Source organism: Nuphar pumila, chromosome 5 (genome assembly GCF_984573655.1).
Source record: "Nuphar pumila chromosome 5, dmNupPumi1.hap1.1, whole genome shotgun sequence".
Lineage (NCBI taxonomy): Eukaryota > Viridiplantae > Streptophyta > Magnoliopsida > Nymphaeales > Nymphaeaceae > Nuphar > Nuphar pumila.
Window position 1 is genome coordinate 120,567,195 of NC_143253.1, and position 72,089 is coordinate 120,639,283.

The window sequence follows — 72,089 nt, forward strand, 5'->3', positions numbered from 1 at the left end:
AACGTTAATATAAAGGCTGTAAAGCTAGAAAAAACACACACATATACAACGTTGTTAAGTACCTACGCTTTGAGGCGTGAAGCGCACGCCTCAGGTGTGAGGTGAGCCTTCATGCTTCGAGGTGTTGCTATTTATGAGGCGTGTGCCTTAATGTTTGAGGCTTACGCCTCGCTCGAGGTAGGAGCACATGCATAATGTACTAAAAAGGTATTCACCTAAAAAGGTAATGTTTCGTGTATTCATGTAACATGAATTATGTTGGCAAGTGTGTACATTAAGGGCAACATGCCTTTTTATTTTTCTAAAAGTCGTTTAGTCTTTTTTTTCTTGTCTTTTGGTACAAGTTTCTCTCTCTCTCTCTCTCTCAAATATCTTTTTTGGTGTGTGCTTTGTCGACAGGCTGAAGAAACCACACATCTTTTTTGGTCGTGTGAAGTATTTCGAGAACTGTTTTCTAAAACTTGGAGGGCTCCATCAGTTGTTGTGCGGGAGGGCTGCTTTGCATTAGATCTTATCCTCGGCCCTGCTATAATTAGACATGAAAAGAAGTAGAGGACTATTTGGAGAGTTTGGTTATTTATAGTGTGGTGGTTCATATGGATGGCCAGAAATGATGCTACTTTTCAGGATGTCCCGTTCAACCTTAACCATTTGACTCATAGGGTCTTGGCTGATGTGTATGCTATCTTATGCATATATCTCAAAGACCTGCCTCTGCCTCCAACCGATCCTCATCTAGATGTTTGTGATCCTTGATGAGTTTTCTGTTTTGTGTTCGGGTTTTTCTGTTTTTGTGTAAATGGTGTTTTCATGTTTTGCTATTGTGTTTGTGCTTATGGGACTCAACGCTTTGTTGAGTTTCACTTTTAAGTAATGTTGATCGCTTTTCGGCTATCTCTCTCTCTCTCTCCCTCTCTCTCTCTCTCTCTCTCTCTCTATATATATATATATATATATATATATATATATATATATATATATATATATATATATATATATATATCAATTCTTAGAATTTTGTGAGTTTTGGAGATTTGTTTTTCGAGCAATAACGCTAATTCTGAGTTGTTTGGTTGAAACATCCCTTATTATTCATTAAAAGAAGGTTTGATTTGGGGTTTTTTTCTCGTGTTGCATATCATGCTCTTTCAATTTTGAGGTAAGAATGGATGCTATTTTTCTTGTTTCTTATAAAGTTGTAGATGGTTATCAATTTGGGTTTTTTTTTGCATTGTTTGGCCTACACGACATTGCATTTCAAATGGTGATTCTGAATTTACGAAGTACTTAAGTTTCTCTAATATTAGAATAACTTGACTAAATATATATTTTTAAGTAAAATACAAAATACTATAACTCAAATCATGACATGTTCATCTACTTCACGTGTGATTTTTTTTCTTTCAACTATATCTTTGAAAGCTCGACATGAGTCTTACTTATGAATTGATATTTGAATCAAAACTCATGATACTATTTTAATTGGGTGAGATATGTTATGTTAGTTTTATTTTTAATCTTACTTTAAAACCAAGTTTGATCATTTAGTTCTTAATCTTTAGTATGCCTATGTTTGAATGTACTTTGTGTGTATGAATAGTATCTTTTTTAAAGTAAAAAATTATATATTCTTACATGTTAATGTTAGTAAAATATATAATTATTTATTTATTTTTATTTTATTATATAGTTGCATATTTTCTTATCTCGCATCACTCATTGTTGTAATACGTGCACTTTAATGCTTTGATGCTTAAGCCTCGCTTGATCCAAGTTATAATGCTTCATCTCGCCTATATGCTTTTAACAACCTTGCATATATATATATATATATATATATATATATATATATATATATATATATATATATATATATATATATATATATATATATATATATATATATATATATATATATAATCAGATTAATACATGGGCTGATATTTTTTTTTCTAACTTTCCAATGCGTTGGTAAAATATTGGATCATTGACAGCTGTAAGTCGGTTAAAGACTTATTGTATGGGTTTTCTTGTCTCGCTAGCCTTTCTAATGTGCTAGATGAGAAAAATAAAGGGAAAGAAAAAGAAGCGCCTCCAATGTTTATCGACAGGGTAACTGAAATTCTTTGTACACATGCACCGATAGAGAGAGAATGGACGGGAGGAAGGGGATATTTCTTTGTTTTTTCCTTTGTGTGTGTGCCGCTGTAAGCATGATTGCTAGGGATTTTATTATGGTTGCCAGAGACTAAAAAAAACTGAGAAAAAAATACTGCAGTAAGAGCAGTGAGAGAGAGCAGAGAGAGAGAGAGAGAGAGAGAGAGAGAGGCATAGCACGGATGTGATGAGCATTTAGTGTTTTATCGTGGGGCAGTCAAGGTCAGAGAGACAAAAGGAACAAGGGAAGGCAGTGTCCTTTGAGGGTAAGTCTGGTTTTAGGGCCCTAGCTCCCTTTTCTGTTCTGTCAGCGACAAACCTCATAAATCTCACGATGGGTCAAACTCAATATACAGGCTTAACCTATGTTATCCCATTGCTCCTCTCTCTCTCTCTCTCTCTCTCTCTCTCTCTCTCTCTTAATATATATGAATAATACATTCATACTAAATATGACACGGTGCTAAATGAATCATTTTATTAGATTTTTGGTGTTTTTTTGTAATTTTGATCCTACAGATGTCTTCAACAAGATTAAATTATTAGAAATGGATACCGGGATCATGCATTTTGGATTAAAAAAAATGGTATTTGGGGCCTTGAAAATTTATGAAAATTGTAGGCCACCAATTTTGAAACCTTATAGAAACCTATCCATCAAATGCTCCAAAAATTGATTCCTGTAAAAACAAACATATTCATGACATCTGTACCATCAGAATTTTGAAAACATCCAGAAAATCCAATAGCATGTATCATTTAGCACCATGCCCATTTAGCAGGATGTATTACCCATATATAATGATTAAATTTATTAATTTTTTCATACAAAATTTTATGTATATATTGATAATTATTCTGATATTGTGTTTAAATGCACATGTGGTGAGTTTTAAAGCAGTTGTGGTCAGGCCAGGCTCAACTGGTAATTCGGCCTTACCCTCACACACACACACACACACACGCGTGTATATATATATATATATATATATATATATATATATATATATATATATAGAGAGAGAGAGAGAGAGAGAGAGAGAGAGAGAGAGTACCGTTTGAAAAAAATAACATGCCCTTTATCCTTTGTTCCCTCGTCTAGTCATTATCTGTGACTGCAGACATCGTCACCATGAATAGCTCCACAGAAAGACATCCTGTGAATCTATGGACCCCCCCCCCCCAAACCCTAATTTCAAATAAAAACATAAAATCAATGTAGACCACAACCAACACCAAGTCGTCAGTATTTTCCAGAAACCCATAAATTTGCACGTAATAAATTTACTTATGACACACAATACATTTCTTGTCTTAAATGTGCCTTCCACATCCCAAGATGTATTCAAACTTACATGTCTGTCCTTTGATACACAACCATATTATTCCTTGAAAATCATAAAAATTCAAAAACACTTTATTCGTGACAATAAAAAAAAACATAAATATAGTACTAAATAGTTTTGCTTATTAAGGATAAAGTTTGAATGGAGCACATGCTTGCTGTCTCCTTGCTATCCTTTGAGATTTGAAGGGATAGATAAGACCCTTTAAATACCCAGTTATTATTCATGGAAAAGGAAAAGGGAAGAATTGTTTAGGAGGCATTGCAGTGAAAACGTTAGGTCATGAGCATGATTATGGTTACTTGAAATAGGCATGGTGGCTTTACCATATTCACTATTTTGTCCTGGCCCTATTCAAAGGGACAGTTTAGTAATTAAAAAAAAAGAAACATGTGCTCTTCTCTCTAGCTCCCCAAGAAGAACAAGGGACCTCCTGTATAAATGTTGTAGTTTAGGTCACTGTGGTGTCTCGGCTTCTTGGGTGCAACAACTAGAGCCCTCACCATGGCTGTGTTCCCTCTGCTTTCCTGTTGGTCATCACCAACATTGCTGTCAACACTACAGTCTTCTTCTATTGGAGTTGTTTGTTGGCTTAGTTGGCTTAATGTTTGTGGATCGATGTCGGAGGACAACGGATCATGTAGGGTGCTGTAAGCCCAACAATGGCGATATCCTTCCTGAGCTTTTTCTTAGACAACCCATATGCTGTATGGGTGTTTTCTTGACCTTGCAAGTCCAATGATTTGAGGCTTGCACTGGTGGCCGCTCTCTACGCTGTTTAGAGAGTCGCAAGGTTCAAATCTCAAACATATGAAAGCCCTCCATTTTTTTTCTATTCCTTATGAGCATGATTATCTTGTTAGATATGTTTTTATGTAGAATAATCATATTAGAAGTATTCTGATGAAACAACCTTCCTCTCTGAGTTTTTGAATGAACTCAAGCTTCGTACAGTTTATGCAACGTATTGGTTCTTTGCAATGCAATAAATTGTTAAAATTCTTAGCGGTTCAGACTTTTAGGGTTTTTCTATATGAAAATTTGCGTTCTAAACCGTTGGTCAGTTTTTAAATCCTTTTTACAGGCCTAATTTGCCGAAAGTGCAGCATATCTTTCTCTATTATGAAAAAACAAACACACAAGATAACAGGATTTTAGGGTTATTGAGTCTATCAGAAAGAGCCTTTACACTGATATGCCGTTAATTATATAGAAAATTTTGCTGAGTGGTGATATGTTGTTTTTGAAAAAAAAAATTAAGTGAAAGATTTTTTTTTCATGTATTCCTTAAATAAAACCTTCTTACCTAAAAGCAGTGAGAACTGAGAAGTGCTTTTGGCTACGATACGCCACTCTAATGACAATACAATTATACAACCCAAATGATTACGACAGCTACACTTGAAATACATTGTAATACGGCTTAAGTGAGAAAATTTTTAGTTCATTTAATCTTCGATGCAACGTCCAATGAGTATCCTCTTCATTGGAGTGGGCTGGACTATATATATATATATATATATATATATATATATATATATATATATATATATATATATATATATATATATATATATATATATATATATATAGAGAGAGAGAGAGAGAGAGAGAGAGAGAGAGAGAGATGATGGGCCTGTTTAATTTTTCATTATTTGCTGTCTTTTGTCTTGTGATGAAAACGATGAGTTCTTTTTATTTGTGCTTTAGTTTTATGTGAAAAGACTCCTGCCATCTGCATCCTATCACAATCTCTCAAAGAACAATGAAATCTCTCACAACTAACTTTGATGCCTGTAGCGTTCATTCTTCTTTTCTTCTTTGAATTTCTTATGGGCATTAAGATGAACCAAAGGCAGAACGATGGCTCTGAATGGTTTTAATAACGCCAAAATCCGTGGAATTGTATCCAGTCAAATAAAGAAAGGATGTGCAACAAAATAAAGAAATTGTAACAGCAGTAGTAAGACGGCAAGGTCCCCCTCACAGAAACCAAGGTACTCGATTTACCTATGGTAGGTGCAAACGCATTAACCACAAGCAGGCCAAGTTTTTACCACCATATATACTAGGTGAGCAAATGCATCCTGGTCGTCCATATGTATTCGGTTGGACGGCTAGGATCAACATATATGTCATAGGATACAATCCTTTTAATCACAAGGCATCACTACTATATTCAGTAACTTCATTACTGGTAAATCTTTTTGAGAGAATCTTAACTGGTAAATTCATTCAATGTGAACTAGTTCCAATTGATTGCCACAATGGGAATTGAACACAAAGTCACCAATAGTCATAAGCAATAGGATCAACACTCTGCAAATCTCTGCTTCTCTGATCATTATCACAGAAGAATGTTCACTTTCAAACAATTTGACAAATTCTTGTGAGTTGAAATCTTAGTTTGGTGATTCTAAAGTACTGTGTTCATCAAGCATGGTCATATTCACAATGTCTTCAAGTGAATATATACCTGACCACTAATAAAATGAATCTGTTTATCATACGGAGATCTGTTGTTCCTAAACCTACTTGGCTTTAATTGTTATTTGAACATAAAGATCACAATAAACTTTATGTAAAATTATGTCTTGGTATGAGTAGAGACATTTCTCTTCGGCATGTCCATAGAATTTTAACATCTCTGAGAAGAGATAGATGTATAGGTAGGAAAAGACAGATATAAAGGTAGGAATTTGTCAAACAAACCACACTCGTTCAAATACATCAGGAGTCCATGGATGAAAAGAGGCCACGGGAAACATGCAATGTCGACGTTGATGAAGATGATGTTTTGTGAATTATGCATGTCTGATTTTTAATTTCCCTGTCCTTTACAATTCAAAATACATCAGGTCCAATAAGTAGGGGGACCTGACCTGCACCACTGTTGGGGTTTTACTCCTAAGAATGCCCAATCCATGTCACCATTATTCCAGAATGAGCCCACAAGAATGAAAACTAAGCAAACACCATGTCATCACTGCTATCACTGAAAAATGACAAGTGCTTAGGCAAACATGAAACTGGATTCAGCTTTGGAAGACCTCTGATCTGATCTAGGCCATCCATTCCATTTAAATCTAACGGTAGTGAAGCATTATCCCAGACCATTTAAATTCAGATTTAAAATTAATCATCCAAACGCCAGGCAAGCTTGAGTGGTGGAGTATATACCCAACATATATATTGCTCTTGAAACAAGATCAATGGCATGAATAATTGTTCCTGAGGCAGTGAATGGTGTGGATCCACCAAAGGATGGGCAATTGGCTAGGTCATCAAAGCCAAGTTCAGCCTAAGGCTCATTTGAGCTGGAATTGAGCCCCAAAAGCCAGCTAAACCTAGCTTTGATGGGCTGAAGAGTCAAATTAACTTGGCAGGCCCTGACCTATCCAACTCAACCTGCCAAAGAGTCACACTAGGCCCAACCGTAGTTTTGGCTAGATCAGAGGTCAATTGGCCAGGCCCAACCGTAGCTTGCACTACAAGAAAAATGCGCATTAGCGACAGAGTGATCCATCGCTAATACGTCGCAACATCCATTGCTAACGTGTTTAGCGATGGATTCACGACGGATCACGTCTGTCGCATAATTCTAGTCGCTAAACTGCGACAGATTTTATCTGTCGCTAATTAGCGACGAACATGATCCGTTCCGAGACTGATTTGGATATGCGACGGATTATATTCTGTCGCTACAAGAGCGATGAAATATAATCCATCACAAAACATCAAAAAATCATATTAGCGACAGATATTATCTGTCGCTAATCCGTAGCCAAATTTCAAAAAAAAAAATTAAAAAAGAGCCCCGAGGCATGCGCCTCATACGCCTTGAGGCACATGCCTCGAGGCGAGGCGCGCCTCAAAAAAAATCTTGTAGAATGGACTGAAGTCTGGGCCTTCCATTTTTTCCATAAGATGCTCAATCCCTGCATTCACACACCAAAAGTTAGATGCAAGGTTAAGAATGTGGAATCTGCAGAGGCTGAAAAAATATTTAGCATAACTGGAAAACAAAACAAAAGAGAATTCTTAATCTTTCTTTTCTTTCAAGAGGGAAGAAGAAAAAACCTGAAGAGAAAATCACCAACGACACATTGGTTTGACCAGGCCCTCCTATTCTGGAACCAATTATACACATTGGTTTCTGAAATTGGTCCATGCTGCAATAGTTCAGAGGCTATCTCTTTTATCTTTTGCTTGCTAGGTGTTCCATTTCCTTGTTCAAAGATATTCTCAAGTACTGTCCAACGCTGTCTCGTGATGATTTTATGGCCAGCAGCCATCAATGGATCACAATACATATTCCCCAGCCTAATTCCTGAAACACCACAAAATGGAATCAATATCAGAAAGACACTAGTGAAATTAATATTAGCTCAAGAATCTCAATGGATATATAAATAATCACAATTCGCCCGAATATTAGAAAAAATAGAGAAAAATAGCAGAGATGTCACACAGGCAGGAACAAAAAGCATTTTACAAGACCGTGTGATCATGATACAGAAAAAATGCAGAACATAAAAGCCTAATATCAGTTTTCAAACTAAAGATACCCCTGAAGCAAGGGAAAATCTTGGTAAAGATCACTAGAGACTTACCAAAAGCATACCCTCAGCTAGACTATCCAAACAAATTAAAAATAAACATTCAGTAAAAAATTAGCTAAAAAAAGAGCATTTCAAATCAAAATTGAAAATCTATAACAAAGATATACGTAATTGAACTCCAGCAAATATGCTATTAGAAAAAGAGGTTCGACTCTCTAACATCGTTGCAGTAATTTTACTTCATCAATGCAATGCAAGCAAAATCATTTGCAATCTCAACTACTAGATCTATCATCACTAATTTCACTACAGAACATCCAGGAAAGCAGAAAATATTGCACGAATCAACAATGTACGAACTATCCAAGACCTTGCACCACACAAAATGCTCCAAAGGCGCAATTACAAGCATCAGTTTTTCACATCCTTCACTTATTGACTCAGAGAACCCAGCTCAAAGATCTCTTTTAAGCAGAAACAACTACAAACAAGGGAAAACACTATCATCCGAGTGGGAAAACACAAAACAACTCAGATCAAACAAATGCGGTCAAGAAACCAAAATGATGAGAAAAAAAGACCAAAAAATCGGGGGAAAATAGGGGGCGGCAGAATCACGAGGGCAGGGATGGATACCCCCTCCACCGACCCCCGATGGATATGGAGGGCCCTGAAAAAGGCATTCGGGCCTCTGCCGGCCCTCAGGCAACTATCAAAAGAAAGGAGGAGGGTTCGACAAAGGCCACCGTCCCCCCTGTCGGACCCCGACAACCCCAGGGAAAGGGGAGGCTCCGACAGAGGACACTGGTCCTCTGTCGGTCCTTCGACGGTCCTGAAAGAAAGGGGGAAAAGGCGAGAGGGGGTCAGGGTTTACCTAAGAGACGCCGAGATAGACAGCGACGACAGGGCTGGCACGAAGGACCGGCTTGTAGGAGCTTGCAGATGGGGAACAGAGGAAACGACGATCTTGAGGCACGCTGGGGACTGCAGCGATGAGACCGAAAAGGGGGGAGCACGAAGACCGTGACCAAGAGGTCGCCGGTGTGTCGATGACAGAGGTGGTGGCTCTGCTCGTAGGGTTTGCCGAATGGGAGCAGAGGGGAGTACTCAGGGTCACCGACAACTTCGGTCGGCGGCGGAGAAGGGGGACGGTGGTCGCTGGTAGCACGTCGTCAGTGGCTAACGAAGAAGGAGACAACGACGTTGGAGTTTGCTGGTCAGAGCTGAACGCGACGAACTAGGGTTTGGTTTTGGGGGAAATCAGAGAGGAAGGAGAGAGAATGTCACGGCTTAGAGGGGTTTATATCAAAAAATAGCGACAGATTCATGACGGACTTATTCCGTCGCCAATTCTGTCGCCATGTAACGACTTTCGTAGCCGCGGATGCCTTTTGTCGCTAATCCGTCGCTAAGTTGCGACGGAGTCTGAGACAGTTTTTTATCGTCGCTAAGCCCATAAAGCTGGTGATCTTATAAAAGACCAATGGGGATGTCAAGCGCACCCTCTTTGGGTTTTGTGAAAGAGCCCCCAAGCACCATTGATCTTTACAAGGATTAATGATTGATGAAAGGGGTGCAAATGTGGGTGTCAACGGGTCGGGTTTGGTTCGGACCCAGGTGGTACTAGACTCAGACCCGGTTTTTGGGTATGGTATCAAGTCAGGACTCGGGTCTAATCGGGTCCACTATAAGAAAAACCATATCCAGACCCGATAAAAACTACATGAACCAGACCTGGACCATACCCGGTAAAACCATACTTTTTATCATGTTTACATTGAAAAATTTGCGGGCCTTAAGCAGAACTCGGGTTGGGTCTGGGTCTGGTATAAAATTTCACAAACTATACCCTGGTCCATGTATTAATCGGACCTTCAGGTCCGAACCTGGGTCTTATTATTTATCACCATACCCGGACCCTATAGGGTTTGGTTCGAGTCGGGTATGGGAAAACCCGACCTGTTGACACCCCTAAGTGCAAACATCCAATGCCATTGATCATTGCATAGGATGAGTGGTAGTTATTAAGCCTGCCTTTTGAGAGGCCACAGAAAGCCCCTAAAATTCATGAGTCTTCCAATAGATGAGTACTAGTTCTTATAGATGTAAGCAGGATTCTAATGTTTTTGATCTAATAAAGATCAGTGACTCAAACTCGATCCAAGATTAAAACCCTGCTCTTAGATAGTAGGGATGTAAACAGGCCAGACTTGGTTTGGATCTAGCCTACTCAGACCACATTCGTACATAGATAGGAAAATGGTAATACTAAATCCAGATCCAATTAGACAATCAGATATATCTTACATGTAATCGAGTCAAACTATGTGAATTGGGTTCTATTTCTTTACCGAATCCAACTTATCGATTCAGATTAGGTCAGATATCTGACCTCCCAATGGTTTACATCCCTATGTAATTGCCATGGATGTAACGATCGCATAGGGATGTGGAGTATTAATTTGCAAGGCCTTGTTGTCCATTCATGATGCAGGAAAAAGACTAAAACTTAAGTACATGGATTCTGAAATTTGTGATTGAGGATCACAATCTATATCAAGGTAGTCAAAGAGATCCAAAATCTAGAGTCAATCTTGTTATAGACTGAATGCCAAACCAAGTAGACCCCATTGCATGAAGGTCAACTAAGCCTACTAATGGTCAAAGGAAACGTGAGTACAACCCATTCAAAGAATTATTGTTTTTTAAATATATATATTTTAAAGAAAAATATCATTGAGAAATAGATAACTATACCCAAACGATGAGATATCATGTGGATGTAAGGGATCTTCAGATGTGTGTATTTCTGCTCCTGATCGATACAGAAATGGCTATTGAAGGTTGGGGGGGTTATTTTTTATGGTTTTGCCTCGATGCTTTTATGTTCTAATGATATCTTTCTGTTTTTTAAATATGTTAATAACTAAGTATCAGGAAAAAAAGTCTCACATCTACATTGCAACAATCTTTCAGGCAACATCTTAAAAAATTCTAACACCAATGAAGAACTTGCACCAATACTTAATTTCCAATAAGACAACAAGCCTTGATAATCCCTATCTTAAATCCCTTTATTCTACAATCAAAGGAGGGGGAAAAGGAAAGTTTGTCTTCAAAAGGAAATATATAAATCATGATAAGCTTAAAAGTCAACAACCATGATCCCTTAAATCTCTCCTAGTCTAACAAGGAAGGAAAATGAACCCGTTAAGGCTACATGCATCTATCTCATTATATGTAAAATCTAAAGTGGGTCCCAGAAAGCTAAGGAATCTAATTTTAGAAAATGAGAAATTACGGGAAAAGAAAAAAAAATATGAAGAATCCTAAAAAAAATGTATCACTTTGACAAGCTTTTCATAAAAAACAACCCTTCATTAGAGATGGTAAATGAGCCAAGAAATAGAACAGAGAGTGTTCAAGTTCCGCTCATTCCCAGCAGAAGCTAATGGCGAGCCCCAGTTAAATGAGCCAAGCTCAAGCTAGCTCATTTAATTTACGAAAAATATATATTTTAAAATTTCAAATAATAAAACTTGAACCTCTTAATCTACTGCCTGAGCTCAAACTAACTCATTCACAAAGTAAATACATTGTTTCAAAGCTGTAAGCAATAGGATTTAAGATCTTAAACTTATCACCTTCAAGCCAAACACTTTAACCATCTACCCCTATGATATAAGATACATATATATTTATTTCTAGCTAACAAGCTATAGGACTATGATTCGAGCCGAGCCGAACACCTAATCTTTGTGTTCAACTTTCCGATCCTATTTTATAAGTTGGAATAAACTCTTTACAAGCCGAACACAGGTTGAACCATGAGCAGTTCGCCCCAGAGAGTCACTTCCCAGCCCTACCCTCTATATATTCTCGTTGGACTGGAAACTCATTACCGAACAGTACAATGAGACTTACCCAAATACACACTCAATAAACACCTACACACACGCACAACGCCGCAAACTTCGTAACAAGATCCTCCTGCTACCCAACCACCGAAGGTCCTTCCTTGACCACTTCTGTTGGACCCTTCTTCTCAATTCCAACTTTAGTAGAAAAACAAAGTTTATAAAAGTCTTGTTGTTTAATTCCCTCAAAAAATTCTATCATTCCTTTCTATCCATATTAATCTCCAGGCTCCCAACCACCACACGCACCAAACAAACCGCCACCCACTCCGAGGAAGCTGTAGATGCTATGCAGAAACACCCTCTTAGGAAAAATCAGATTCTTCTATTCAATATTAAAGTTCTCCCAAGCCCGAGTCCTTAAAGATCTAATGAAGGAACACTCCCAAAAAAAACGGTGTACATCCTACTCTTGACAATTGCAAAGACAACATCTACTTGCCAAATAGAAACCCCTCCTCTTCAACCAATCTTCAGTCTGTATTTTTTCATTGAAAATAAACCAATTTGTTAAGGATGCTAGAAACGGTAATTCATATGCATGCAAAATGCTTCAAAGATGTTATGAATAAGTTGTGGTATATGTGAATAAGTCTCATGGTCACATTATATATGCATGATAACTTGATAAAATTCATAAAATCTTGATTAATATATTTTAAAGATGTTATGGTTATTTTTTTTCATGCATATATAATGATGGATTCTGGTATGATAGAATAGTCCACGTGATTACGTGATAAATAATCCATAATATGTGTAAAAAAAATTATAATTGAAAATATGAGATAACTCTTGGAAATGTGTAAGTTTATTTGGTTGATGTTTAGCTATGTATGCTGAAGAATGATAAACTCTTAGTTGATTATTTAACTTTCTTAAACATGATAATTGATTTGTTTACGAATGTATTTTATGAAGATGTCTTTGTAAGACGTGTGAGTCAAAGACTGTATATCTGCTTCCCTGAAACGAAACACTGTATAGTGATGGAAATGACTAAGAAGCAAGTGGATACAGTGATGAAAAATCACTGTGAAATCCAACCTACCATTTCCATTGCCATCTATTAAAAATATGACCACATTATATGCATGCAGCAATGCGTGACAGTTGTTTATCACTCTTTATCTTGTCATTTTTCAAGATGTGTTGGTATCCATCTAAAAAAAATAATGTTGAGATGGATGGTCAACAAATGTGAAGCTGCATGTTAAGCATGCAAAGACACTGCACAAAGAATGACCTCTAAAAGTATTGACTTTAACCTAACATTCTTCTCCTGGCGGTATTTTCTAGTAATTTTCTTTTAAAGTCAAGCTGGTGTTAGGCAGACCCCTATCAGTTAAACAACTATACCATTGGATTTTGAACCTGCAGCTTCCCAACACAAGGTGACGTGAACTAGCTGCTCCTACCAGACAAGCGGAGTCCCCGATGGCATTTTCTAGTAATTCTTAAATGGTATATTAGGAAAAAAAATGATTTCTTTTCTCTTGGTTATAATCACTTAAACACACAAGAGGACATATACATATATATGAAATGCTATAAATAAACTCGTTTTCACTTGAATTTGAGGAAATAATTGGGTTAACAAATGAAATTTGACTCTTGTTGTTAATCTAAAAATATATTGCAAATGTTGAGTAAAAAATTGTGAAATGACAAAATTGAATTGACCTCTTTTTAAAGTTGAGAAGAAAGAAATCTTTTAAAATTATCAATAGTTACATAAATTTGGTTTATTAATCTAAGCAGATCTAGAATTCAAATGGAACGTAGGGAAGCAATTGGCTTTAAAAATATATTCTAGTGAAATAAGTTCAAATTTCTATTATGTCAATGAGGAAATTCCTACAGTATATATATATTTTAAATCCTTTGGCTTTTAAATAATCATAAATGACTCCTACCCACAGGCATGCAGCAATGATCCTCTATTTTGCGGTCCAAGATCAGCTCCTTACCCAAGAGAGTGAAAAACATTTTGGTCATGCTTTGCACAGTGGGTGCTCCTTATGCAAAGGTGAGGAAGAAACCAACCACATTTTCGTCACTTGCTGGGAAGTGATAGGATGGAAGATAGAGAGTGATTTTTTTGGCTTATGCAAATCGGTTGCTTGATTCACGAGAAAATCTATCAAACTACGGGAAATATAATAAAAATTGCAGGAAATTAACAGAAAATTGCTGAAAATTAACTAAAACAAGAAACAAAATGAAATAACTAGAAACTAAGAATATTGCTGAAAATTAACCAAAATAGGAAATAACAAAATTAAACTGAAAGTAAAGAAATTTGACTCCAACTCAACTCTTCTGATTTTCGTTGCTTGCACCTCTCGTGTGTGTGTGTGTGTGTGTGTATATATACACACACACATGAGATATTACAATCCCAGATGACTCATGTTTCTTTTCTTGATAAACACCTAGCTAATAAAGCAAATCCTAATCTTACTAAACTGTTAAAATGAAATACGGATCAATGGCTTAAAACCAATATCCATTACATCAAACCCAAATGTCTCAACTAAAAAGTATGGATCTCAAGTGATCCAATGAATCATGTGAATAAAAAAAAACTAAAGAAATTTTGGAATCTTCGCACAAGGATATATATTGTCCTTCGGGTTAACAATTTGATTGAAGGCAGAGGTAACTCTAAACTAATGACAGTCAAAATGAATCACAAGCTGCTTAACTTCGATCAATTCCAGTGCCAATTCTCCCCATGATCCAACAATAGATTGGCTTTCTGGCTATCTAAACTTGTTGGAAATACTGTAGATAGATTATGGAAGCATAGGCCACCAAATGGGCATCCTTCAACGATTCTTCTGTAAAGGGTCTCGTAGATATACAATGTACATCATTCATTTAGGGGTCAGCTTAACCCCATCTTGCTTTTCATAAAACAAAAAAGCTGAAAGAGAAAAAAAAATAGGTGTACCCCACTAAAAAATAGTAAGGAACATTTCCTGATTCAGACCCAACATTTACTGATATTCCAAGGCATGTAGCAACCTTTCTTAGATCCCAATTCTAGTCCTAATGTTTCACATAAGGGCTTCGTATTAACCTCACATAACTGTGAGAAATGTTTAGTGATTTATAAAAATTTCTTACACTTACTAAAAACACATGATTTCTCCACTGATTTGGCTGCACATGTTCCAAGTGCTTTCTCACAAAGGAGCTCCAAAGCCTTATAACAGCAACCACTTTGACTATAACCTTTTAGTTTCCTCGGGAAAAATAAAAATAAATAACCAGCCAGTAGAGTTTTCTCCACTGACCTCTCTCTCTTAGTCATCTGATCAAACAACTACTCTGCAAGAGATGGCATCAAATGAAAGGTACGAAATTTACCATTGCCATCATATTAGAAATGAAGGGTTGATGCATCTTTATATCATAGAAAGGAAGCCAGATACCATGAACTCATAGGTTCTATGGCCTTGCTTTCAGAAATTGGGAGCCTTTTGCACCATTAATCCAATTTGCAAGGCATTCACAAAATAGACGACCCCAACTTGAATGGAAGATTGTAATGAAGCAACAAGAAAATGAAGTTGCGTGTTCTTTACCCTAGGAGATGTTCGTTTCATCCTCCTGTCTATTAAAGGAGCGTTGTTTCTCATAGGGGGGTAAAACAAATGTCCTACGGAAGGTAAACGGTGGTTCCACCTGTTTCACATGAAGCATTAATGGGTTCTGTATGAAACCCAATGCATTTCTGTTGAAAAGCATGTCCCACCCCATCTGGTGTAACAAGCGTGTCTTTGGATCTGTTTGATTGCTTGTCAAAGCTTGGACAGAACACATGTTTTGTTCAGAATAGGAATAATTGTACTTGTCCAATGTTTGCTTCGACTGGACAAGGATATGTGTTCTTTATGTCCCGCATTTGATTTGCACTATGCTCACAGTTTGGACCAATGTTGTCAGTATCGGTATCAGCCCTAATCGTTGGGCCACCTATTCAGCTGTATCGGCCAATACCGATACTCAACTGAATCGTTCTGTATGGGCCCTAATATAATTAAAAAATATCATATGTCAATCATAACGTGACACATGTTAAAACCATTAAAATAATTTTAAAATAATATTAACAATTATTTTTATATAATTTTACATTTTATTAAAAGTAGACGATTCAAGCCTGCAACATGCATGTATATTAGCTGATACAGGCCAATACACAGATACTGATAACATTGGTTTGAACACTTATAGAAAATGTTGCAGGCTTGTCTTCTAGCCATTCATTCATTTATATCAGGATTGTCTTCTACCAACCTATGAACATGTTTGGATTGGGTTTTAGCATAAAATATAAAAATGTTTAAAATATGAGTAATTTGATTAAAAAATAATAATTCATATATATATATATATATAAATGCTTTAATAGGTATCATGTTGGATTCAATTATGAAAAATATGAAAAAAATGTGTTTTTATTAGTTTTTTATCAACAATTTTTTTGGAAAATTAAAAAATAATTTATCAAAAAATTCTTGAAATTTTTAAACATAAAAAGTTCTAATCAAACCAAACCCTATAATAGAAGCCCTAATCAATCAAACCTTAAATCCAAAGTCAGAGATGAAGAAAAAGAAATAGAAGAACAAAAAAAGGAAAGAGAGGAAGAAAGAAGAAGAAAAGATAGGGGTAGTCAAGGGTATACCCCCCTCGCCCTGATTGTTTTTTAAATCATGAAAACCATCCATGTCCCTGCCATTCCAAGAGGGTGTTACACTGTTTTCACATACTCAAGGATTGTTTATGGGCACAGCCACGACGTTCCGCATGACACACAATCAAACACTCCCTTAGGTTGCATTTAATTAATACACTGGACAAACGCTACATGAGTAGAACATGTGGCGTTTGTCTAGTACTGACCAATCACACAAAATGTTTGTCCGATCCCACACAATGTGTGGTGCATGTATCAAATGCGGGACAAAACCTAGGCAGGGATCAGCCAGTCCCTGTGCGGTTGTGCCCCGCGTATCAAACACACCCTTAGGTGGCTTTTGTTACACCCTCACTCAAGAGAAGCCACTTTCCTTTGAAAGAAACACCAAGAAGGGAAAGTGCTTTCTCATGGAAGGAGGTGTGAACTCATTTTCATAGGAAAGATTCACATACTTCTCATAGACATATTTGTTTTCACCTACCTTAGAAAAGCAACCCTCTTTAATAAGGGTACGAAACAACGCTCTCTTAGATTATGTTTGATGTGCTGTTCTCAGCAGGATTCAGACAGAAATCTCACTAAGAACAGCGATTTCCAACTTGGACGCAGCGAATGGCGTTCCGCGCGTCCACAGCTTTCATATGTAATTTTTTATCCACCTCCCCCCCCCCCCTATTACAAAATGAACAGGAACAAACAGAGGGTACGAAAAAAATGCGACGGGCATGACGTTTTCCTAATTTCGATCCTCCTCTCCGAAATTTTGCTGGAATTTGACGCTGATCTGGTTGCTGATCTCCTCGCACTGAAGCAGCGGTCTCCTTCAGGGATCATCCATCTCGATGACCACGTCCCCCGCAACATGCCCATGTTCATCGCCGATCGCAACGACCCCTCAAAGCTGATCTTCTTCTACCAGGGCTCCCGAATGCAGCTCGGGGCCGAAGGATTTTCGGTCGGGTTTCTTTACACCATTGTGGGGGTGCTATTGGCTCTAGTCGTTTACATCCTCATTTACTCGAAGAACGCAAATTTGCAGAGGGCGTTAATGTTCGTTGCGATGTTGGTGTCATTCTGGGCTGTAAAGAAGGTGATTTATCTGGACAATTGAAAGACGGGGTACACGATTCGTGCTTTCTGGCCTTCTCCGAGGCATGAAAGGTTATTGTTGCTTGCTTTCAAAATCCTTGTTTCTTGTTTCATCTTTGGATTCATAATGATGACTGAGATTAGAAACAATCTTATGAAGGATTCAGTGAGACGATTTTGTGAGATTTAGTAGCCTCAAAGTTGTAATTTTTATATTTGATGTGCCTTTGTTTGAGGGGGGTGGTTTCTCGTATTGAGCTATTGAAATATAATATACTTTGGGGATGGTTTCTCGTATTGAGCTATTGAAATATAATATACTTTGTCTAGATGGTGTTTGATATTGAATTAATTCTTAACGGCATAGTCACTTAAACATAGTTCCAATCAACGATTTGATTGTCTACTTGTTTCAGCAAGATTTGTGGCATCACAATCTTTTCTGACCATGCAGTTGGATCGGAGCATCATGTTGTGATTCATTCTCTCTTTTTTCATGTAGATTCTTTAGTCTACACTGCTTTCTGAATCTGATCTAACTCTCTCTGTAGTTCAGTTATTAAATTTTTAAATACCCAAATCTGGTGGTCAAGTGTTGTTACACTATATGTTCAGGTTGTAATCTCCTGATGATGAGAATCAAATTGCCAAAGAAGTGGATGCAGCTCTCTATGATATTGATTAAAGGGAATGAACAAGATTAGATATAGAACCCACAGGAGCAGAGGCCTTTGCTGGGAGCACCGTGATAATTAAGCATGGTAACCCTTAATTATTCTTACCATGAGTTTATTCCTTATCCAATTGGTGCAGTTCAGATCAGTAAAGAAATAATTGTACAATATAACAAGTAAATTAATCAAAATATATGCAAACAAAGGAATAGCCACTATAAAATTTGGAGATGTGTATTTAGGTGAGGAATTTCTCTTTTATCAAAGGATTTTGGCTTTGGATGCTGAAAATAGTTGCCTTTTTCTTTTATTTTGATGCTTCCTTATTTGATGAAAATATCATTGCTCTTGTCTAGGGAGCCTAGTATCAATTAGTGAAAAAAAATTATGCATATAGATATACCATAGCCTAGCCATGATCAATGTGAAAAGGATTGTTTGAGAAATGTCACCATCTCTTATTTGTAGTTGCGACATTGATTTTTTTTAGTTTTGTAATATGAGAATTGCATCATAAAAAAGAGAACAACAAAAGTTGAGAATTAGAGAGATGGAAACTCAAATGTTGAGAATAACATACTGTTTCGTCATTGTTGCCTCCATCTCAAATGTCTAGAAACAAAGGAGATCTTATAAAAGTCCTTCAAAAGATTCTTGATGGTGCAGTTAGGATTTAAAAGAAGCGAATTTGCATGGGACTGACTGTTTGCCCAAAGGAAAGGAAGACAAGAAAAAGGTGATACGAGGAACAGAGCTAGATGCTTCCTGATTGATCTGCTTGTGCGACCATTCAGTAAGGGTGCTGCATGCAAGTGAAGGGGAGTTAACCCCAGCCTGTTAATAAAAAAAAAGGAAGAGTAGAATCACAACAAAGTAATGGCATATAGTAAATATCAACAACATTGCAATTGATGAATATAAGTCGGGAAATCAATAAATTGAACTCTTATTACAACTTGATTTTTTTGTGATTTTATCATGGTAATAGTCGTGATAAATTCAAGAAACCTCCAATATTTGTGGCTTACAATAGATTTGAGCAAAAATCATCAATTGCAATGTTGTATAATAGATTTGAAACTTTCATCATCGGGGCAAAAATCAAATTTCAAATCCATATTCAGGGCAAAAATTAATGATTTTAAATATAATTTGGTAATTGGATCCATATTCGGGCAGAAAAACATAATAAACTTGTTAAAACATGTAAAATGGTGGATGGATCAGGTCATATAATCCAAAATGAAGTAATTTGATCCATTATCCATGACTGTCCAAGTTGTTCGCACATCGTCATCAAACAACATACATTTGGAACATAGCATTTGAGTACAGTCCAAACAAAGTTGAACTTGAAACAATTGTTATGGATAGAACAGACCGTTCTTTTTGTTCATTTCATCCAACCCAGGACAAGCCATCAAACATACCCTTAGGTACCATTTAGACTATACTCAAAACCCAGTTTAAAATTTGGGTTTTATGCCCAAAAAACAAGTTTTGTTGTGTTTGGATGATGCACCAAAACTTAGTTTGAAAACTAAGATTTGTTAAGCTTAGTCAAGTGAAAAAGCCTTTCCAGGGACCTAGAAACATAGAAAACTATGAATTTGACTTTCAAATACGTAGGCCTTCCTCTTTTCTATGAAAATCAAATTGAATATAAACTTTTGCACAACGATGACAACCAATGATCATGGTGATGATGATGACAATGAGTGGTGATCATAATTTTATTTTAATTTTTTATAAAGCTGGGGGATAATTTAATTCCGTGGGATTTGAACCCGAGACTGGTGCAACTTTGGTCATCACTAGTACTTTTGTTTACCATCGTTCTATATGTACTTTTTAGTATTCTTTTTTTTTTTAGTTTAATGAGAAAAAACGAGAGAAATTAGCACTCAGCTCTATGGCCTATAGCCCCAAGTGGTAGGGATGAAAATGGGTCGGGTTTTGAATCCCAAAATACATTAGGTAGTGGGGTCGGTCTTGATTCGGGACAGCCAAATTTTGCAAATTTCTCTTTGGATCTGACCCATTTGCAACACTAGGCAAGTGGTTACAAATCCCTCAGCCACCTACCTTGGTTACTGGAGACCCTTAGGGCTGACAGTGGACCGAGGGAAATGGGGCCCGCACCGTCTCGTCCCGTTTGGACCAGGGATGGAGAAAATGAGGTGGGGATGGAGGTTAAAATCAAAACCCGTGCAGGGATGAAGAGCAGGATTTTGAGATGGGGTGGGGGTGGAAATCTTGTCCCCCGCCCCCGCCCCCGCCCGGGTCCATTGCCATCCCTAGAGACCCTGCTGCTTCAGCCTTAAGGCAAAGAGACGAGCACCCTCAGTATCAAACTCTTAACCTCTTTCAGCTTGAATGACCCACTGACCAGGTTAACAGAGCCCTTGCAGGCAAAACTTTTTAATGTCCCTTTGCTATTTATAATGTTCGTTTTATTTCTTTGGTTAGTAAAGAAAGGCATTAATGTACTATTCTGGCAGTAACATTTTCATGTGGGTTCATTCAAATGTTACTTTCAAAATTGCTTAAAATATATCATTCTAATTGTCTTTTTTTTTTATAGGCAAGCTGGGTTAGGCAGACCCCTACCAGATATCTATCTCTTAAGCCCCATGTGGCAGAGGGATTCGAAACTAGGCCTTCAGCTTGGCACAGGACCCCGCTTACTACATGGGCTACCACCTCGGTGGTGATCATGCTAATTGTTGGTAAGCACAAAATAATTAAAAAGAAATTATGTTGCCACTTATGACTTAACGAAACATAAGTGTAAAATGGAGACTGCCGCAAGGGTTGCCTGCGTGGACAAGGTGGGTGTGAGGGCATTGAGATGAAGACGTGGGATCGAACCCTGCTGGCGCACAAGTGTGCCCGTAACTTTTACGGACGAGCCAAGTAAGGCAGGGTGGTCATGGACCTTGCCCGAGTTTACCTCACTGGTGGACTGGCCCATGTAGTGACCCGGTTCTTGACGAAGGTCCCCATCATCAAAAAATAAAAAGAAAGTGCAGCATGGAGAGGTAAGATATCAATAGCTTTGACCTTATTTTCACCAAAAGCTGGCAGGTCTACTAACTTGACTATGTTTTCTATTGATCCATTTTGCCAGAATACTTAAAAAGAAAGTGGTTTATCTTATGTCTGATTGTGCTCAGTTATTTCTATAAGTAATACAATTACTTTTTCTTTAAAAAAATAATAATAAAGAAACTTCTTTAAGGTGGGGGGAGGGTTATAACTTACAACTATAACATGGCAGGCAGCAACTTCATGCTTCTGTATGATTACGAAAGATTGCTGTTACCTTAATCTTCATTTCACCGTATCATGGGAGCATAGTTTCATGAATAACATATGTGATCATATTGGCAGCAGTTCTTTTTTAGGGAAATTAGATGCAAGTGACCTAAGGGCTCCGCATGGTTGGTAGGAGCTGTCAGTGCACGTCTCCTTATGGTGGGACATTGTAGGTTCAAACCTTAATGGTACATTGAATAATAACTGGTGGGTTTTGCCTAACCTCAGCTTGCCTTTCCAAAAAAAATAATAGATGCAAATGTTTTTTTACAAAAATAATCATAAATATTAAAAAATTTAAAAAAAAACATTTTTCAAGCGATATCTGGATAGTGTTGTGATATTTTTTTTTAATTGATAAGTTGGTAGGTGTGCCCCATGTTCACTCACCATAGACCATCTAATTGTTGAAGTGTTGAGTGATTATACCTTGATATAAATATCTAATTTCTGCTAATTCAATTTGACGATAAGTTGGCAGGGGTTGAAGGATGGTAGTGCCCTATGCTTATGAGGAAGGTGAGAGTTCGAAGCCTCCCAAGCAAAAAATTGTTAGAAGTTAATTTTATAATTTTACCCAAAATAGGTTATCGTATACTCCTTGTATTTATATCTATTGGGAGCAATCTGTCTTTTTTAATTGTAAGTGTGGTGTATCTCAATCTAATAGTAGATCTCAATGCAGCCACAGACAACTTATGCCTAACCGCGTAAATAGGGATGGTAGTGGACCGGGGAAAAGCGGGGCCCCGCCCCACCTCGCCCCGTTTGGATCGGGAATGAAGGGTACGAAACGGGGATGGAGGCGGGGACGAAGGTTAAAATCCATCCCCGTCCGGGGGTGGAAGCAGGGGTGGAGGATAAAATCTTGAGGCGGGGCAGGGGTGGAGACCTTGTCCCCCGCCCCGCCCCACTGCCATCCCTAGGCCTAAAATTATTGTTATTCCTAAGAGAGATTCTTTTTCTCATTTATTTTTTTTTTTTTAATATATCGAATCATCGATCCTTCTCTTGCACCAATCAAATGATCAATGGTAAAAAAAAGCCGTGTGATCTATGTGATTTGTTACACCGCGGACACCAACTTAGGTCCAAGATCGACGTAACAACTCTGAACGTGCAAGAAACACCAAAACTAGAACACCAACAACTTCTCATCTGAATTTTTTTTATTTTGTTGTTTTCTCTAGTTTTTTGAAGTCTCATTTTTTCATTCTTTTTTTTTTTTTTAACTAAGGACCTTAGCATCGGGTCGGGATATATAAGAGAAAGTGAGACCGTAATCATCAATTTGGATTGAGCGTGCATTCTCGTTTCATTCCCAACAAGTGAGGTTCTTGGTCACTGCTTATTAGGGTTCCCTATTTTCTCTTCTCCCTGCCCACCAAAATCCTTTCTTCTTTCCCTTACAATCATCTCTTCCTTTCATTCGCCTGAGCCATCCACTGTACCACCTGAATCATCTTCTCATCTTCGTTTCAACCTCTAATTGTTCCTCTGTTCTTCTCTCCCTTCCTGTTTCCCCTCATTCTCAGCCTTCTTCTTCTTATTCTCAACCTCCTTCTTCTTCTTCTTTTTATTACTTGTTCTTTGAGAGGGAGAGCAAGAGAGAATGGGGAAGTCTGGAGGCAGGAGAAAGAAGGGTGTGAATGGGAATGTGCCCTCTGTTACCAACAACAACAGCAATAGCAACAACAACAACAACAACCATAGCGACATCGCCGCCTCCGCGGCGGATGGCGTGGATTTGGACTCCTCCATATTCCTGAAGAGAGCCCACGAGCTGAAGGAGGAGGGAAACCGGCGATTCCAATCCAAGGACTACGCGGGCGCCCTGCAGCAGTACGAGCAGGCCCTCAAGCTCATCCCCAAGACCCACCCTGATCGCGCCGTCTTCCACAGCAACCGGGCTGCCTGCCTCCTGCAGATGAAGCCCGTCCAGTTCGACGCCGTCGTCGCCGAGTGCACCCTCGCCCTCCACGCCCAGCCCCGATTCCCCCGCGCCCTCCTCCGCCGCGCCCGTGCCTACGAGTCCCTCGGAATGTTCGATTTGGCCGTCCAGGACGTCGGCTCCCTGCTCAATTTGGACCCCAACAATCAGGATGCCTTGGAGATTGCTCGCAGGCTCAGGGTCGCCCTCGGCAACCGCCACGATTTGGCTCATCAAGACCCACAGAGGACCACCACCAACAACAACCACAGGCCTCCTCCTCCTCTTCCTCTTCATCATCCGCTGCATTCCGCGGTCTCTTCCTTAAGTTCACCCCCTTCTTCGTTATCTTCATCCTCCTCTTCCTCCTACTCTGGAATGTCTCCTGCTGCGTTAGGCGCTTCGGCCGTTCCCGGTGCCCCCATTGCCGGCCTGGGACCGTGCTTGCCGGCTCGTGCCATTCCGTTGCCAAAGAAGCAGCCTGCCAAGCCCGCCGAGAAATCCGGCCCTGAAGACAATAATGCTCCCGCCTTTTCTATCTCTAATCATAACAATGGCATTAACATTAACAACATCGAGAGCGTTACACGCCCTTTATCATCATCCTCATCATCGAGACCTCCAGAAAAAATCAAATCTGAACTCCCCTCCATAGCCCTAAAGCCTTCCAAAGCATCGCCATCATCGTCAAAACCAGTTGTTTCGCAATCTATGGATAGAGAGACTCCTTCCCCTGCTCCTCCGGGTGAAAAGCATATTAAGAACTCGCAAAGAGTGGCGGCCTCTACTGTCAGGTGGAGGCCATTGAAGTTGGTTTTTGACCACGATATTCGATTGGCGCAGATGCCTGTTAATTGCAGCTTCAGGGTGTTGAGGGAGATTGTAGCAAATAGATTCCCTTCGTGGAAGTCAGTTCTGATCAAATATAAAGATTTGGAAGGGGATCTTGTGACGATCACTGGAACCAAAGAACTGAGGTTTGCAGAATCTTGCAGTGATTTCCTTGTCAATGCCTCAAAAAACAGGTTGGTGGTAGGAGGTAGTCCTCTCCATGAACAGGGTGAAGCTGATGAGCTTGGAAGGATTGGTACTGCTGATGCTAGTTCGGGGTCTCAGCCTTGTGCACTCGAGTTGTTAAGGCTGCACATTGTGGAGGTGAGCGCTGAGCAGGAGCCACCTCTGGTTGATGAAGAGGAAGAAGAAGAACTGGTGGAGAAATCCCCACTTGATGGGACAGCTGAAGAAGAGGGGATTAAGGGTGAGGAAACAACCTCTCACTCTTCTATATGTGATGCTGTATCTGAAGGTGGCGGGGTCGAAAAGGAACTTGCTAAGCCTGTAGATTCAGAGAACGGGATCCAGAAGGAGAGGAATGGGGATGCCAACCAAACTGATTGTAAGGAAGTTGAGATTGATGACTGGCTGTTTGAGTTTGCCCAGTTGTTCCGATCACATGTTGGCATTGATCCTGAGGCACACATAGATTTGCATGAACTTGGGATGGAGCTCTGTTCTGAGGCATTGGAGGAGACGGTGACCAGTGAAGAGGCCCAAACACTTTTTGATATGGCGGCATCCAAGTTCCAGGAAGTTGCTGCATTAGCATTCTTCAACTGGGGGAATGTGCATATGTGTGCTGCAAGGAAGCGGATTCCGTTAGATGAGGCATCATCAAAGGAAGTAATCTTGACACAGCTTCAGGTTGCATACGATTGGGTGCAGGAGAGATATTCTTTAGCAGGACAGAAGTATGAAGAAGCTCTACTAGTCAAACCAGACTTTTATGAAGGATTGCTGGCTTTGGGACAACAGCATTTCGAGAAGGCAAAGCTACATTGGTCTTATGCATTGGCTAGCAAGACTGACTTGACAACCTGGGATGCTAGTGAGACAATTAAGCTTTTTGACAGTGCGGAAGAGAAGATGAAAGCTGCTACTCGAATGTGGGAAAATCTGGAAGAGCAGAGGAATAGCGATGTCAAAGATCCTATCACTCTGAAAAAGGAAGAGATCCTGAATAAAAGGAAAAAGGCCGTGGGGGGTCAGGATGCCTCTGCCTCAGGTGATGGTGGTCATGGTGGGGATTTAGCATCTGCATTGGATGAGGCAGCGGAGCAGGCTGTCGTGATGAGGTCTCAGATTCACCTTTTCTGGGGTAACATGCTGTTTGAACGTTCTCAAGTTGAATTCAAACTAGGAATGCCTCATTGGAAAAAGAATCTGGATGATGCGGTTGAGCGGTTCAATCTTGCTGGTGCATCTGAAACAGATATTGCTGTTGTACTTAAAAACCACTCATCAAGTGTGACTTCCCTGGAAGAGGATGAGAAGAAGGCCACAAGTTCTGCTGCAAAGGTTAATGCCATTATGAATTGTGAGAACCAAGACATCAGAATACCTGTGTAGATCACCTAAGATATTAACCAAATAGGTGTTATGTTGGTCTTATGGTGGATCCATATTTTAGTAGACTTGATCTTTACAGTAACAGACTGGAAAATAAAGAACTTTTGACAGAGGGATGTAGCTGATTCAGATATCTGGTCTTGAAGACTGTTTCTTCCAAAAACCTGATTTCATCAGAATCCTGGCACAATATATCAGTTGAGTTCTAGGACATTATTTGCATGAATCTTAAGGTGACATACAATGTCAGTGCACTGTCTCCATGTTTCAATCATCTTGGTTCTGACTTCTGATTCTGTGTTAGTTATTGCTTTTGTCAACCTTTTTTTCTTTCTGGACATCTGATAGTTGATTTTTGGCTATTTTATGATAATTTAAATAGTTTTCTAGATGAAAGAAAAGATGGCTAAATAAAATTTTCAAGTATCTCTCTTTCACTATGTTACATCTTCTAGATTGATATTTCATTAAGTGCCTAGACCTTTCTTTGGGATTGTTGTGGACAGCAAGGCAGCCTGTCTCATGTGATTGTTCTTTTAACTTCTTTCTTTCATGAGGAGCTGAATTGTGATCGGTAGAAGCTATTCATTACAAAATGCTATTTTTCTATCTTAACGTGTGATAGTGTGAATATGGTAGCATCTGGGACTAGTATAAGATCATTATCTGTCATGTCACTTATCACTTTTGGTTTTTATTTTGTTAGTAATGGTATGAAACAACCATTTGACGATCATCCTTGTTGGTTTCAGCTTAAAGGTTGTACTTTGTCTTTTACATGTATGTATCCTCTTTCCAGTTCCCTCCAGTTGGCATGCAACTCAGATAGAAAAACCATTTGATGTTGATTGAAATGGTTTACCAGTCTATGAAACAGACATTCTTATCTACTGTATAACATGTTCTAATAAATTTAAACTGACAATTAGTATCTCATGATTGCTTTGAAATTTGGATTGTTCGGTAAATTGTAATATGTTCTCAGTTGTGTCTTAGGACAAAATGAGCTTACTTGGATGTAATTATGGTGCGTGAATCTGAATGCTTGTATCATCAAGCACATTACCATTTCAAGGATGCATTGGTGCATTTGGTAGCCCTAGAAGAATTGCTTGGCATACTGTTGCCTTTCTATTGTCTTGAAACTGAGAATGTTATCTTTGATTAATGTGAAATCCAACCTCCATCTCTTTGGAGAAGAAAAAGGGAAGGATCAGATCTCTATTTAGCAGCAGTTTGAAGATTATGAATGCTAAGCGCATAAGACTTTTGTTTCATAAAACAAATTTCTATGCAAAAAATGATTGGTTGTCAATAAGTATGACGTTATCTTTGGAGTAAATCATAGGGTTGGCAGACTGGGTCTTTAGACTTTCATATGAAGAGCCTTCACTGGAAACTGAGTTGAGGCAAATTTGATGGTAAATCCTTGACTTATATGTTCTAAACTACTGCATGGAGTTTCCTAAAAGGGCAGCAAGAATATGAATAGAACCACAATTCTAGAATTTCCTAATTGAATTAAGACTTGATTGGTCATATGTAGGGGGGGTGTCAACAGGTTGGGTTTGGTTCGGACCCAGGTGGAACCAGATTTTCGGGCATGGTATCAGGTCCGGACTCGGGTCTAATCGGATACACTATAAGAAAAACCATACCTGGATCCTATAATAACTACATGAACCAAACCTGGACTATACCCTGTAAAACCATATTTTTTATCATTTTTACATTGAAAATTTGTGGGGCTTAATCAGAACTCGGGTCGGTTTGGGTCTGGTATAAAATTTCACAAATTATACCCAGGTCCATGTATTAATCAAACCTTCGGGTACAGACCCGGGTCTTAATCAGGTCTTCCTATTTATCACCATACCTGGACCCTATAAAAGGTTTGGTTCGGGTCGGGTCCAGGCCCTTGACACCCCTAGTAATATGTGAGCATTTGGCTTGTTCCTTGACACAATAATTAAATTTTAGATGTGAGAGCACTTATTGCCTTATTGGACTCTGGTAGTATGTATGCCCTCATTCACCATGTTTTGCGTACAGTTGCTAACATAATGTCATGATTTTTCTTTTTCCTTTTTCCCTTTTCTTTTTCTTTAAATTTGGCAACAAAATCATAACTTAAGATAATTGAATGCCATTTTTATTATTGCAACTAGGAGTTGAAAGCAATGATTTTTCATATGGCATAAAATAGGATCTGTCCACCTCTCCAGTAGTTGCTTTTTCCCACATTTTTCTCTACTTATTTTTCGGCATGTTTCTCTTCCTGCAATTTACAGCCAAACAACAAAAAGTTAAGTCTTTTTGTTAAATTATGCATTTATAACTACAAGAATTTTATGGAATGAATTCATGAACTTGTGGGTTTGAAACCAAACTCACCCATGTTGACTCTTCTTGAGACGTGAGTCCCTAAGGGAAGGTCAAGACAGTGAATCTATAGCAAACAAAAGCTTTTAAAAGTTAATATTTAAAACAAGCTTTTTATTGTGGAACAAGAGATGGTTTTGGTAGTTGTAGAGTTCAATTCTATGTAGGAAATGAGGGCTGTCGATGCCAATAATAATGGTTCAGTTGCTATGTAACAGGGATTCAGCTAGCAAGGTGCCGCACCCGCATCGACGCGACTCGACGCGGGTGCGGCACCGGGTGCGTTGACCGCACTCAGGGTCATTTCGGTCCATTTTTTGGTTTTTTTTTTTAAATTTTGCCCTATGAAATGGACTCGCGTCGGGGGGAACCCCCGGACCCCCCTTCTATATATATATATTTACATTTTTGCCCCTGCCGCACCCATGCACCCAAGGTTTTTGAAAGTGCCACACCCATGTGAGACATAGTTCAGTTGTTATATATATATGTATGTATATATATATATATATTCTAAATGTATTGCCTGATACGGGCATTTTGGTCTTTTTACTTATACTTATAGTTGTTTATTAGAAACAACTTTTATTTCTTTTTATTTTTCTTTTCTTCTTTTTCTTCTTTTTTTATTTTCTTTCTTTTAAGCCTTGGGGCCCCACTCTTGGAGTCGTTGGGGCCTCAACGATCATAAATATGACCGTTGGGAGCTCCCCAACGACTCTAAGAGTGGGAAGCTCCCAAGGGTCTTCTCTCTCCTTTTTTGTATATAAATAAGGGTGTTCCCCCTTCACATGTATTCATTCCTTTTTCTCATATTCTCAATAATATTTACTTTTTGTTTGCCTTTTGGCATTATCTCTTTGTGGATTTGTGTGTGCCTTGTTTACTCTCTTTGTATTTGTCCATTATTGGACTTGTAAGTGTTCTACACTTTGTTATTTGTAATTCCGCTTACTTCATTACATGGTATCCGAGCCATTTGGGTTCTCTTGATCTTGGAAGCATTTCTTGTGGTGATTGAAGATCGTGATAAAAGTGCTAACACTTTCTTTGTCTCAATCTTTTTCTTATCGTCATGAAGCATGAATCAAGAATGAAGCTCTTCTTCAAACTTAATGGATCAAACTACTTGATGTGGGCATTGCCAATGGAAAATCATCTTAGAGGGAAAAACTTTGGGGTTTTATGATGAGAACCTCTCTTAAACCATCGTTGAAGCTCACCAACATTGAAGGAGGTGTCGAAAAAGCTCTCATTGGGGATGGTCGTCTTAAAGCCATCGTAGAAGATTAGGAAAGTAACCATGCCAAAATTTTGTCATGGTTTATGAACAATATTGACATAAAAATATGTGCCAACATTGTTAAATTTAGAAGAGCCAATGATGTTTGGTTCTTTCTTATGTATACCCAAAAGGATCTTGCTAGACAATATTTTTGTCAAGATAAAATTAGATCCACTAAGCAAGGAGAAATGTGTGTATGTGATCTTGCTAGACAATATTTTTGTCAAGATAAAATTAGATCCACTAAGCAAGGAGAAATGTGTGTATGTGATTACTTTAGTATTTTGTCCCTTCTTTGGAATGAATTAGCTCTCCTTGAGCCTAAATGGGTGGCTCCCAAAGATATTGAAATGAGAAAAGAGCAAATTGAGAATGAACACTTTTTTCAATTCCTTCATGGTCTAAGATCGAAATTTTAACAAAGGATTCTCTCCTTCACAGGACCAAAGCTCTGCCTATTGAAGATGCTTTTGCCGAGGTATGCCAAGAAGAAACCTGTCTTGGCATGACCCATAAGAATGATGATGTTTTGGTCTTTACTAGGTCGGGTTCCAATGTAAAACCTATAAGCCACCCCAATTTGTAAAACCAAATAATTATGGTAATGAGTCCAACTATAATAGTAGATATAGGAAGGGGGACACTTGCCATCATTGTAATGAACTGGGACACATTATACCAGTATGTCCTAAGCTTAAAGGTAAGATTGTTTCCGTTGGTGAAATCACACCTAAGAAAGAAGAAGCAAACAAAAATGGAGGAGATATTAAAGACACGCTTAATCAAATATCAGAGGCACTTCAACAACTTCTCAAATCATCTACTTCGGGTGCCACCATTGCATCATTCTCATCTCCTCCAATTATGTGGATTCTTGATTCGGGTGCTTCCTTTTATATAACACCTCATAAGAATGTTCTTTCTAAAGTTTATTCTAATCATACTTCATCTTATGTTTCAACGGTCGATGAAACTTCTTTAAAAATAGAAAGTATTGGAACACTTGATTCAAAATATTCTTAATTTTTTTTGGTTTAAAAAATAAGGGTGCTTCTAAAATTAAATTTAAATCTTTTTTTCGTTTCTCAAATTTTTTATCATGGTTGCAAAGCTTCTTTCTCACCTAAGGATTGCACCATGAAGGATCTCCAGTCAGGGAAGTTGATTGGGCAAGGCCATAGAAGAGTCGATCTTTATTTTATGATTTTTTGTCTCTTCCACCCAAGTCATTTTGTACATGTCTAAAGTATTGATATTTGGCATAAGAGAGTTTGCCACTTTAGCTTTTCAAAAATGTCTCTTTTTCCTTTTTTAAAAAATGCATGTAATGAAAAAGATATATCTTGTAAATATTGCATTTTTAGAAAAATGAAAGCAATTCCCTTTCCTCAAAGAGATTTTGTCTCTACACGGCCTTTTGAATTAATACATTCGAATGTATGGGGTCCCTCACCTATCATATCAAAAAGCGGTTACTCATATAATGTTATTTTTGTTGATGATTTTACTAGATACACATGGATTTATTTTTTAAATCATAAATCCGATGCGTGCTCTTTTTTTAAAGAATTTCATATAATGATTAAAAATCAATTCCTAAGCAACCTTTCTATTCTTAGACCGGATTCTGGAGGAGAATACATGTTTACTGATTTTCAAAATTACTTAAAACAAGATGAAATTTGTCATCAAAGGTTTTGTCCTAGAACTCCGCAACAAAATAGGTTTACAGAAAGAAAGCATAGACATATATTATAAACAACTAGGACTCTTTTAATTTCCAAGGTTATTCAAAAAACGTTTTGGGCCGAAGCCGTTTTAACCTCAACTTAATTAATAGAACTTGTTCATCCTCATTAAACAATGTTTCTTTGTTTGAAAAGCTTTTTAAAATGACTCTCGATTTTAAAAGACTAAGAATCTTTGGTTGTAGGTGTTATGTTCTTACTCATAAAAATGATAAACTATCCTCAAAAGCTATTGAATGTGTTTTATTAGGTTACAGAGAAAATAAAAAAGGATACTGATGTTTTGATCTAATAAATAACAAACTTTATATTTCAAAAAACATTACTTTTCTTGAAAATGAAAATGGGTTTGATAGCAAAGAACCAAGAGTAAACATTGATTATTCATTTCTATTTGATTTATTACCAAAAAATGATGAGTCTAACTCTATTGAGGTATTTGAATATTTTGACAATGGTTGTAGTAGTGAGAATTCACTTGATGATAAGGATAGTGATCTATGTCACATGGGTGCGGGTGCGGGGATTCAGCACTTCCAAAAAACCCATGTGCGGGGGGTGTGACAGGGGCAAAAATGTATATATATATATATATAGATAGATAGATAGATAGATAGAAGGGGGTCGGGGTTCCCCTGGTGCGGGTCGGGGTTCAGTTTTTTTTGCTCGTGTATTTGTTTGAAGACTTGTTACCCACGTTCTGCTTGTTGTGTACTTTAGCTCAACAGGACAAAATTGATGAACCGAAAGGATTGACAATCTGATCGACCCAGCTTGCTGCGTTCTACTGACTGTCATGATTCAATCATGTCTGAAACTCCCTGGTCTTCACGAAAAAAAATATAAGCGAAAGGTTTGACATGGTTTGTTGGAGAGAGAGTCTTCACGAGGCCTACAACACCACTGCCATGCCACTGCATAGGGTTCTTCAAATTTCATTTTATATACAGTTGCACACATATGACAACTAAAAGAAATTTATTGGATTTGACATGTGGACAAGAGAGGTCTACACAAGGCTACGGCTAAAGCACCCATCTCGTTAGGAGAAAAGTGAATACTAATAGCCACCAAGGCTCTACCACCACCATTATCATTTATTATGGAGAGAGAAAATCCTTGACGAAAAAGGATCTGGTTGGTTGAAGCATAAAGACTTCAAAAGGCTCTTGAATTTTGGTTTTAATTTTTGAGGAAGATGGATCATCATTTCCAAGTTAACAGTATGTTTTCCAACGCTGTGAATTAATTGTTTGGAGGCAAGTATAGCATGGGATGCCAACAAAGCTCATCAGATGTTGTGGACACAAGTGCCCCTTTATAAAACAAGAGCAGCAGCAACAAGCAGAATTTTTTTTTTAAATTCTGCAGCCCATTTCGTAGGGCAAATTCTTTTTTAAAAAAAAAAATCCAAACAAAAATGGACCGAAATGACCCTGGGTGCGGTCAACACACCCAGGATCGGGTTGACCGCACCCGCGTCGAGTCGCGTCGACGCGTGTGCGGCACCCTGCTAGCCGAATCCCTGTGACATTGATAGTGATCAACATGAGAATTTGAATGAACATATATCAAATGATACACGTGTATACTAGACGGGGTGAAGGTAGGTCGTTCATGTGCCCTTGACAAGTTCTCTCAAAACATATCTTTAGAAGAATCCCAACATAGAAAATCAAATTGTATCTCTAGTGCTCTAAGTAGATTTATATCATATGACTCATTCTCTCCAAACTTTAGAGTATATTTAATAACTCTTCACTCTTATTATGAACCATCTCATTATAATGATGCCAAACAACACCCTCATTGGAATAAAGCTATGAAATTTGAACTTAATGCTCTTAAAAAAGCCAACACATGGGAAATAGTTGATACTTCCCTCGGCAAGAAACCTATAGAATGTAGATGGGTGTTTAAAGTTAAAACCAAAAGTGATGGATCATTACAAAGATATAAATCAAGGTTAGTTGCCAAAGGGTATGCTCAACAATATGGAATAGATTATGAGAAAACATTTGCCCCGGTAGCACGAATGACAAGTGTTCGAGCTCTCATTGCCATTGTGTCTATTAAAAAATTGCCTATTTTTTTATGTAACCTCCTCCAGGGGTGAATTTTTTGAACGAAAAGTGTTCGAGATGTTAAAAATGTTTTTTTGAATGAAGAACTTGGTAGGGAAGTTTACATGGAACCTTCTATAGGGGTGAATTTAAATGAAAATGTTTTAAAACTTAAAAAGGCCTGTATGGTCTTAAACAAACTCCTAAAGCTTGATATGATAAATTTAGTAATGTTTTGATTAATTTAAGATTTATTTTTTGTTATACTAATACTGCTTTCTTTGTCAAGAAAACAGATACTACTATTGTGATTCTTCTTCTATATGTTGATGATATGATCATCACAGGAAACAACAAAGGAGTTATTGAAATTAAATCTACTTGGGTTTCTTGAGATATTTTTTAGGTATTGAAGTTGCTTACTCTCTTAAAGGATATATTCTCTTTCAATTGAAATTAGCTGTCGACATATGTGCTAAGTCGGAAGTTTCAGATGAAAAGAAGGTGGAGACCCCAGAAGTCATAAATGCTAAATTAAGACTCGAAGATGGTGTAATGCTTGAAGATCCTACTCCATATCGTTAATTAATTGGATCTCTTACTTTATCTCTCCATCACCCGACTTGATATTGCTCATTGCTATTTATGCGGCTAACCAGTTTCAACATGCTCCTACTATATTGCACATGGCAGCAATAACAAGGATTGTGCGATATATTAAAAACACCATTTCGAATGGGTTTTTTTTATCCTCTTTCTCATCTTTTGACTTAACTGCTTATACTGATGCTGACTGGGAAGGTAATCCAAATAATAGAATCTCAACTACTGGTTTTTGTAGTTTTTTAGGAGATTCACTAATTTATTGGAGGTGTAAGAAACAACAAAAAGTATCTCTATCCTTAACTGAAGCCGAATATCGTGCAATGGATACAACGACAACGAAGATTGTGTGGCTTAAAAGTCTTCTCAGTGATATGGGTATCATCGTCTCAATACAATCGAAGATGTGCTCTGACAATAAAAGTGCAATTTATATTGCAAGCAATCACATCTTCTGTGAGTGCACCAAGCATACTGAGATGGATTGCTATTATGTTCATGATGAATATTTAAGAAAAACTATTACATTTTCATATGTCACCTCGGAGTATCAGTTGGCCGACTTCTTCACCAAAGCTCTTCTTGCTCTTCGTTTTTTTTTCTCCTTGTCAAACTTTCGGTTCTTTCCTTGTAAAGTTTGAGGGGGAGTTATATATATTTCTAAATGTATTGCCTAATAGGGGCATTTTGGTCTTTTTACTTGTACTTATAGCTGTTTATTAGAAACAACTTTTTATTTTTTTTTATTGTTCTTTTTTTTTTCTTTCTTTTGAGCCTTGGGGCCCCACTCTTGGAGTCGTTGGGGCCCCAACGGTCATAAATATGATCGTTGGGAGCTCTCCAACGACTCTAAGAGTGGGGAGCTCCCAAGGGTCTCCTCTCTCCTTTTTTGTATATAAATAAGGGTGTTCCCCCTTCTCATTTATTCATTCCTTTCTCTCATATTCTCAATAATATTTACTTTTTGTTTGCCTTTTGGCATTATCCCTTTGTGGATTTGTGTGTACTTAAAGTGTGTGTTTACTCTCTTTGTATTTGTCTATTATTGGACTTTTAAGTGTTCTACACTTTGTTATTTGTAATTCTGCGTCAAAATCCGTAATTCGGTAAATATCAGAAGCTGATATTACTCTAAATTGGTTGAATGCATGGGAGAGTTTTGCATATTGGTTGGTTTTGACTGATTGAGTAGCACTTTGTTCTTGGTGTTGCAACGATCAATCAAAACTGTGGAGAATTGTTTAATTCTTTTTACCATGTGTCTGCTACGGGTTTCAAGTTCTGACTGTTCATCCAATTTCATCCTTTATATGTGATCACTAGGGGGCACGATCATGAGTTAATCAATATGATTGCTATTGCCATGATGCTGAGTGAAATTTGTTTTTATCACATTGTAATTATTAGAACCTGCCTATATTCAGATAAGAGTGAATCATTATTTGTGGTAAAGGAGATTTGGCTGCATCTCCTTAAACACTGCAAGGCAATGTATAATTTGAAGATGTATTGAATATATTATATTTGATTCGTAAATCCAAGATATTTGAAGAAGTTTTACTCATTCATTTTTTAACTTTTTAAGATAGTTTGAATTGTTTGAATTGATTTACCATGCTTATGTTAGTGGTATTATTGGAAACTACATCGAATCAAACCATCTTTGGCTCAAAAGCTTTTGAGGAGATCATACGAAGAAAGGAACAAGCATTGGTCAATTCCTTTTCAAAAATGTCCTTGACACTGGTTACAAGCCTTTGGCGCTAATTGGCATCTACAGCTCAGGTATGAAATCATTACTCCATGCTCAACCTAGGCCTGAAGCTTAAAAGCAGGAAGCAATCCCTCCTTTCATCAAATCAAGGAGTGGCGAAAACACTTATTTTTCTTATGTTTTCTTTAAATAGGATTTAGAAAGAAAACTCATCTTTCTCATACTTGGATACCCATAAGCTAAATATCCAACACTTACTGCTCCAATATTCAAATCTCCAATAACTATTCAAATAATTTTGTATCTATTTTGTCCTATGGATGAATATCAAGCATATTGGTTTTGCTCATTTGATATTTACTATGAAATTCCACGTACCATGCTATGAATAACTGGGACTTTTATAGAAACATGTCATTATCGAATGAGACTTGTCTTATGTTGTTTCTTCATGCTGCTTTTAACGTATCATTTGCTTTCATTAGAAACTCAAGAAATTACCATGTTCTGTATTGAGGATCAGCAGAATCTCTACCCTGTTGGAGTATAATTTTTTGTCTCATGTCTGCCATTCTCTTCTGTCATAGAATCTTGAAAGTGGATCTTGTTCCATGTGTATAATATCTATCTAGTGATATTTTGAGTAATTGGTTTATAAGATATCGACCTTTGCAATCAAATTACTTCAGTTTATATGTGTACATTTATGTGTGTATATATATAACATAGGTAAAACTAGTCTTGGTTAGGGTTAACTTAATCTACTTTTGGACAGAAATGGACCTCAGCGTGGTAGACTTCACCTGACACAAAGGAAGCCATGTGCAAGTGTCTCACCCGCATGGGTGTGGGTGCGATGCTGGTGTGGTGCCCTGTTAGAAGAGTCTGTGTTACATAGATGAAAAGTTATCGTATAAAAAATATTTTGAAATTTTTTCTCCTGTTTCTGTGACATGAGAAAATTCGCTTGGAAAATCTCTCTCTCTTTATCTATATATATCATGATATTATAATGATAATATCATGAATATTATCAGTTACTTTTAATTTTTTACTTCTTTTCTATATCTTAAATGTACTTATTTTCTTTTATATTTTGTAATTATTTCTTTTATTATATGTGTGTTTTATTTCAAAAAATGTGTTATTTTCTTACTTATTTCTGCTATTTTTATATTAAAATTTTTAAACACCAAGATTTTCCTATGTTTTATCAAATAAACCTATATTATCACGAGAAATTACCCTGCCGAGATATAGCCAAGACTGATATATATATATATATATATATATATATATATATATATATATATATATATATATATATATATATATAGGTTTCTAGTTAGAAAAAGGGTCCCCTGACTGAAAATCTAAAAAAGAGTTTTTCAAAGAACTATATTGCTACCTGTAAGGTTGTATACCTTTTCCTAGGAGTCGCCTCAACATTTTTGGCTAATTTCTTGACTGTACACATGAGAGAACCAGAGTAATGTGTCTTGACCTTCGCACTTTCCAGATACTGTGTATAACTACAATTTTAAGGTCTTTACATCTTTGTGGTCTTTAGTTAAGGTGGGCAGTGCCTACCTTAACCCGATGGGTTGGGCAGTGAGTGCCCACCCTCACCCTCGGAAAGGTTGGGTCTGGGTGGGCACAACTCTGACCCAATCCATGCCTTTCCCCCTCTATCTTAGAGTCTATGGCTCCGACTGCCTCTCTCTCTCTCTCTGTAACACCCCAAAATCGTGGACTTGAAACCTTTTCTGAAAAATGTTGAAAGCTTTGAAATCAATCATTTATCAGAGTTTGAAACAGAAGTTCAACAGAAGATCAGGTTTAAAATAGCAAATCCCTGGACCTTGGGCGCATTACAACACAAACTTCCCTTTACAAACCGTTTTGCAATTCAAGTATATATTTTTATTGAAATGAAAAGAAAAACGAAGTTTTGGTAACACAGTTTTAGTAATCCAGAGTTTTAATTAGAAGAGATGCTTTCAAAGACACTTTATACAATATCTATCAAAAGTGTCCTCAGGAGCGCAACGACAGGAAAGGGGTCTCGCCTTTAACGCATCACGACATCGTGCCATCGCAAGGTGTATAACTTGTTCACCACCTGCCCATAAAATGGGTCAGTCCCACAACAGACCAGTAGGGGTGCAAAAGACAAGAAGGGACAACGACTGCAGTAAGCAAGCTGATCGCTAGATCAAGCAGGAAAAGCAAGACTAGTAGATCTAAGCAAACGTACTGTGGAGTAAGCAAAACTCTAGTAAAGCAGAACAACTAAATATAGAATCAGTAAGGAAAACATGCAACTATAGCAATCCAACTGACTCTATAGGTAAAGAGTAACTCACTCCATCCAACAGTCAAACAAGCAACTGAATAAGACAAGCCTTCATAGCAATGCATACACTACATCGGCAAGTGATTATACTAATCGTAAAGTATAAGTCATTGCATTACAAGCAATTTATAAGCTACTCATGATAAGCAATCATATGGTAGCAGTTATATTACAATATGTAACAACTTATAAGACAAACAACTACATCAGTCCTAGTTGCAATCACATCAATCATAAGAGATGCAAGCCAACGGATAAACATTTAACTAGCATAAGAAGCTAGTTATTACCTAACAGAGAACTGCGCAAGCAGTTTAACCAACTAGGGTAACGCCTCATCAGGCGTGCATAGCTCAACGGGTAACGTACCGAACTACTGAGCTAACAAGCAAGCAATCAATTCACGTCACAACGCGCATATCTCATAATCATGTGTGTGAGTTATATCTTGTCTCATTATGAGCAGGCCGTTGTGGGTACGCACAAGGCAAAAATGTAGAAACAGGCGAAATCGATTCGGGGGTCCATTATGATATGTATTTTATTATACCCCGAATGACTGACTGAGTCTGCTTCCTAAGGGGACGGCCAATGACCAAGAGAGTAAATCCTCAAAGGCAAACAAAGGCCCATGGATGCGCATCCGAACTTCTGCAGAAGTGGCCTGAAATATTTCCCCTAAGCTCCAATGATTGGAGAAGTCAGATCTTTGCCTGTGATTGCCATTAATGACTGTCCATCGGAGTTTTGTACCATCCATCCTCTCTCTTGATGAACCGTCCCGAATGAGCACGATGAGGGGTTTCTTAACCGCCGTCCCATTCTACATGCTCTGGTTTTTCGACCCACTCGAGCATCTTGCCTGTGAAGGCGCATGATTATCATTTATGTGAATTACACGCGCTATTGCGCGTTCGGGGCACCCACACACTTCTCATCCTACTCATCGCAGTATACAACGTATCTGTTCAAAAGTACAACTACGATGAGATGGGTAAGGATTTCTCGCAGGAAATCCCTCAACACTTCTGCTTTACAGAAGTCCACAGTGAACTCATTCTAGTTCCAACTTATTGTGCTCGGATCCTTTAGACAATCACAAACATTTTGCCTATTAAGCGAAAATCAACATAACAGGATTTAGCTTAATGTGTCAATACACGCTTAGAGGTTACTACAAACCTCTCGTCCTGCTCTTCGTAGTTCAAACATATCGTACGTGACTAAGGATACAACTACAAGAGGAGGTACATGGATTCCTCGTAAGAAATCCAATACCTTTACGAAGGAAGGAATGCACTACTATCTTAGTTGGTCTAGAAAGCCTAGAAACTAGGTCTCGCTTCAGAAGTGATGTAACGCCGATCTAGCGATGGCGCAAGTACTTCAATAGGATTCCCGCCCTACTCGTGCACAGGCTCCTAAACAAGGTTATCTGAGTTGTATCGGATAGGCGAACTGACGTTGTAACACACCTTTTCCAAATACATCGATTTGGGAGATCCAGCCGCTATCTCTGCTTCACAAAGCTATACATCTTTGAAAATAGGTTTGCACCTAAGACCATCATCTTTGGAGAACCTAAGTGCATAAGTGTGTGTCGTGTCTCTTAAGACAAGTAAAACGATATACACTATATACTCGAAGCTGCACTCAGGGAGTGCAAGCTGACAAAGGGCAAACCCGTGCATATACTAATACAATAACAAATCAAGAGGCAAGACTCGATGTGCGAAGCTGCACCGCGAGGGTAGAACACTAGAGTACACACGAGGTATAAAATCATACCTCGATCAGGCAACTACGTAAGCAACTCACGAGGTATGAGATCATATACTGACTAAGCAAGTGTAAAGGACACGAGGCATGAGGCTGCACCTCGATTAAACGATAAGCGTAAGCAAGTAAAGGCGCATACGATAGAGATAAGAATACATGCACGAAGTGCAACAACAAAGTAAGAACGAACACATACAAAAAGTTAGTGCAACAGAAGTACGGCGACAACAGGAAAGTAAGGTACGAAAAGCAAAAGCAAGTAGTAAGGCCATGGTGCATAAAGCGCGGGGCAATAAAGGTAAATGCAGAAAGCAGAGTGCGAGAACGTAAAAGAGAACCAAGATTTCATCATGGAGAAAAAGGCATACATATACAAGTAAATGCCATGGCGCAAAGCGCGGGGCAGCAGAAAAGTAAAGTACGAAAAAGTAGAGAGGACAAAGATCGTGAAACCGCATCCTTGAGTTAAAAGACATGAAATGTAAGGGCATGAATTAAAAGCCTAGGCACATATAGCGCAACGACAACAGAAAGGAAAGTGCAAAAAAAGTAAAGAGGACAAGGATCGCGAAACCGCGTCCTTGAATGTAGAGACATACACATATATATTATACGTATACATATATCATCATCTTTTAGTTATCTTTCCTTATTTTAACATTTATTCGTTCATTGTCCTTTTACGCAAGAATCCCCTACCTTAAGGGGTTGCAGGTCGTCGTACGCCTGCAGCGTGGGTAAGCGCAAGCTCGAGCCACTAAGGCGAGCTGGATCCACAATTCAACCTGCGATGCTTGGAACACTAGTATATGTTGGAACGCTAGTATATGTCGTAATATAAACGAGAAGCGGGTTCGATAAGACCTGCAGTGGTACCAGACTCCAAACACGATAGTAGGCAGGAAGCTGAGCTCCTTGCAAGAGAGGGACAGAAGCAGCAAGGCCTCCTGCCTGCAAGAGGCAGATGCAGAAACTCTGCATCCTGCAGACAAGGGTGCCAGAGACAGGGGCCTCAGCCCTGCTTGGCAACAACAGCAAAGGCAGGGAGAAGAGCTCCCTGTCTGCCAAAACAGAGAAGGGCAGGGGAGGGAGCAGAGGCTCCCTGCCACACCTGCCATAACAAGACAAGGGGGAACACCCCCTGTGAGAACATGAATCAGGACAAGGGGCGCAGCCTCCTGCTGGGAACGAGACAGCTGCCCCTGCCGGCAGAAAGAACAAGGCAGGGGAGCTTCACCCCTTGTCGGAGAACAAGCAAGGTGCAAGGGGGCTTTGTCCTCTGCTCGAAAACAGGAAGGCATGGGGAGCCTCACCCCCTACCGACAAAACACAGGAGGCAAGGGCGTCGAACCCGGGAAACACAAAAGCTGGGGGAGCCTCGCCCCCTGCCAGAAAACACAAAAGGGACAAGGGGAGAGGAACCCCCTGTCGACAAGACAAATGGCAGGGGGACAGAGCCCCCTGCCGACACAACAAGAGGGCAGGGGGATAGCGGAGCCCCCCTGCCGACCTAGCAAGGACAGGGGGAACGGAACCCCCTGCCGACAAGAGGTGACGACAGGGGGCTCAGTCCCTCTGTCGACAGACTCCAAAAGGAAGGCATGGGGTTTAGCCCCCTGCCGACAAGGGGCGACGACAGGGGGCTTAGCCCCCGTGTCGATCAACCCCTCACAAAGTAGAAAAAGAAGGGAGAAGGGGTTTTTACCTGGGAAGACCACGACAACGGGGGAGTCGCCGGTGAGCGATGGCGGAACGCGAGCACAGAGAGAGAAGAGGCGTCGGGAACAAGGGTTTACCAGAGGGGAGGAGGCCGAACAGGGTTGGTCGTCGGCAACTCCGATCGCCGGCGGCAGCACGGGATGCTTGCAAGTGGCGACGGGTCAGAAAAGGCGTCGAGGACAGGGGGTCGGTGACGACGGGGAACTCAGGCGACGAGAGTCGAAAACTCCGACGTCGGGGGCTCTGGCGCAACCGACGGTCGGACAAGAGGTAGGCGGCACGATCGCCGACTGCTCTAGTCGCTGGTGGCCACTGAGGAAGGGGAGGAAGCGATGCGTTGCCGGAGCTCGGAGGTTGTCGTCGGCTACGATCGTCGGTTGTCGAAAATCGTCGACGACTGCCGTCGATGTCTACAGCAACCGAGACAAAGGCGGTGGCCGGCGGCGAGTCGCCGGCGTCAGTGGCCGCGGGGAGACAAGACCGTCAGCCGATGGAGGTTCCTGGAGGGCGTGGGAGGTGGTCGGTCGCCGAAGCTCGGAGGCCGCTGGGAGGTCTGCCGAACTCAGAGGGGAGGAGGCGACCGGACGGAGTTGGTCGCCGGCGTCTGCAATCGTCGGCGGCAGCGTGAGAGAGACGAAGCAGAGGAGAGAGAAGGGGCGAGGGTTTTCTACTCCTCGCCCGAGGCGCCTGCGTCTTTTAAAAGATGCAAGTTCTCAAGTCTTCGAGAACTTGGGTCCGGGTCAGGCTCGGGTCCAGTTCGGACCCGGATCTAGGCCCGACACAACAGACCAAACCCTGACATGTGTCCGACACGTGCAGGGCACGTGTCTGACATGTGTATGACACATTTTTTTTCAAGGCTTTACATCCTACCTCCATTAAAAGAATTTCGTCAAAATTTAATGTGAAAGTTATATGCAATGATCGTAGGATCGTAGCCTAAGTTAATCGATGTTAACAAGGATACACAACCTTTGTGTGATCCCAAATACAAACGCCTCTAAAGGGATCAGGACAACACATAATGAGTTCATGAGAAAGGTTCGAAGCCAACAACTTGATCGAACAAATGTATGTGTGAGATTTCGTTAATAACTTGTCTTCACAAGAGTTTGTACGGAGCCACAAGAAAGGAAAAGGGAGCTTAGCAGAAGACTATAAGAATGCTTATTCGTTATCTTCAGGGATGAAGAGACACAACGAGTCATCAAAGAAAAGGGATCTAGTAGAACACCGTAGGAAAGGTTTATTTGTTATCTTCTACTTGATTCGACACGGATGAAGAGATACAACGAGACATTGCTAGTTTACGTTCCTTGAACGGGGTCTTTAAATTATTATCAAGATGTCGTGTGTCGCTCTCACAATTTCTAACAAACTCTTTGTCCTGAATAATCACAATCCATTTCCATCTCTCAAGGCCTTATGCGGCCAACTGCCAACTATCATGACTCACTTAAGGCGTCATTCTTTCTCATAAAAGCCCACCCTTCCATAGAAGGTCCAAAACATGATCAAGATTTGAAATCAATAAAGATCTGATTCGCACATTTGAGTGGCATATAATCATGCTATAGCAGAAAGCCAAATCTATAGATTCATAACTAGCTATACCCATCAATATCAAAAGATCGCCACGGCTCACCATAACTTTTCATGGAAATCAAAATCCACATGAACCCCGCCGGACCTTCTGATCTGGGAAACGTACGACCTCACAAGGAATCACCGCCCTAAATGGTGTACCTGGTCTTGGACAATACACTTCCTCACGTTCACCGTCTTCGCGGCTACCCGCTCTTGGACAATGTATATCCTCACAAAGATTCTACCGCTCTAGCTTGATTACCAGATCTTTGTCATACATACCTTCACAGAGAATCCTTGAGGAACCCGATCCTCAACGGATGCCATAATCAATGTAAATCATTGCGATACACACATCAACACAAATGACAACTCATCGGGTCGACAACCATTAATATGATTAACAAGATCCACGCCAGATCACCTGGTCTGGAAGATGTACGACCTCACGAGGAATTACCGCCCTAGATGGTACACCTGATCTTGGACCATACACTTCCTCACATGAGTTCACCGTCTTTGCAGCTACCCGCTCTTGGATTGTGTACATCCTCACAGAGATTTACCACTCTAGTCGGGTCACCTGATCTTGGTCATACACCCCCCTCGCAGATAATCTATTGGAGATCAGATTCTCAATAGGTACCATACATAGTGAGACATGCATCAATACAATCGACTGTTCAGAACAATTGACCGCTCTCAGGGTCAGAAGCCACCAATATGGGCATAAGCATATATGTCAGCAATATGCATCGTATCACTTCTCATGGCTGAACAAAACACAAAATCACATGTTCTTCCAACAAGGTTCCACGAACCATAATCATATATCAAATTTAAACATTTATCGCATGTTCTGGACATTTCTTATCACGTGGCATGACAATCACATCATATAGAAGATTTACACTACGCAACTCATCATTGCCACAAGAAACATTACATTCCTCAAAAAGACCTCAAAGTATGCGTAATCAAAGCATGAATTCTATGCACATCAAAGCATGAATTCTACACACACATAATACATATATGAATCAACTAAACTTCAACTTACGTAACTCATACGTAATTCAATAAATTCACAGTATTCAAGTTATATGTGCATGTAAGACAATTCAAATCATCACATCATCATAATCACTCATAATTCTTACCTCAAAGCACATCAATCACATCACATCTGACCATTTTCTAGCGTGAAGCTCACACACAAATCTACAAGACATTTTAGTCTAATATCATGATACTCATCAATCATGCTATACAAGGATAATATAATCACACAACCATTCATAATGCGAAACCCCTGCAACACAGCTATGTAGGCGTGATGCATCATCAAAAACTAATTGTTTGTAATCGTGAGGTGTCATTCCTCTAAATAGTCTAAACTAATGATTTGTAGGCGTATAAGTCAACCACATAAAAATTAATCATCTGTAGGCGTAATAAGTCAACTACCCAAAAACTAATCAGTTGTAGGCGTGACATCTCATTTACTCATTTACCTGCATAAGCATCATCATCATTAAGATCCCAGAGACACTAAAGTCATACATAATTCCATTGATAAGCTTTTACTTAACAAAAATACATAACAAAACACACAAAAAGTCTTAAACTAAGACTATCAAAGTATCTATTCGATGTTTTCTATGTGTTTTGTCATAGGAAAGTAGACATAGGTTACTGCTGAGGTTGTTCTTGTTGTTGTTGCTGAGGAGGTTGGGGTGTATCACCCACTCGCTGGAGGTCATCGACCTTCTTCTTGCGACAATCACGAATAAAGTGGCCCATTTTGCCACAATAAAAACAACCACCAGAGTCTCGGGGACATGGCTGTCCATGGTGAACACGATCGCATCTCAAACATTTTGGGTTTAACGGTCGTTGAGGCTCATTTTCTCTGCCTTGCTTCTGTCTTTTAGCAGGTCGACGCTTGTTATCAGCACTATCTTCGACAGACTTTTTGTCGCGACGTTGATTAAAGTGGCATTCTTCAGCAGAATGACCCACATTTCCGCAAAAATTACAATCATCGGGGTCCTGAAGGCATATTGGATCAGACAAAACATGAGAGTTAACACCTCGCTCTGGATTGATGTTCGTGCAAACCAACATATCAACCTTATGATCCAAGTTTTGGACCATCGCTTGAAGTTGCTCAACTGCTCTGGTTAATGCATCTATAGATTTGATCAGCTCATTGAACGACATCTAAGCAAAAACACATTCTTTAATTAAAATAAATGTAGAATAATTTAAGAGAAATAATACTCACAGTGCGATGTAGATGATGGATGATCAAGGGTTACCGCTTTCCCTGTTGCTCTGATACCAAAAGTTGTAAAGGTTTAAAGCTTTGAAATCAATCATTTATCAGAGTTTGAAACAGAAGTTCAGCGGAAGATCAGGTTTAAAATAGCAAATCCCTGGACCTTGGGCGCATTACAACGCAAACTCCCCTTTACAAACCGATTTGCAATTCAAGTATATATTTTTATTGAAATGAAAAGAAAATGAAGTTTTGGTAACACAGTTTTAGTAATCCAGAATTTTAATTAGAAGAGATGCTTTTAAAGACACTTTATACCATATCTATCAAAAGTGTCCTCAGGAGCGCAACGACAGGAAAGGGGTCTCGCCTTGAACGCATTACGACATCGTGCCATCGCAAGCTATATAACTTGTTCACCACCTGCCCATAAAATGGGTCAGTCTCACAACAGACTAGTAGGGGTGCAAAAGACAAGAAGGGACAACGACTGCAATAAGCAAGATGATCGCTAGATCAAGCAAGAAAAGCAAGACTAGTAGATCTAAGCAAACGTACTGTGGAGTAAGCAAAACTCTAGTAAAGCAGAACAACTAAATATAGAATCAGTAAGGAAAACAAGCAACTATAGCACTCCAACTGACTCTATAGGTAAAGAGTAACTCACTCCATCCAACAGTCAAACAAGCAACTGAATAAGACAAGCCTTCATAGCAATGCATACACTACATCGGCAAGTGATTATACTAATCGTAAAGTATAAGTCATTGCATTATAAGCAATTCATAAGCTACTCATGATAAGCAATCATATGGTAGCAGTTATATTACAATATGTAACAACTTATAAGACAAACGGCTACATCAGTCCTAGTTGCAATCACATCAATCATAAGAGATGCAAGCCAACGGATAAACATTTAACTAGCATAAGAAGCTAATTATTACCTAACAGAGAATTGTGCAAGCAGTTTAACCAACTAGGGTAACGCCTCATCAGGCGTGCATAGCTCAACGGGTAATGTACCGAACTACTGAGCTAACAAGCAAGCAATCAATTCACGTCACAACGCGCATATCTCATAATCATGTGTGTGAGTTATATCTTGTCTCATTATGAGCAGGCCGTTGTGGGTACGCACAAGGCAAAAACGTAGAAACAGTCGAAATCGATTCGGGGGTCCATTATGCTATGTAATTTATTATACCCCGAATGACTGACTGAGTCCGCTTCCTAAAGGGACGGCCAGTGACCAAGAGAGTAAATCTCCAATGGCAAACAAAGGCCCATGGATGCGCATCCGAACTTCTGCAGAAGTGGCCTGAAATATTTCCCCTAAGCTCCAATGACTGGGGAAGTCAGATCTTTGCCTGTGATTTCCATTAATGACTGTCCATCAGAGTTTTGTACCATCCATCCTCTCTCTTGATGAACCGTCCCGAATGAGCACGATGGGGGGTTTCTTAACCGCCGTCCCATTCTACATACCCTGGTTTTTCGACCCACTCGAGCTTCTTGCCTGTGAAGGCGCATGATTATCATTTATGTGAATTACACGCGTCATTGCGCGTTCGGGGCAACCACACACCTCTCATCCTACTCACCGCAGTAGGCAACATACCTGTTTAAAAGTACAACTACGATAGGAGGGGTAAGGATTTCTCGCAGGAAATCCCTCAACACTTCTGCTTTACAGAAGTCCACAGTGAACTCATTCTAGTTCCAACTTATCGTGCTTGGGTCCTTTAGACAATCGCAAGCATTTTGCTTATTAAGCGAAAATCAATATAACAGGATTTAGCTTAATGTGTCAATACACGCTTAGAGGTTACTACAAACCTCTTGTCCTGCTTTTCGTAGTTCAAACATATCGTACGTGGCTAAGGATACAACTACAAGAGGAGGTACATGGATTCCTCGTAAGAAATCCAATACCTTTACAAAGGAAGGAAGACGCTACTATCTTAGTTGAACTAGAAAGCCTATAAACTAGCTCTCGCATCAGAAGTCATGTAACGCCGATCTAGCGATGGCGCAAGTACCTCAATAGGATTCTCGCCCTACACGTGCACAGGCTCCTAAACAAGGTTATCTGAGTCGTATCAGATAGGCGAACTGACGTTGTAACACACATTTTTCAAATACATTGATTTGGGAGATCCAACCGCTATCTCTGCTTCACAAAGCTATACATCTTTGAAAATAGGTTTGCACCTAAGACCATCATCTTTGAAGAACCGAAGTGCATAAGTGTGTGTCGTGACTCTTAAGACAAGTAAAACGATATACACTATACACTCGAAACTGCACTCAGGGAGTGCAAGCTGACAAAGGGCAAACCCGTGCACATACTAATACAATGACAAATCAAGTGACAAGACTCGATGTGCGAAGCTGCACCGCGAGTGTAGAACGCTAGAGCTACACACGAGGTATGAAATCATACCTCGATCATCGAAACACACAAGCAGACAACTACGTAAGCAACTCACGAGGTATGAGATCCTATACTGACTAAGTGTAAAGGACACGAGGCATGGGGTTGCACCTCAATTAAACGATAAGCGTAAGCAAGTAAAGGAGCATACGACAGAGATAAGAATACATGCACGAAGTGCAACAACAAAGTAAGGACGAACACATACAAAAAGTAAGTGCAACAGAAAGTACGACGACAACAGGAAAGTAAGGTACGAAGAGCAAAAGTAAGGCCATGGCGCATAAAGCGTGGGGCAATAAAGGTAAATGCAAAAAGCAAAGTGCGAGAACGTAGAAGAGGACCATGATTGCATCCTGGAGAAAAAAGGCATACATATACAAGTAAATGCCATGGCGCAAAGCGCGGGGAAACAGAAAAGTAAAGTACGAAAAAGTAGAGAGGACAATGATCGCGAAACCGCGTCCTTGAGTTAAAAGACATGAAATGTAAGGACATGAATTAAAAGCCTAGGCACATATAGCGCGGCGACAACAGAAAGGAAAGTGCAAGAAAAATAAAGAAGACACGGATCGCGAAACTGTGTCCTTGAATGTAAAGACATATGTATATATATTATATATATACATATATCATCCTCTTTTAATTATCTTTCCTTATTTTAGCATTTATTCGTTCATTGTCTTTTTACACAAGAATCCCCTACCTTAAGGGGTTGCGGGTCCTCGTACGCTTGCGACGTAGGTAAGCGTAAGCTCGAGCCACTAAGGCGAGCTGGATCTACCGTTCAACCTGCGATGCTTGGAACACTAGTATATGTCGTAATATAAATGAGAAGTGGGTTCGGTACGACCTGCAGTGGTACCAGACCCCAAACACGAGAGTAGGCAGGGAGCTCAGCTCCCTGCAGGAGAGGGATAGAGGCAGCAAGGCCTCCTGCCTGTAGGAGGCAGATGTAGGAACTCTGCATCTTGCAGACAAGGATGCCAGAGGCAGGGGCCTCAGCCTTGCTTGGCAACAACAGCAGAGGCAGGGAGCAGCAGAGGATCCCTGCCACACCTGCCATAACAAGACAAGGGGGAACACCCCCTGTCAGAACATGAATCAGGACAGGGGGCGCAGCCCTCTGTTGTGAACGAGACAGGCCCCTGCCGGCAGAAAGAACAAGGCAGGGGGGTAAAGCCCCTTGTCGGAGAACAAGCAAGGTCCAGGGGGCTTTGTTCTCTGCTCGAAAACAGGAAGGCAGGGGGGCTTCGTCCCCTCCTGGGAAACACAAAAGAAGGCAAGGGGGAGCCTCACCCCCTGTCGGAAAAACGCAGGAGGCAGGGGGGCCGAACCCCGTGCCGAGAAGCAACAGGAGAGTAGGGGGCTCCGCCCTCTACCGGGAAACACAAAAGCAGGGGGAGCCTCGCCCCCTGCCAGAAAACACAAAAGGGACAGGCGGAGAGGAATGCTATGTCGACAAGACAAATGGCAAGGGGACGGAGCTCCCTGGCGGCACAACAAGGAGGGCATGGGGAAAGCGGCGCCCCCCTGCCGACAAGAGGCGACGACAGGGGGCTCAGTCCCTCTGTCGACCGACTCCAAAAGGAAGGTAGGGGGTTTAACCCCCTGTCGACAAGAGGCGACAATAGGGGGCTCAGCCCCCCTGTCGATCAACCCCTCACAAAGGAGAAAAAGAAGGGAGATGGGGTTTTTACCTGGGAAGACCACGACAATGGGAGAGTCGTCAGTGAGCGATGCCAGAACGCGAGCACACAGAGAGAAGAGGCGCCGAGAACAAGGATTGCCGAGGGTTTACCAGAGGGGAGGAGGCCGAACGGGGTTGGTCGTCGGCAACTCCGATCGCCAGCGGCAGCACAGGATGCTTGCAAGTGGTGACGGGTCTGGAAAGGCGTCGAAGACAGGGGGTCGGTGACGACGGGGAACTCAGGCGGCGAGAGTCGAAAACTCCGACGTCGGGGGCTCTGGCGCAACCGACGGTCGGACAAGAGGTCGGCGGCGCGATCGCCAGCTGCTCTGGTCGCTGGTGGCCACTGAGGAAGGGGAGGAAGCGATGCGTTGTTGAAGCTCGGAGGTTGTCGTTAGCTACGATCGTCGACTGTCGAAGGTCGCCGACGACTGCTGTCGATGTCTGCAGCAACCATGACAAAGGCGGTGGCCGGCGGCGAGTCGCCGGCGTCGGTGGCCGTAGGGAGACAAGGCCGTCAGCCGATGGAGGTTCCTGGAGGGCGTGGGAGGTGGTCGGTCACCGAAGCTCGGAGGCCGCCGGGAGGCCTGCCGAACTCAGAGGGGAGGAGGCGACCGGACGGAGTTGGTTGCCGACGTCTCCAATCGTTGGCGGCAGCGTGAGAGAGATGGAGTAGAGGAGAGAGAAGGGGCGAGGGTTTTCTACCCCTCGCCCGAGGCGCATGCGTCTTTTAAAAGACGCAGGTTCTCAAGGCTTCGAGAACCCGGGTCCGGGTCAGGCTCGGGTCCGATTCGGGCCCGACACAGCGGACCAAACCCCGACACGTGTCCGACACGTGCAGGGCACGTGTATGACACATTTTTTTTCAAGGCTTTACACACACTCTCTCTCTCTCTCTTTGTGCACTCCGTTCCCCATCCCCACCTTGACTCTCTCTGACACTTTGAACTCTAGGCCTCCGGCGGTACCAGCGACAGTGGTGCACATGCCTTTGCCCTAAGGTTCCCTCTCTCTCTCCACTGGAAACTTTGAGGGATTTTCATCCGCCATTCCGCAGCCTCTTTGGCACATGCCCCTGGCCCTGGTCTCTAGGTCTCCTTCTGCTTTTCAATTCTTTTTTTCTTTTCAAAATGTTTTAAGGGTTTTGATTTTAGGAGTTTTACTTTTTTTTAACATAGTGTATTGTAAGGGTTTAGGTTTTTTATTTAGATATTTTTTGAAATAGCATGAATGTTTAAATTAGGGTTTTGTATATGTGTGTTCTTTTTTTCTAATTAGCATTAAGAATGAATAATGAATGCTTGATTTTTGGTTAGAATATTAGAGCTTTTATTTGATCTTTTTAGCATAAATCTGTGATTTCTTTTAGGGTTGTGGGTATTGATTTGGATTTTTTCAAATAACATGAATATATAATGAAGGTTTTAGGGTTTTTTTTGGTATTTTCTTTTTAATAATAATTAAGCATGATTCCATTAATACATGCTTGATTTTGGTTATCAAACCCTAAATCTTTGATTTTTGTTAGGATTTATGTCTTTTATTTTGGTATTTTAAATGACATATTTTTTAATTAAGGTTTTTTTTTTACTCAATTAGCATATCTATAATGTGATGTTTGTTAGGATTTAAGGTTTTTATTTGGTTTTTTTAGAACAAAGTAAATGTTTAGTTTATGGTTTTAAGGGGTGTGTGTGTTTAATTACCATTAGGCATGAATCCATGAATATTATGTGGTTTGATTTTGGTTAGAATATTAAGTTTTTTTGTTAATTAATCATAAATGTATAATTTATAATGTTTGTAGGGATTAGGGTTTTGGTTTGTTTTTTTTAAATGACATAAATGTTTGGTTATGGTTTAAGGGATTTTCTGTGTTTTTTTTTCAATTATCATTAGGCATGGATATATGAATATTGCAAGTTGTGATTTTGTTTAGAATATTAGTGTTTTTTTATCAGTTAGCATAAATGCATAATTATGTTGTTGGTAGTGACTTCATGCGCAAGATTCAAAGAAAGAAATTGCAGAGGCTTTGAAGAAAATGAAATCAAGAAGGGCAGTTGGCCCAGATGGTATACCTATCGAGGCTTGGAAATGCTTGGGAGAGAAAGGTTTAGAATGGTTGACAAATCTTTTTAACTTGATTTGGCGAACAAATAAGATGCCTAATGAGTGGAGGAAGAGTACTTTGGTGCCTTTATATAAGAATAAGGGTGATATACAAGATTGCACAAATTATCGTGGTATAAAACTCATGAGTCATACTATGAAACTTTGGGAGAGGGTGATTGAGTCTAGGTTGAGGAAGGTTGTCATGATATCGGAGAATCAATTTGGTTTTATGCCTGGAAGATCAACTATGGAAGCTATACATCTTCTTAGACAACTTATTGAAAGATATAGAGAGAGGAACAAAGATTTGCATATGGTTTTTATTGATTTAGAGAAGGCATACGATAGAGTACCTAGGGACGTTCTCTGGTGGACAATGATGAAGAAAGGTGTTTCCGTAAAGTACATTAGTATAATTAAAGATATGTATGAAGGAGTAGTAACCAATGTCCGCACTTGTGGAGGGGTGACAACCAATTTTCCGATAACGGTTGGGTTACATCAAGGATCTGCTTTAAGCCCTTTCCTATTTGCTATAGTGATGGATGAGCTTACGAGATCAATTCAAGAAAATGTGCCGTGGTGTATGTTGTTTGCTGATGATATTGTTTTGATTGATGAGTCTAGAGCTGGGGTTAATGCTAAGTTAGAATTATGGAGACAGACATTGGAAGCAAGAGGTTTTAAGTTGAGTAAGAGTAAGACAGAATACATGGAATGTCGATTTAGTAAGCAACGAAATAGAGATGGGAGTGTAGTGAAGCTTGGTGAGCAAGAAATACCGGTGGATGATTCTTTCAAATATTTGGGATCTATCAATCAAAAGTATGGAGAAATTGATGGAGATGTAAATCATAGGATAAAGGTTGGGTGGATGAAATGGAAGAGTGCAACTGGAGTGTTGTGTGATCGTAGAATGCCATTGCGGTTGAAGGGAAAGTTTTATAGGACGACTATTAGACCCGCTTTACTATATGGTACGGAATGTTGGGCTGCCAAGAGACATCATATTCAAAAAATGAGTGTAGCTGAGATGCGGATGCTTAGATGGATGTGTGGTAATACAATAAAAGATAAGATTCGGAATGAGGAGATACGTAAGAAGGTAGGTGTTGCACCCATTGAAAATAAGATGCGAGAGAATCGTTTACGGTGGTTTGGACATATTCGGCGAAGGCCTAATGATGCTCCAGTTAGAAGGTTGGAGAAATGAGAAAATATATTAGTTAAAAGAGGTCGGGGTAGGCCTAGGAAGACTTGGATGGAGATGATAGGAAAGGATATGAATGCTTTGAACCTCACCGAGGACATGGCATTTGATAGAAATGATTGGAGGAAAAGGATTCTTGTGGAAGACCCAAAATGAATTTCTTTTTTGGTTCATATCGCTGACCCCAATTGTTTTGGGATGAAGGCGTAGTTGTTGTTGTTGTTTGTTGTTGTTGGTAGTGATTAGTTTTGATTTATTTTTTTTAGAATGATATAAATGTTTATTTTAAGTTTTAAGGTTTTTGTGCTTTTTTTAATTACCATTCAACATGAATCCATGAATTGTATGATTTGATTTCGGTTAGAATATTAGGGTTTTTTAATTTAGCATAAATAAACGATTTATGATGTTTGTAGAAAATAGGGTTTTGATTTGGTTATTTGAAACATATTGTTAGTAAGTTTTCTTAAAAAAACATTTTTTAGTAATTATTTTTTGTTTTTTACTTTATGTTTGTTTCCACCCTAGCTTAGAACCCTGGCTCTGCCTCTGGGTGCGGATGCGATGATGCGGCACTTTAAAAGACTTTGGGTGCGGGGAGGATATATATATATATATATATATATATAAAACTGGACTTGGTTAGGATTAACTAAATCTACTTTTGAACAGAATTGGACCTCAGTGTGGTTGACTTCACCTGACACAAAGGAACCTGTGTCCAAGTGTTGCACCCATACGATGCGGATGTGGTGCCCTGTTAAAAGAGTCCGCGTTAGTTCCTGAACTAATTAACATTGATGTTGTCTTTCACGAGGTTATCTTGCTACTGTTATTTAGTCATTTTACCCTGTACCTGCCATTCTTGCTTTTTATATTTGTACATGGATGCTTGGACATTTGTGTTTAATCTACATAAGTTGTCTATAGCTTTTCTGCCTCACTATTTGCTAAATGCCTGTTGTCATTTGATTCAAGTTGTGCAAACCTTTATCCATCTGTGAGCTTGATTAAGCATCCACTCTACCAATTTAATTATATGGAAGTCAAGTTTGAAGTCCAAGTCAAATTTTTTAATTCCATCACTCTTTTTGAGTAAACAACCTACACTATCATTCTTTCTTAAATACAACTTAAGATGATTGTGCAAGTAGGTTATTATCATGGTTGATTCTGATTCTGATGACTTGCTATTCCTGAAGGTGCATTAAAGACGTGCATATGTTGGCCAAATCGTGCCTACCACTGACAGATCAAAGTGGAAGCTTGATTTTTTTGGCAAAAAGCAGGAAGCTTGGCTTGAAGCTAGAAGGAAATCATTTTTCAAAAGTTGGTGTCACGTAGTGGAAGCATGTTCTCATTCCTGTGAAGAACTATTCCTTCAGGAATCATGTTTTTCCATGAAGCATCAATTTTCTATTTTTTATACTTGAAATGATTTAACTATTCAATAATTTATGAATTACTCTTTCTATTTGTTGAAATGTTCTTGTATTTCATCTGTCTATTGCTCCTCACGCCGTAGGAGATTCTTGTTTCAATTTGAAGGAATTCCTGACACTGCTTTGGTATTTCTCCGCATTGCAATCATCCTAAGTCTAGATGCCATCCCCTGCCACTTCTTGCTTCATGTTTCTTATGGCTTTTGCTTCTTATTCTGGCAGTTACAAGTACGTTGTATCTTGGTGCCCCTAATATCCTTGCATGTTGTTAGGGTGTGTATGCATGCTGTGTCGTTTTTAAACTTTGTTCATATTGAAACTTCAATCTACAGAACGACTCTTGCCGGCAAGAAGTTTTTTTTTTCCTTTTTGTTGGTTTCTTTCTCCATGTAGTTCGTCTTTGCCTTTCAACTGGGAACGCGCTAGAACATGAATCACCAAGCCACCTTTATCCCCGTATGCTTCTCTTTTATGCATTTCCTGCTTAAGCAATCATTAAATCATGAAATGTTATCCTCATTTTGACTCGTCTCTTCTAGTTCCTTGCCAGATGATTCTCTGTATTTATTGAAATGTAAATTGTATGAAAATTTGGATTGGCAGTAAGTAACATGGGGAATATGGTGTACCCAAGACTCGGAAGATACTAGCTCCTGCTATGATATATGTCATTCCTGTGCAGATACAAAGCATTGATTTTGGAAGAATGATGCTTTGTATCTGTGCAGGTTTATATCTAAAGGTTCACATAGGAGTTGAAGACCACAGCTGCACCAGTCTGAAGGAACAATTTTAGAATCAATTGTTTGATGCTCCACAAGCTTGTTTCAGTAAGGTCCAAGTTCAGTTTGATGTAATCCAATCTGATCAGCGTGTATTTGCCTGTTTAACCGTCTGGCTATTTTACTCCATTCAACGTGATTGAGTACACGCCTATACTCTTTCATCGGTTGCATCATGACTCTTTTTAAAATAAAGAAAAAAATTGCAAAAATCGGCCTAAGTTTTGACATAATTACAAAATTATCCCTACCCTTTCAGAAATTACAAAAACACGGTTGGGTTATTAAAATATTTTTCAAACATCGGCCTCTTTCACTTTACCATGGTCAATCCATGGTTAGTCATATGGAAATTGCCATATTACGCTTTTCTTTTTACCATTTGACCAAAGGAAACACTGGATTTCTTCCCCCACGCTACCGTTGGTCAAGTGCTTGAGCACCATCTCTTAGCATGGATAGAAATGATTGGAGGAAAAGGATTCATGTGGAAGACCCAAAATGAATTTCTTTTTTGGTTCATATCGCTGACCCCAATTGTTTTGGGATGAAGGCGTAGTTGTTGTTGTTGTTGTTGTTGTATGCACCTGCAATGCACATTACTCTTGCCGGCTAAAGACAAAGACACAGGGAGAAGCAGAAGAAAACCGTCGGAGCCCCCTGCTGGCCGAGCAAACACAGTGACAGGGGGGGCGGATCCCCTATCGCTGTTGCTTAAACAAAGGCAGGGGGCGGAGCTCCGCGGCGGAAAGTACCAGCGGTGCGCCCCCCCTGTTGGTCGAGCAAACACAATGGCAGGCGGAGCAGATCCCCTTGCCGTTGTTGCTTAGACAAGGGCAGGGGGAAGAGCCCCCTGCCGGAAAGTACCAGCAACAGGGGTGCGGGGCCCCCTGCCGGTTGAGCAAACACAACGACAAGTCCGCCTCCTATCGTTGTTGCTTAAACAAGGGCAGAGGGCTCCGCTCCCCTGCCAGAAAATACCAGCGACAGGGGGGCTCCGCCCCCTGTTGACCAAGCAAACACAACGGCAGGGGGGGGCGGATCCCTCTGCCGTTGTTGCTTAAACAAGGGTAGGAGGGCTCCGCCCCCCTGCTAGAAAATACCAGCAGCAGGAGGGCTCCACCCCCTATTGGCCGATCAAGCCAACAGCAAGAGGGTAGATCCCCTTGTCGTTGTTGCTTAAACAAGAGCAGGGGGCCTCCGCCCCCTGCCAGCTGATCAAACACAACGGTAGGGGGGGGGGGGCAGATCCCCCTACCGATGTTGCTTAAATAAGGGCAAGGGGCCTCCGCCCCCTGCTGGAAAATACCAGGGGCAGGAGGGCTTCGGCCCCCTACCAAAAAATACCAACGGCAGGGGGGCGGGTCCCCTGCCGACAGGTTGGAAAGAGGGACAGGGGGGAGGCGCGAGGGTACGAGAGGTGATCTCACCAGCGTGGTCACTGGTGGACTTCGATCAAGTTGCTGGAGGAACAAGTGGTGGGTCGCCGGCGGGGTCGCGGAGGGAAGAAGGGGAGATGGCGTCGGTCGGTGTGGCCGGAGAGGGATGGGCATCAGTTAGTGTGGCCGGAGAGGGAGGCGGTTGCCATAAAGGGGAGAAGGGAAGAGAGGAGGTCGTCGGAGAGGGAGGCGATCGCCGAAAGGGGGAGAAGGGAAGGGCGGAGGCCGCCGAAGAGGGAGGCGATCACCAGAAGGGGGAGAAGGGAGGGCGAGCAATGGGGCGAGAGAAAGGAAAAGAAAGGGAGCTCACATTAGGGATTTAGGGAAAATTTAGCGACGGATTTGCGATGATAAAATTCCGTCGCAAATTTGCGACGGAGTAGCGACGAAAAATTTCTGTCGCTGATCCATCGCGAAGTTGCGATGGAGTTTACGACAATTTTTTCATCGCGAATACGTTGCTAATTAGTGACAAAAAATTTTCCCTTGCTAATTCCGCAAATAATTTGAATGTTAGCCACAGATAGTTTTCTCTAAGCTAATCCGTCGTAAATTTCCAACGAAAAAAATCTGTCGCAAATTTCCATCACTAATTAGAGTTTTTCTTGTAGTGTTTGTTAATCAAACCTTGCATGTGACTTATAGTTTATTTAGTGAAAAATATATATTAGATTAGATAATTTTTATGCTTATGTATGCTTTCAAAGGAATCTAAATAAGAGTTATTGTTGTCAGTGTCCCATATATCATTTTCAGATTTGTTGAAGATTATGTTGCTTGCTTTATGGCTCACAACCTGGGCCTATATTCAGGCTCAAGTCAGGCTACATGTGATATATCAGTAAAAACGTTCTCAATTATTGTTTTGATTAATTATTGAAAAAGCCTGGCATGAGTTGATCTTTCGGTAGTCAATATAAGTTGGCTTATCAAATTAGAAGTTCGAAAATGGTCTAGGATCATCTCAATGCAAAGTGCAAACACTACTCTTCTGCCCACAATAAATATAAGAAAAGAAAAATGATACAACAGCAGAACTTTTGGTTTTTCTTATGGTTCACCATGTCACTACTCTTGATGTGCTATGAGATCTATGAGCTTGGACTGACTAGTTTTCATTATGAACTCACTCTTTTCTTTGAAGAGTGGTCACAAAGTTGAGAGTAAAAACTAAATATTTATGCTTCTACCATTTGTTTTAATCATAGGTGAGATCTTAGGGAAAAAAACTACCATAACTTTACATAGATATAGTTGTTCGGGTCTATATCTCAAACTCAATAGCTATCTGTTGTCGATAAGATTGCAAATGGAAGACTTAGACATCATGCCAGCATTGTAATGCTACTACTGGAGTCGGACAGGGAAGTTAGAACTTTTTGGCTAGGCTAAAAGAACAATCCCTTGGCATCAACTGGACACCGACAGTCCTTCGGTTGGTAAAACCCTTGAGGTCCCCCTTGCCCATCATACAGTACACCCAGCTTCCACCCTGCAGCAAGGGACACCCTCCGTGAGTATCAAACTCGTGACATCCCTTCAGCATGGTTCACAAGGTACCCTTGCTAGATGAGTGGAGCCCTAATTGGCAGAAAGTTCCAGAACTTAATAACATGAGTTGACATCATACAGAAAGTTCTAGAACTTTCTGCCAACTAGGGCTCCACTCATCTAGCAAGGGTAACTTGTGAACCATGCTGAAGGGATGTCACGAGTTTGATACTCACGGAGGGTGTCCCTTGCTGCAGGGTGGAAGCTGGGTGTACTCTATGATGGGCAAGGGGGACCTCAAGGGTTTTACCAACCGAACGACTGTCGGTGTCCAGTTGATGCCAAGGGATTGTTCTTTTAGCCTAGCCAAAAAAGTTCTAACTTCCCTGTTCGACTCCAGTAGCAGCATTACAATGCTGGCATGATGTCTAAGTCTTCCATTTGCATTCTTATCGACAACAGATAGCTATTGAGTTTTAGTTATAGACCCGAACAACTATATCTATGTAAAGTTATGGTAGTTTTTTTCCCTAAGATCTCACCTATGATTAAAAAAAATGGTAGAAGCATAAATATTTAGTTTTTACTCTCAACTTTGTGACCACTCTTCAAAGAAAACAGTGAGTTCATAATAAAAACTAGTCAGTCCAAGCTCATAGATCTCATAGCACATCAAGAGTAGTGACATGGTGAACCATAAGAAAAACCAAAAGTTCTGCTGTTGTATCATTTTTCTTTTCTTATATTTATTGTGGGCAGAAGAGTAGTGTTTGCACTTTGCAGGCTTGCCGCAAAACTTCCATCATTGATTGAGATGATCCTAGACCATTTTCTAACTTCTAATTTGATAAGCCAACTTATATTGACTACCGAAAGATCAACTCATGCCAGGCTTTTTCAATAATTAATGAAAACAATAATTGAGAACGTTTTTACTGATATATCACATGTAGCCTGACTTGAGCCTGTATATAGGCCCAGGTTGTGAGCCATAAAGCAAGCAACATAATCTTCAACAAATCTGAAAATGATATCTGGGACAGTGAAAACAATAATAACTCTTATTTAGATTCCTTTGAAAGCATACATAAGCATAAAAATTATCTAATCTAATATATATTTTTCACTAAATAAACTATAAATCACATATGCAAGGTTTGATTAACAAAACATAGAAAATTGAACTGTCCATTCCCCTCTCTCTCTCTCTCTCTCTCTCTCTCTCTCTCTTCGTTGTTTGGTTATGCGCCCCTCATCAAGCCGTTTTTAGGGGCTTACTCCTGATCTCCCGTTGAGGGTCAACCTGCGAGCCCTACATTTCATCAAGGAAGCCTTGAATGACTGGGGGGCAGCCTTTGTGCTTCGCCGGTGGGGATTGGATGTTGTCTTGCCTTTCAGACTCAATTATTGGTTCTTCTCTAAGCTTTCGGAGTCCCTCCGATCATGCCTAGATGTGGGCTCTCTTTGTATTTCGGACATTAGGTTTTTCTTGCGAGCTATTAGGCGGGAGCCTCTCGAAGCATGCTCTGTTAAGGCTATGCTTGTTTCGCCTTTCTTCATTCGTGAACTTCCAGTATGGGTTGCTGATCGAGGATGGCAGCAGGTCCCATCTACTTGGCAAAGCTCCTTCCATGTTGTTCGCTCTAGATCTCAGTTGAGTCATGCCAGACCGGGGGATTGGTGGTGTGTTGCTTGTTTTTCTCTGAACTTCCACAAACACTGTGATTGTCATAAGTGCGGCTCATCTTTTCTCTCTCGTAGTCACCCAGTCTGGAAACGAAGACGATCTAACCCCTCACATTCTCATTCGTCGGGGAAGAATCTAGTCACTAAAGATTTCTCTGGGTTGGAGCGTCATCCTGCAAGTCAGAATCATGAACGGCCTCCCCAAAAATTATCCTTCTCACTGTGTGTGCAGATTGGCAATCTTCATAACCCGGAGAATTCATTCCATGCTGTCAAGATTGGGTCTATTTGGGTCCCGGTTCGGTCGCAACACTTTGGGCTTTCTTTTCCGTCATTTGCTTCGGCTATGTTAGTCGCATCTTTAGCGTATGATGGCATCTCCCAACCGTCGCAAGATCTGCTAGGGGTGGGCCTCAAAAAATCTAGCTCTACCATCAATGTTTACTCTCCTAGAGATTTGCCGCTCACTATTTATAATGCATGGAGCTCGACGTTTGATTTTTTTGCGCTATTTTTTTTGGCGGAATGTCGGCACGGTTGGGTAGGCATGCTCGTGGGAAGCAGAGAAATTTTTTTCCATCCTCACCATCGCAAGTTCTGTCAAGGGTGGGCCCACAAAAAATTTACCATGATAGCAATGTTTTTTTTACTAGAGTTCAGTCGCTAATTATTTCTCAAGCTCGGGGCCTGGTGTCTGCTTCTGTTTGTACCACTTCTCGTTACAGCTTGGAGGCGCGGTTGGGCATGCTTGCGCATGGTGGACAAAAGATGAATATGCAATCGTCCATTATTATTTTTCTCTCCAGACGCTCCGACGATTTGGTTATCAATCTTATTGTGTTTAATGCTAGAACCAACCTGGCAATCAGATACATGGTGCTTGGCTCCTCGGTTCCGCGTCCTCTTCCTCTATCGCATTATGTCTCTGAGGTTTTTTCATCTGCCAAATCTTTTGGTCTTCCGCCAAATGGGGTTTCATCCGGTAGTCCAGCGTGCGGTCAGGGTAGCCACTTGTTTATCCCTTTGCTTCAACAGCGTGTTAGTCCACAACCCCTGGGTGTCATGGTTGTCGATGCAGCTAAGTTGTTGGATATCTCCCTCTCCTCTTCGCAACTGCAAGCTATAACTGTTGATATGGATTCTACGATTTCATCTATCTCTGCTATTATTGGGGACTCTCTCTACCACTCTGGTGGAGCAGACTGCGAGTAGTTGGGCATTTTCGATGGTCACTTAAGGTCGTCTGCCAGTGCTGGGGGTGTTTGGAAAATCATGCATGGTCAGCGAAGAAGGAGGAGGCCTTTGTCAATTGTTTCAGCTACTGATGCTAGGTCCCCAAGAAGGTCGTCTCGGTGCCACCAACCCCGGGTTTTTCTGAATTTTGTTCCATGAAGACTGTTTGTTGGAATGTTAGGAGCTTAAATTATCCCACGAAACGCCTGTTTCTAGCTAATTGGGTTAGGGAGGAAAAGCCTGACCTACTAGATTTATGTGAATCTAGAATGGAGGTCATCCCGCTCGTAGTCACCTCTAGCATCTGGTAGGGAGCTGGCTATTTCTTTAAGCCTGCGGTCAATCATGCAGGAGGTATTCTTATCTTGGGAAAGCAGTCTTTAAATTTATCTCAGCTGGATGTGGGTCTTTTCTCTCTATCTGTTACTTTCAATCTGCAGGCAGTTGGTAGAAGGGTAGTGGTTTCTATTGTTTATGGCCTTAATCTTGTCGTCATGAGGCCCACATTTTGGGATGATTTGGATAAGGTTGTCATTTTCAGCGCAGATTGTCACATTCTTATGGAGGATTTCAATTGTTTGCTATCTATTCATGACTCTAATAACCTTATTATTCCTAATCCCTCTATGCGAGGTTTCCAAGACTTTGTTCCTCGACATTTCCTCTTCCCTATTTCTTTAACCGGGGAGCGCTTCTCTTGGTCGAATAGGCGGTCTCGTCCATGCTGTAGGGTCCTTGATAGGGTCTTTGTCACCCTTAATTTATTGGACCACATTCCCGATGTTAAGTGTGTGTTGTTTGCTCCCTGTATCTCGGATCATGGGCAAATCATCACTCGTTGGGGGGATGACTTTCAACCGACAAAGAGCTTTGCGTTTGAAGAATGATGGATTTAGAAGCCAGATTTTCTCTCAGTTATTGCTAATTCTTGGAACAAGCCTGTTGATGAGCATTGAGCGACGCTCTGGGTTCAAAATAAGCTTTCTCATCTAGCTAAGGATATCAAAGTTTGACTTCATAGTAGTAATGTGGAGAAATTTCAGCAAATGGCCTCATGGGATCAGGAGATTTCTATGTTGCATCAGTCTATGTCTTCTCCTAGCTCTCTTTCTGATTTGCAACTTCTGAGTCTTCAGGCCAGGTCCTTAGACTTAACTATGCTCTTGGAAAGCTGAAGGGTCAAAGAGGAAATTCGTTGGAAGCAGAGGTCAAGGGTAAATGACTTGCGGCTGATGATGACAACACTAAATCTTTTCACTCATATACTTCTCATCGTCATAGGAGGAAGGTTGTTCCTTCTATTTCCATTAGGGGTGTTTCCTATCAAAATCAATGTGTTAATCCGGCAATCTCGCTATATTTTAAGGATTTATATTCTGCTTCGTTAACTGCGGAGGGTATCTTTGGTAATGTCCTAGTTGGGTCAATTCAACCTTAGCAAGCCAGATCTATGCAAAGGAGGTTCTCTGACAATGAGATTTTTAGGGCCATTAAGGATTTGTCGGGTTGGAAAGCGCCTGGCATTGACGAGTTTTATGTCAATATTTTTAGAATCTTTTAGGACTATGTTAAATCAGACATGGTGAGCATGTTTGATGAGTTCTATCGTAACTCTAGATTGCCTTATCATTTTCATGTTGCTATTATTTCGCTTATTCCGAAAGAGGATGAGGCCACTGATATTTCATGATTCTGCCCTATCTTAGTTATGAGTGCTCTCTATCGGATGTTTGCCAAGGTTTTGGCGAATAGGCTGAAATCGGTGGCTAACCAGATTTTTTCAGACTCTCAATTCACCTTTATCCGTAATAAGACGGTCCAACACTCATTCATCATGACATCCAAGGTTGTTCATTCCTTGCAGCATAGCGGTCAACCTTACTTTGTCCTTACATTAGACTTTCATAAAGCATTTGACTCTGTACATTGGTCATTCTTATTTCAAATGTTAGCAAATTTCGGTATTGGTCATTTTTCTGGTTGGGTGCGGGAGCTGGTCTCAAATGCCCAGACCATGTTTAATATCAATGCTGTTAGAGGAGACTGGTTTAAGGTGGGGCAGGGTTTGCGTCAAGGGTGCCCCCTCTCACCTTTGTTGTTCAATGTTATTGCTGAGGGTCTTGTGGTCTTGCTTAAGCGGGTTGCAGTATCATGTTCCATTGATCCTTTGCAGGTTTCAGACTTCCCGGGTAATATTCTTACTCATGCTGATGATATGATCATTTTTTGTCCTGCAAATGTTCAACAGATGCTTAGGTTCAAGCTTATCATTCAGTTTTTTCTCTCCTTATATGGGCTTTCTCTAAATGAGACCAAATGCTCTATTATCATGTTCAATGTTCATGCCAATATGCTTGCAGCTGGAAAGAGAATTTCTAATTACACTATTTCTGGCATGCCTATTATGTACCTGGGCTTGTCGTTATAAGTGAAGCACCTCTCTTATGCTCCTTGGGCTCCGACACTTCAAAAAGTGAAGCGCAAATTGCTTTCAAGGCAGTCGTCTTATCTCTCCATCGTCGGCCGTCTAACCTTAGTCAGACATGTTCTTTCAACTATTCCAGATTTTTTCATGCCTATGTTTATGATGCCTGTGGGAGTAGAGAAGCAGCTGACGCGCTTGCTGGAAGGTTTTCTATGGTCTGGGTGTCAACTCAAGGTTAAGCGTCACTTGATTGATTGGCGTTCAGTGGTCTTACCTTGACGTATGGCTGGTTTAGGCATTCATGCGCCCAGACTGCAGAGCATTGTTCTTGTCGCCAAGCAATGTTGGTTGGCCCACCAATCGGATAACCTTTGTGCTCCTTTGCTTCTTGCTAAATATGGGGCTCTTGCTCTTATCTCGGTTCGTCTAAAACCCGGAGTTTGGCGCTTTCGCACTTGCGTAAATTGTGGTTGAGGGCTTTAGCCTGCTTTAGAGACCATTTTGAGGACTCCGAAAATTTTGATTAGTGGTTGCAGTGGGCACTGGCGCCAAGCGGAGAGTTCCTTACCAAAAAAGTCTATAGATCGTTGCTCCCCCCAGGGGCTGATTGGTTGCCCGAGGATGTGCTTTGGGTGAAGGGTCCTTCTCCCCATTCTCGAGTCCTAGCATGGTTAACTTTGCACGATAGGATCGAGACCCACAGTAATTTAAAGAAGTGGGGCATTCAACTCCCGAGTTGGTGCGTGCTTTGTCAAGCTGCAGAAGAATCTATGTTTCACTTGTTCTGGTCTTGCCCAATATTTGTGAAACTCTTTAGCAATACTTGGAGGCATCCGAAAGTGTTTGTTAAGGAGGAGTCTTTTACGCTAGATCTGATATAGGGCTCGATTTGTATTAGGCGCAGCACGAGGTGGAGGTTCATCTCGCGAACGTGGTTGCTTACTTCTTGGTGGTTTGTTTGGATGGCTCGAAACGATGCTCATTTTCATCAAATTCTGGTTAACATTCAAAACCTGGTGCATAAAATCTTGGTAGTTGTTTATGCGATCTTGCGTATGCATCTTAGTGATCTTCCATTCCCTCCTACAGACGCTACCTCTCTTTTGCCGCAATCTGGGCAAGCGGCCCCGGCATGAGTCTGCTCTATCTGTCTGATGTTCTTTTTCTCTTTTGCTTTCTTTATTTATTTTGACTTTGCTCTTGTTCATGTTCATGGATTCAACATTGTGTTGATCTTCATGAGTGGTAATGTTAAATTTCTTTCATCTCTCTCTCTCTCTCTCTCTCTCTCTCTCTCTATATATATATATATATATATATATATATATATATATATATCAAAAGAAGCTTTTGTGCCTAGCTAAGGATATTAAACTTTGGTTGAAAAGGCGATCTGTGAGTAAGTTTCATGAGATGGTTGAATGGGAGGCAGAGATCTCATCACTGTCCACCCTATTATCTTCCACTGAAGGATTGTCGGATGCGTAGTTGAAGAGATTACAAAGCAAACTTGTTGATCGGACGACATTATTGAAATGTTGGAGGATAAAAGAGGAGTTGAAATGGAAGCAGCGTGCTTGGGTGAAATGGTTAGCGGCAGGGGATGAAAATACTCATTTTTTCCATTTATTTGCTTCTGATCAGTTTAGACGAAGTATCCTTCAATCGATCACAATTGATGGGGTGTTGTGGGAAGAACAAAATCTTGTGTCGGCGATCTCTAACTATTTCAAGAAACTTTATTCTATTCCGCCAAATATGGGGGTTAATATTGAGCATAAGTTATTTCCTTCTCTTTAATCGGATCAGGTCTTAACCTTATAATGTAGGTTTTTGGAAGCATAAATCATGAACGCAATTAAAGATTTGTCGGGTTGGATGGCACCGAGAGTAGATGGTTTTCCTATAGATTTTTTCAAAGTTTTTTGGAGAGTAGTGAAGAGTAATTTGTGTACAGTGTTTGATTAGTTTCATCATAACTCTAGACTGCCTAGGCAGTGTCATATCAGATTAATCTTCCTTATTCCAAAAGAAAGCGTCACCACAGATATTATGCGCTTCCGTCCCATTTCCATAATGGAACCCTTGTATCGTATAGTCATAAAGGTCTTAGCATCAAGACTAAAATTGGTGGCATCTAATCTATTTTCTTATTTTCAGTTTGCTTTTATTCCAAACAGGAGAGTTCAACAAGCATATATCTCATCTTCAGAGGTCATTCATTCCATGCACGCGAGTCATACTCCTTATTTCGTGTTGAAGCTTGATTTTAATAAAGCATATGATTTTGTGTACTAGCCTTTTCTTTTGCAAGTGGTGAATTACATGAGATTCGACAACCGTTTTTCCAGATAGGTGTCAGGGCTCTTTACCAATGCACAAGTCATGGTGTCCATTAACGAGGTAAAGGGTGAGCAGTTTTTATTGCGGTGCAGCCTACGATAGAGATGTCTGTTATCTCCACTTTTCTTTAATACAGTGGCAGAAGGACTTGTGGTGGTTCTTAGACATGCGCAAACAAGGGGCTTCATATAGTCATTGGATATCCAAGGTTTTTTTGGGCATATTATACAATATGCAGACAATATGCTAGTCTTTGGAAGGGCTTCACTGCAGCAGATGCTTCGTGTAAGGCTTATTCTCATATTTTTTGCAGCTTTGTCCAGGCTGAGGCTCAATAAAAATAAGTGTTTGGTTACGCTTCTGAATGGCAATCCGACCAGTCAAAACGCGACATAAAAAATTTTCAACTGCGCTTTAGGGCTGTTGTCGATCAAGTACTTGGAGCTCTCCCTACAAGTCAAGCCAACCTCTAAAACATCATGGGCACCAGTTGTTGACAAGGTGTGTCTTAAGCTTCAGTCTTGGCGTGCCAAATATTTGTCTCTTGCAAGCAAGATTACTTTGATCAGGCATGTTTTGTCAGCAATTCCAGAATTCTTCATGTCGGTTTATGTCATGCCAGTCAACGTTGAGCAACAACTTAAGTGCGTCCTGTCAAGTTTTTTGTGGCGTGGTGTAAATGGACCTTATAAGAGGCACTTGGTGGGATGAGACTCCATCGTTATGCCTAGGACTATGGTTGGCTTAGGAATTTTTGCTTTGCGTAAAAGGAGTGTGGCATTGGCTGTGAAGCAGTGTTGGCTGGCTTATACTTCACAGGATGCATATGCAAACTTCCTTTGACTGAAATATGGTCTAATCGATTCGCTTGTTGTTCGTCGGGGGGCTCGTGGACCATACACATCGCATTTGAGAAAAATGTGGTTTAGGGCATTGCGTTTGTTTCTTGAGAGAGATTTGGACGTGGGGGTAGACAGATCTTGGCTCAATAGGTAGTATCAAATGCGAGAGTTTTCCAAGTCCACAAGGTCTATCGTTCTCTTTTACCTCCAGGTCCAGGCTGGATCCCCAAAAATGCTTTATGAGTGAAGCGACCATCTTCGAGGACCAAGGTATTGGCTTGGTTGATTCTTCATGATCGGATACAAACCCATGACAATATCAAGAGGCGGAGGTTTCAGTTTCCTAGTTGGTGTGTGCTTTGTCGACAGGCTGAAGAAACCACACATCTTTTTTGGTCATGTGAAGTGTTTTGAGAACTGTTTTCTAAAACTTGGAGGGCTCCATCAGTTGTTGTGCGGGAGGGCTGCTTTGTGTTAGATCTTATCCTCAGCCCTACTATAATTAGACACGAAAAAAGTGGACTATTTGGAGAGTTTGGTTATTTACAGTGTGGTGGTTCATATGGATGGCCAGAAATGATGCTATTTTTCGGGATGTCCCGTTCAACCTTAACGTTTGACTCATAGAGTCTTGGCTGATGTGTATGCTATCTTACGCATATATCTCAAAGACCTACCTCTGCCTCCAACCGATCCTCATCTAGATGTCTGTGATCCTTGATGAGTTTTTTGTTTTGTGTTAGGGTTTTTCTGTTTTTGTGTAAATGGTGTTTTCATGTTTTGTTGTTGTGTTTGTGCTTGTGGGACTCAATGCTTTGTTGATTTTCACTTTTAAGTAATGTTGATCGCTTTTCGTCTCTCTCTCTCTCTCCATTGGGGGTGTTTCCTATCTCAATCAGCACGTTAATCTGGCATTCTTGCTATATTTTAAGGATTTATATTCTGCTTCGTGGACTGCGGATGGTGTCTTTGGTAATGTCCTAGTTGGGTCAATTCAGTCTGAGCAAGCAAGATCTATGCAAATGAGGTTCTCTGATGATGAGATTTTTAGGGCCATTAAGGATCTGTCAGGTTGGAAAGTGTCTGGCATTGACGGGTTTCATGTCGACTTTTTTAGAATCTTTTGGAACTATGTTAAATCAGACGTGGTGAGCATGTTTGATGAGTTCTATCGTAACTCCAGACTGCCTTATCATTTTCATGTTTCTATTATTTCGCTTATTCCGAAAGAGGATGAGGCCACTGACATTTCACGATTCTGCCCAATCTCAGTTATGAGTGCTCTCTATCAGATGTTTGCCAAGGTTTTGGCAAATAGGCTAAAATCGGTGGCTAACCAGATTTTTTCAGACTCTCGGTTTGCCTTTATCCGTAATAAGAGGGTCCAACACTCGTTCATCATGGCGTCCGAGGTTGTTCATTCCTTGTAGCATAGCGGTCAACCTTACTTTGTTCTTAAATTAGACTTTCATAAAGCTTTTGACTCTGTGCATTGGCCATTCTTATTTCAAATGTTAGCAAATTTTGGTATTCGTCATCATTTTTTTGGTTAGGTGCGGGAGTTGGTCTCAAATGCCCAGGCCATGTTAAATATCAATGGTGTTAGAGGAGTCCGATTCAAGTTGGGGTGGGGTTTGCCTCAAGGGTGCCTCTTCTTGCCTTTGTTGTTCAATGTTGTTGTTGAGGGTCTTGTGGTCTTGCTTAAGCAGGTGTGGTATCGTGTTTCATTGATCCTTTGCAGGTTTCAGACTTCTCGTGTCATATTCTTACTTATGCTGATGATATGATCATTTTTTGTCGTGCAAATGTTCAGCAAATGCTTAGGTTCAAGCTTATCATTCAGTTCTTTCTCTCCCTATCTGGGCTTTCTCTAAATGAGACCAAATGCTCTATTACCATGTTCAATGTTCATGCCAATATGCTTGCAGCTGGAAAGAGAATTTTTAATTGCACTATTTCTGACATGCCTATTATGTACCTGGGCTTGTCGTTATAAGTGAAGCACCTCTCTTCTGCTCCTTGGGCTCCGACACTTCAAAAAGTAAAGTGCAAATTGCTTTCAAGGCAGTCGTCTTATCTCTCCATCATCGGCCGTCTAACCTTAGTCAGACATGTTCTTTCAACTATTCCAGATTTTTTCATGCCTATGTTTATGATGCCTGTGGGAGTAGAGAAGCAGCTGACGCGCTTGCTGGAAGGTTTTTTATGGTTTGGGTGTCAACTCAAGGGTAACCATCACTTGATTGGTTGGCGTTCAGTGGTCTTACCTAGACGTATGGCTGGTTTAGGCATTCATGCGCCCAGACTGCAGAGCATTGTTCTTGTCGCCAAGCAATGTTGGTTGGCCTACCAATCGGATAACCTTTGTGCTCTTTTGCTTCTTGCTAAATATGGGGCTCTTGCTCTTATCCCGGTTTGTCTGGAACCCGGAGTTTGGCGCTTTCGCACTTGCGTAAATTGTGGTTGAGGGCTTTAGCCTGCTTTAGAGACCATTTTGAGGACTCCAAAAATTTTGATTAGTGGTTGCAGTGGGCACTGGCGCCAAGCGGAGAGTTCCTTACCAAAAAAGTCTATAGATCGTTGCTCCCCCCGGGGGCTGATTGGTTGCTCGAGGATGTGCTTTGGGTGAAGGGTTCTTCTCCTCGTTCTCGAGTCCTAGCATGGTTAATTTTGCACGATAGGATCCGGACTCACAGTAATTTAAAGAAGTGGGGCATTCAACTCCCGAGTTGGTGCGTGCTTTGTCAAGCTGCAGAAGAATCTACGTTTCACTTGTTCTGATCTTGCCCAATATTTGTGAAACTCTTTAGCAAGACTTGGAGACATCCGAAAGTGTTTGTTAAGGAGGAGTCTTTTACGCTAGATCTGATCTTGGGCCCGATTTGTATTAGGCGCAGCACGAGGTGGAGGTTCATCTGGCAAACGTGGTTGCTTACTTCTTGGTGGTTTGTTTGGATGGCTCGAAACGATGCTCATTTTCATCAAATTCCGGTTAACATTCAAAACCTGGTGCATAAAATCTTGGTAGTTGTTTATGCGATCTTGCGTATGCATCTTAGTGATCTTCCGCTCCCTCCTACTGACGCTACCTCTCTTTTGCCGCAATCTGGGCAAGCGGCCCCGGCATGAGCCCGCTTTATCTGTCTGATGTTCTTTTTCTCTTTTGCTTTCTTTATTTGTTTTGACTTTGCTCTTGTTCAGTTCATGGGTTCAACATTTTGTTGATCTTCATGAGTGGTAATGTAAAATCTCTCTCTCTCTCTCTCTCTCTCTCTCTCTCTCTCTCTCTCTCTCTCTCTCTCTCTCTCTCTCTCTCTCTCTCTGTGTGTGTGTGTGTGCACGCGCGCGCGCTTCGACCGATTGTACCTACAATTAAGTTGAGATCTCACGATGCAAGTCATTTTGACTCAATTTAACCTTGTATATGTGTTGAATATGGTCAATTTAGTAGGAATTGACCATTGAATCATGATTTTCGATGAAAAAGATGTTTTTATGAGTAGAAAAAAAAATTGGTGCATTTACAACTATCGATTTTTGTTTTGCTCAAAAATTTTGCACACGTTAGACTGCAGTATTCCAAAAGTCAATTGCTACTAAATAGAACATGTAGATCACATTTATGAGGTTAGATTTACCAAAAAACAGGAGTTTTGCTAAGTCGATTGTAGCAAGCATTTACCCTATATACTTGTGTTTTTACAGTTTAAATTGAGGTGCAATTCGCTGGGAGTAAAGGGTCATGATCGGAATATTGCTAGAGGATCGGTGGCCTCTCTACGGTCTCATTGGGATTCCATTATTGAAGCCACAAACATCTATAGTGTGGGCTAAAATTCTCTAATAATTATTAATGTTTAAAAGCATGATTGAAGTAACGTGCGGCCTAAAATCCTGTCATAATGTTATCAATGTTTAAAAAATATGATCAAAGTTATGTTAGGTGTCATGTTACATCTAATGATTGGGCTGCTAAAATGATTTGAGGTGATCCTCTGCAAGCACAAACACAGACAAAGAGGCTGTATGATGTCAATGTAGTACATTTTATCATAGACCAAAGAACTAAGTAAACGAGTTTATAATTCGTTGGGAAGAGACAGCAAACGAGAGAGGAGATAAAGACAGGGAATCAAACAATTCTAGAGTTTTACGTGGCTCCGCAAATTGTTCCTACATCCACTGGAGAGGTAGATCTTCCTTAGCTACTCAGGCCCAGAGCCGTTACAATATATATTAATCCTTGAGAAGTTTACATTTAGATAAGAAACCAACTTATGATAAGGTTTCTTGTTTGTTAAAACAACCATCTGGATTGGTCTTTCTACATTTCTTATCTCCTTGCTAACTATCTTCTTATCTTGTCAGATACTCTCACCTGAGGTGGTTCATGTTGGGACTTATCTTTCCATATTTGGCTCATTTGGTCCATTTTATATCTGGATCCAAATGTGTCGCTGGATGGGGATTGAGTGGACCCCCACCTCCTTAAACTAGTCAGTGGAACAGTCCATAAGCCGAGTTTGGGTCTCAATGAGTGAAATGCCGACTTGGTCAAGGGCTTTGTGAAAATTTCAGCAACCTGAAGCTGAGAAGGTATAAATGTTGTAATGAGCTTACATTGAGTCACCTTTTCTCGAACAAGATGATAGTCGATCTCGTGCTTGGAACAATTGTGAAATACTAGATTTACAATCATGTGCAAAGCAGAAAGATTATCACAATGGTGGGAGCCTAAGTGATGTAGATGCCAAGATCACGGAGGACGAAAGTGATCCAAGTGAGTTTCGGTTGTGGCTAAAGCGAGACCAATATTCTGTCTCTGTACTGGATCAAGCAACTGTGGGTTACTTTTTGTCACTCCAAGAAATGCAATTATCACCAAGATACATGCAATACTCAGATGTAGATCGACCTAGTGATGGGGGCAGTCGGACCAATCAGAATCGGAGAATCCATATAGAATCAAAGAATTGTTAGCAAATATCACAATATATTTAAAACCTTGATGAGAAGCTTCGGGAGCTGGTCCCCAAATATTACAATATATTTTTTCAAATAGTATGTTACAAGAATTTTCAGAACTACTAAAAGAAAGGCAACTTGATTTTTTCATAAGCCAATTGTCACGAAAACTTATTTTTGCAACCGGAAAAGGAGATCAAATTTTTAGTGTAAGAAATCAAGTAACTTTGTGTTAGGATAACCCAATCAATGATGCCAATCCTCTCTGCTCACATTGCACTGCCTACTCGAGAAGAACGGCCCCCCTCTGCATGTGTTCCAAAATATATAGATCATTGCTCCTATGCCTCGAAGTTATC

General features: G+C 40.3%; 1 protein-coding gene across 6 annotated transcripts; it reads left to right on the top strand.

Moving 5' to 3' along the window:
• Positions 1–23,076: 23,076 nt before the first annotated feature.
• Positions 23,077–55,318, top strand: LOC149838406 (protein CLMP1-like). 6 transcript variants are annotated; one of them, XM_090006580.1, is made up of 4 exons: positions 23,077–26,310; positions 26,820–26,872; positions 35,822–35,979; positions 54,285–54,642. In XM_090006580.1, the coding sequence occupies exon 1, from the start codon at positions 23,390–23,392 to the stop codon at positions 26,111–26,113; it is 2,724 nt and encodes a 907-aa protein (XP_089862706.1). In that variant the 5' UTR covers positions 23,077–23,389; the 3' UTR covers positions 26,114–26,310; positions 26,820–26,872; positions 35,822–35,979; positions 54,285–54,642. The 6 variants fall into 6 exon arrangements, with proteins under 6 accessions (XP_089862706.1, XP_089862703.1, XP_089862707.1 ...); XM_090006577.1 differs by lacking the exon at positions 26,820–26,872 and having other exon boundaries at positions 23,077–26,346; XM_090006581.1 differs by lacking the exon at positions 26,820–26,872.
• The last annotated feature ends 16,771 nt before the right edge of the window (positions 55,319–72,089 follow it).

Bases quoted from the DNA above. Each gene is read 5' to 3' on its own strand.
- LOC149838406 (XM_090006582.1), top strand. From the start codon at position 23,390: ATGGGGAAGTCTGGAGGCAGGAGAAAGAAGGGTGTGAATGGGAATGTG.